We start from the raw sequence: 72,089 nt of genomic DNA on the forward strand, positions 1-72,089 counted from the left end.
AACACACAGGGACCCCATAAAGGCAGCTGGGTAGTAGCCTGATGATGTAGAACCAACAGCATCACCACCACAGCACATGGCCTCCCCCCCACCCCCATTTCCCTGTTCTGCTTCTCTTCCTGCCTGTTTTCTGTGCTAAGGGGAGAGCTGAGGCCACTTGGGTTTACCAAGCCCCAGACCGATGAAGCAGCTCCCCTTCCCTCGGAGCGGTCCCAGCATCGTGAGCCCAGATATGGACTCTCCACCTTCTCCTCCCCCGCCCCCACCTGCCCATTTGTCCCCAGGGATGAGCCATGGACCCCTTTGGGCAGTGGGAGCCAGGGTGAAAGAACCAGGCCCCTCGCCCTGGATGGCGGATCGCTTCTTCTCTTTCTTCTGGCCACGTATCTCTCTCTTTGAGCAAAAAGTTCATTTTCTCCAGCCTCGGTCCACTTCCTGGGGTTGATTTTCTTTCACCATGATTTTTGGGGAAATTTGAGCTTTTCTCTTTCTGGTGCACAGCAAACCTGGGGGTGCTCTGTGGGCTGGGATGGGGGCAGAGTCTAAGCAGACTTAGGCCTCTGGGATGCTGCTCCTTCTGCACCTCATCCTGGGGCACCATTCCCTACCACCACGATGACGCTCCAGTTGGGGGGCACCAGGGGAGGCCACGTGCAGCATATGTACCACTATCCTACCTTGGAACTCTTCCGTCTCGGGGCACCTGGCTGGCTCAGTCGATGGAGCATGCAGCTCTGGATCTTGGGGTTGTGAGTTTGAGCCCCACGTTGGGCAAGGAGCCTACTTAATTTTTTTTTTAATTTTAAAAATCAAAAATTAAAAAAAAGAGAACTCTTCCCTTTCATTTGTTACAGATGCTCTTGCCTTACCCACCTCCTTGTGACGGTGATAATCACACCTAAAATTTATTTTGTTTGACCAGGTATTAGGCCAAGCACTTTATCGCATCTGATGTTCGTAACAAATCTACAAGGCATGTGACATTATTTCCTTCATTCTTCAAATGAAAAAATAGGCTTAGAGAGAGGATGTAATTTGCCTAAACTCACCCACCAATGAGTGGTAGAGCCGCAAATTTGAACGCAGGAAGTGAGGCTCTAAAGTCTTTTTTTTTTTTTTTTTTTTTTTAAGCTCTAAAGTCTTATGTCTTGCCACCGGTTCCATATCCTCTCACAGGGCAGAGGGGTGGAGGGAGGAGGGGAGGTTAGGGCAGCTAGTAAGCAAATCTCTAGGGGTGGAAACATCTGTGAGGAACTTGAAGCAGCTCTCTGGTCTCCCCAGTTCCCAGCTGGTGGGGAATATGTTGGTGCCCGTTAGACTCTGGCACCTGGCAGGCATGCTTTCAGGGCACCTCTTCGTGCTGCTAGACACACCCCAGTCTTCAGGACGCCCGGGTGGCTCAGCAGTTGAGCGTCTGCCTTTGGCTCAGGGTGTGACCCCAGGGTCCTGGGATCGAGTCCCACGTTGGGCTCCCCGCAGGGAGCCTGCTTCTCCCTCTGCCTGTGTCTCTGCCTCTCTCTGTGGGTCTCTCGTGAGTGAATAAATTAAAAAAAAAAAAAAAAAAGATTACCTCAGCCTTCAGACCAGAAAGAAGAACCTTCTCACTGGACCCTCTAGTGAGGCAGCCTCTGCCCAGCTCCGGGGGCTCATGGTCCCATGGAGCCAACACACACCCTGTGTTCCCTGCCCTCCTCCGGAAAGGCCGCCTCCTGGGCCTGGCCTGGAGGAGGCCCCGCCTGAGGGAGCCTCAGACACGGAGCATGGCCTCCCCACCCGTCAGGCCTGGGCGGCCTCTGGCACTACCCTGTCTCCAGGGAAACCGCCAGCATCCCCGGGATTAAGCCGAGCCCGCCACTCCGGGCCTTTGGGAACCCTGACCCAGCTGGGCCAAATCTTCAGCTCTAAACACGGGGACGTGCGTTCCCGCGGGGCCTACACGCTCTCAGGAGCTTCCCTGTCGCAGAGGAGGAGGGGACAGTATTTATCCCTCAGCGTTTTTCATCCTTTTTCCAAACCTCAGCTGCTGTTCTCACTCTGTCAAACCCTGGACCTCCACCCCCTGCCCTCTCTGGCCCTTGTTCACAGAAAACCGCCCATAATCAGCTCCGGGCCCACACCCACATGTTTATTTTTTTCTCCTCACAGAAGCGAAATATGTCCGCTGCAGTCTGAGGTGCCTCAGGAAGACAAGAACTGCAGGGCCTTGCTGAGGGACTGGGGGGGGGGGGGGGGGGGGGGGATCCGAGAAAGAGAGGAATCTGGACCGAGGCTGAGATTTCTGGCCCGAGCACGTGGCTGTAGAGGCTAACGGAAGGAAGCTTCCAGTAGGCCACTCACAGTCCCACTCTCTGGAAAGGGGGTGGTCTAGCCGAGCCAGCGTGAAGACCTTTGGGAAGTGCGCCCCATCTTCTGAGATGGAGCAGGGGGTCCAGGGAGCAAGGCTGGCCGTAGGGCGGGGGCCCCCACGGTGTTTCTGTCAACCGGGCTCTGGATCAACCACGGTCGGCGCGGCTTCTCTGAGAAGACTCCGGGCAGCGAGAGGAGGCAGGGGCCCCAGGAAGGAGGCCGAGCACCGTGTGCCTCGAGTGGCCGTTGAGCCAAGGAGAAGACACACAGGAGAACTGCCCCCCGGTGTAGCTGTGACGCCAGACGGGAAACCACACCGAGCAGGCTCCCCCGTTAGGCCTGCCCTCGGCCCTGCTCTCTGCAGGCCGCCCTGTCGGTGGGGCCAACAGGTGGTCCCGCTGTCCTCTTCTTGCAGAGATACCTCTGCGACAGGAATAATGCTAATGCCTAAAATGCCAGGCCCAGAGGAGGTGGCCGGGAAGCTACTCCGGGGCAGCAGGGACCCTCCTGGCAAATTCGACCACAAAGTGCCCCCTTCTGAACACGGGCAGCTTGAGGAAGTCAGGATAGCTCATGGGAGTTTCGCAGCCTCACACTTAGACGTGAGAAATGCCACATTTCTTTGTTCCTATAAATACCACGGACTTTCTCAGGGCCCGCACACCCCCGCCGAGCGGGCTAGTCCGCCTCAGCCCAGTTCAGGCGGCCTCTCTCGGCATCTCCCTGCCACACGCTCACACGCACACACAGAAAATGCTGCAAGGGATCCCTGGGTGGCGCAGCAGTTTGGCGCCTGCCTCTGGCCCAGGGCGCGATCCTGGAGACCTGGGATCGAATCCCACGTCGGGCTCCCGGTGCATGGAGCCTGCTTCTCCCTCTGCCTGTGTCTCTGCCTCTCTCTCTCTCTCTCTCTCTGTGACCATCATAAATAAATAAAACTTAAAAAAAAATAGAAAAAAAAATGCTGCAAAAGTCCTGAGATGGCCTGTGAGCGAAAGCCGGGCGTGGGAGGCAAGTTGGTCCAGAAGAGGTGCATCGAGGAAACCCATCGAGATGGGAGCCACTGGCTGTGGAAACTGCGAAACATCTCAGGGCCCCCGGGGGGGAGCCAGTCTGATTTCCGCAAGGGGTACAGCAAACGACGTGGTAAGGAGGGCCCGTTGTGCTGTAGGATGCTTTTGCCCACAGACAATCTGTGTGGGTCCAGGAAGCTGCAGGCCTAAATGGAGGGTCGCACAGCAGGCGGGAGGAGGCATGCCCGGGGGAGACTTCCCAAGGCCTCGGTGGCCCTAAGAGGGCTCCTCCCAGTGGGGGGCTCTGGAGGCAGGCCTCTCGCAAAGTGTTCCTTTCTGCTGTGTACTTCTCAGACAGTCCTCCTCAACCCACTGACTTGTCTTGCCTCTGATCTCTCCCCTTTGGACCTTGGCTTTGTATCTGGTTTCAGTTCTCCACTCTATTTTTTTGGAGAGAGAGAGAGAGAGAGAGAGAGAGGGAGAGCAGGGGGAGCTGCAGGCAGAGGGAGAGGGAGAAGCAGGCTCATCGCTGAGCAGGGAGCCTGATGCGGGACTCGATCCCAGGATCCTGGAATCATGACCTGAGCCCAAGGCAGATGCTTAACCGACTGAGCCACCCAGGCGCCCTGTCAGTTCTCCACTTCAACGCAGGATTCAAGCAGGATTCATTCGTGATTCTCTTTCCTCACTCTGAAGCTGCGAGTCCTTCCTACTGACTCAGTTGCCCTGGCTGCTTCGGGGAGCATAGGTGCGAATCCATGGGCGCTACTCTCCCCAAAGCCAAAGTTCAACAGTCACCCTCGTTGCCCTGGGGGGGTCCCCATTTATCCCAGTCCCCAGCTCCGGCTTCATAGGACACCTCCTGCTTGCTGGGCCTTCTGTGGCCTGGCCTCACCCGGTCATTATCGTGCCCCATGGTCAGTTGATTCTTCAACAATCACTAATTCCTCTTCTTACTCAAATGACAGAGAGAGCAGGAGCTTTTTCATTGCTGAGTTCCTGCTCAGGAAATCCTGTTCCCCTCAAGGGGAACTATGGTGCCCCTAAGGCTAGCAGCTCCCCCTAGTGGCAGTGGTGCAACTACAGCCCAGGGCGCCGAGCAATTGAACACTGTTCCTTGGCACACTTTATTTATTTATTTATTTAAAAAAAAATTTTTTTTCCTTGGCACAGTTTAATGTATTCTACAGAGATTGGTAATTTAAAATTCACATCCATCCACCGAAAGAGGTATTATTATTATTATTATTATTATTATTATTATTTTGTGGGTAAGGAGATGGGCACAGAGAGATTAAGTAACTAGCCCAAGGTCACAGAGCCAGTAAGGAGCAAAGCCCCAGGCTTTAAACCCAAGAAGTCTGGTTCCAAAGTTGGTGATTTAACTTCTGTGCTACACAGACTCGCAAAACAAAACACAGGACCCACTCACTCCACTAAAACCCTCACACACACCTCCAACCCCCTCCCCCAGAGATTCCTTTTCCAGCAGACAGGCTACAGACTTACAGATGGGTAGCGTGAGCCCCCTTCCTCATCTAACTCTTAGCAGGTAAGGTGGGAGAAGGATGGTACTTCTCTGACCAGGCAAGCCTCTGCTCAAAGTTCCTTCTGGTTCTGGAGCCCAAGATGCCTAGTCAATGGCCTTATCGAGCATAAAGATAGCCACTATTTTAAGCCGCAGTTTCAGACTTTTTTCGGTTCTCTTTTTGCCATGTGGCTCTGGCTCTTAGGCACAAGAATGTAATGATTTTGGACTACGGACTCGGTTCTAGAAAGAACTTGTCTGCTCCATTTCTCCTGGCTGCTCCACCTCCCTATGAAGACAGAAGCAATCCCAACGTCTCAGCGGCCACCCCAGGCTGGAAGCCAGCACCTGGAAGCCCGGAGGAGCCACCAGACTGCTCAGCAACTGGAAGAGATGTCCAACTTCTGGTCAAGGAGCCCTGTACACACAGGAGGGGCGATCTTGGCCTCAGCACATTACTCCACCAGGACTTGTCCCCAGCAGTGGGACGAATGTGAAGGGTCTCATGAGATGTCTCCTATTGACCATGCGGGAGAGCTTGTGGTCCTGGTGCTTTGAGGACGGGCTCATAGATATGACGTCATAGTTTAAAAGCACAGTCCACAAGCTAAAAGGATTTTTAAATGGAAGCCAAGTCTTGAATTTGCGTCTGTATTGTACTAGAAGGGATTTAATTTCTAATTCCTAACGAGGTTACACGAGACAGAGCCTTTGAGAGGATGACTGCCAAAAGAGCAGACTTTGAAATTTGTAAATGAGGCCTTCTTGAGAATCTTCTCTTCCTTTTTTCTGTTATGCCGTCTGTAAAGTTAACTGCCCAGCCTTCCCAGGAGCTGTTGATGGCAAAAGAAGTCTTGATGGAGAGTTTGGCTTCTCACCAAAGGAAAAATAGGGGCACAGTAATAGGGTGACTGTCTATTCCTGCTGAAGCCCTAAAATATAAAAGAATCCCCCACAATGGGACATCAGACCTTCTCTATCTCAATGGTCCCCAGACTGGGGTTCACAAAGGTAGCACATTTTGAGCTGTTGGAATCAAATCCAAGACATCATTAACATGAATGCAGCACGATTTTATGTACCACTGAGAAAGGAAAAAAAAATGTTATCAACTACACCAAGCATTGTATTTGTTATAAGATGCATCTGGGTTTTAGAGACGTTAAAATGTGAAAATGAATTCCCAGAACCAATGAAACATGGTTGATTCAGTGTGGTTGGGATGAAAGGGGTCACTCCTCACAGAGCGCTAAGGGCGGCGTTTGACACACCTTCTAGTGTAGAGCTCAACGGTGAACTTTAATTGTTGAAATATCTTGGCTGTTCCGATATTCAGGAATTTAATCCTAAGAAAGGTAGGAGGTCCTATTCAGGGAGAATAATTCTCCTCTCACGCAGAATGGAGAAGTATAGGTTGAGTTGGTGAGGAGAAAGGTCACAAGGAGGCTGCCAGAGGATACGCCAGAAAGATGGATGGCATGGACCTGAGGTGAGCACACCCTGTCTGTGCCCGAGGGGGGGACTGTAAGTCTGGTCTCTGTCTAGATCCAGCCTAGAGAAGGGGAGCCACTGTCTACCAGAAGCAAAGTCACAGCAGGGAAATCTTGTGAAAAGGCCTAAAAACCTATATTATCACCCACAAAAATGAGGCCACGAACTAAAACCATGTCTGCCAGGCAAGGGTGCCTCACCACCCAAGGGTAATTGCATTCTTGAAGGCATTGGGCATGAAGGAGTGCTATAACCCCAAGAGAAGGAAGCATAAGGCCACCACATGACACCTCTCCACCCACCACAAAGTTCTGTGTCATTCAGGGGGGAGACCAACACAAGACCATGAAGGAAGGGCCATCTGACTCAGGCCTACTTCCTCATTGCCACCAACTGTGCCCACATTTGGCAGTGGCCATTTAGCAACACCAAATCCACTGCACATCATTTCTGGATCCCAGCTAAGTCCTGCTACCCCTACTTTTACCTCTCCTTTTCCACTGCCATGAGTCAATATGACCTATAAGATTTTTGCTTTGAGGAACGTATGATCATTGCCTGTCTGACCAAATAAGTGGTGTTAGGATTCCATGAGCAAGGGATTCCAATTAAACAAAGCAAAGTGAACACATTAAAAACCCACTCAAGGGACAGTAAAAGGAGTGATTTTCAACAGCCATAAAACCGACAAAGAGAATTGGAGAGGAAATAATAGTCGACTCAGGTGTCAGAACTACTTTTGTAAAATTGAGAGCAGATGGAAGAGATAAAAGATGGGAGGAAAGTAGGGAGCCTGTCAGAGGAAACCAGGAAGAAGCAAGATGGCCCCCACTCAGGAAAGGCTTCGGGCTTGGACTTAAGACCAGTATGTCTCACAGCAACATAAGAAGCCAGGAGACAATTAAACAAGAACAGCCCTGACTGCAACAACTATCACTTTTTTAAAGAAAAAAAAAACAGTTGCCTCCCTCAACTTAAGGGGGAGAAAAAAAGCATCCTTCACCCAAATCCTGTCCTCAGCAAGATACATCCCTCTTTTCCTTCTCTTCTGTAGTCATACCAATGTTCAATATTGTCTTCTTTCCCTGTCCTCGTGTCCTCCCCTCTGTCCCATTCCTTCAGGAACTTCCATCTGCCTTCTCTCCCATCACTTTGCCTAAAGCCCAATGGGCACTTTGGTGTCCTTATAAGATTTGAGATCTCTTCAGTGTTAAGGTGATGTTGTTCATCTTTCTCTCTCTTAAAAAATTTTTTTTAATCTTTTTATTATGAGAGACACAGAAAGAGAGGCAGAGACACAGGCAGAGGGAGAAGCAGGTTCCCTGCGGGAAGCCTGGTGCAAGACTCGATCCCAGGACCCCAGAATCATGACCTGAGCCAAAGAGAGACGCTCAACTATTGAGTCACTCAGGTGCCCCTCTTTCTCTCCTTCTTAAGATTCTTTTTTGCCCTTGGTTTCTGAATCTTCATTAAAGTCTGGCTTCTCCTTCATGACCTTCCTAACTCGCTCTTCCTTTTTCACTTCTTTATGTTGGTTTCCTGGGGATCCTGTATTGTTCTTGATTCACTCTAGTCACTGTACCAACTCTTGCTAGAACCTACTGGAAACTCCACAAGGCTTTCTCGTTGATGAATTACACTCAAATGAGTTTATCATCTTCCCAACCGTCTTCTAGCTCAGAAAAAGGCACCACCATAAGCCTGGCATTCCTATCCCATTTCCCCCTCTCCCTCCCTGTTTCTGTTATCCATTACTGCATAAAAAATTACTCCCAAAGCATAGTGACTAAAAACAGGTATTTATTTTACTCATGATTTTGTGAGTCAGAATTCATGAAGGGCTTGGCTAGGCAATTCATCCCTGATCTATATGGTATCTGCTGAGACATCTCGGGGTGGAAGATCTACTGCCAAGATGTCTTCTTCACTCACATGCTGTGACACGTCAGGAATCCATCTCTTTCTCTTCACATGGCACCTCATTCTCCAGGATCTCTCTGATGCCTTGGGCTTTTCACAGCTTGTTTTCTGGGTAGTCATATTTCCCACCCAGAGGTTCTAAGAGACAGGAAGTGGAAGATACCAGGCTGGCTGGGCACTGACTTGGAACTGACACAGGGTTACGTCTCCTACATTGTATTGATCAGAGTAGTCTCAGGACATACCCAGAGTTGAGAGGGTGGAGAAAGGCTCCATCTCTTGATATGGGTGGGAAATACCGTTGTGACCATCTCTGGAAATAGTCTATCATGATTATCCATACAACCAATCACCAGATCTTATTTGTTCCACTTTCAAACTCTACTTTCCAACTGCTTCTCAAATGCAGTCACTTCTTTCCATTTCCACCACCTTACCCAAGCCACCATCTTTTCCTTCCTGGCCCCATCTCAGCTTCCTAAATGGCTTCCAAGGTCCTTCTGGATCTCCTTTATTCTCTGTATGACTGATAGCACGATCCTTTTAAAAAGCAAATTTAATTATGTTTCTTCCTGTACTTAAAACTTTTATATAGCTCCCATTGCTTGTAAAAGGAAAGATCTAAAAACAATAAAAATAAATAAAAGGAAAGATCTAACATAGTTTGCAAGTCCATTCATGACCTTACCTCTGCTTGTATTTCTACCCTCAACCCAGACAGTTTGACAGATTAATGTATAGTTCTACATATTTGGAAGCATTTTAAAATAAGTTTTTAACGTTATACAAAATTGTTTGTGTATTTATGTGAATGCTTCATCTATGCCTTCTGGGTGATTTAATTTTGATTATGAACTTCTGGTGCCTATAAAATAGCTATCACCTGAAAGGTGCTTAGAGGTGAAGGTCCTGTTTCCAAAAATGTATCACCGTCATACTTTTCTATCTTCATACTTTGAATCTTATCGCCTCTGTTCTTTTTGGATGCAATTTAAATGATTGGTTATTCACAAAGACTGAAACCACTCTGTGTTCATGGCTTCTGATCTTTTAACAGTAGCTCTTTTTGAATGGCCTGTTTTACAAAAAATAAAATGTATTTATGTGATATTAAGTATAAGTAAATAGAATTTTTAAAAATTATTACAGATGTTTTTGTCTTTTAATAGGATAGTTTTACTCATTTACATTTCTTGTCATGACTGATAAATTTGGCCTCTTGAATTTTATGTTTTGCATTTTTTCTTATGCTTCCTCTTGTTCCCCTTTGTTTTCTGTCCTCCGATATTTAGCTTAAAGTTTTTTGGTTTTGTTTTTTAAAGATTTTATTTATTTATTCATGAGAGACACAGAGAGAGAGGCAGAGACACAGGCAGAGGGAGAAGCAGGTTCCATGCCTGATGTGGGACTCGATCCCAGGACCCTGGGATCACGCCCTGAGCCAAAGACAGACACTCAACCACTGAGCCACCCAGGCATCCCAGCTTAAAGTTTTTATGACAGATCTTTGATAGTGTTTTGGAAAATTAATCAATGTTTCTAATTCTATTCATACTTATCTTTATATCTTTGCATGATGAAAACTTTTTTAAAATGTTGACTAGACCACTTTCTTTTCCCGACTATTCACTATTGGTTCCTGACCACCTAATATGCAGAAGACACAGATGGCACAATGGTAAAGAAACAACCTCTTCCCTCACAGAGCCTATACTTTAGCAAAGAAGACTGAACATAACATAAAAAAAGTAAAATAAGGCCAGATACAGGTTTTACAGCCAGATTATTGTTATACATGTTTAACTATATGATCAATTTCAAGAATTAGCTTTGGTTTTTGTAGTCCTTTCAGAACTGAGTTTACCTTTATTATATATAGTAAGTGATTTATCAGGCTACCATGATGGTCCTATTATCAGGTGCTTTATTTATCTCCTGTTGGCTATAACATGTCATTCAAGTATCTAGGTAAAGGGATTCCTTATGGGCCCTTCAAAAGCCAGCCAGCAAGGCAAAGGGCACTCAATACCATGAAAAATTGACACATTCATGATTTTTCACCATCAGGGGACCATGATACATGAGGTAAGCCTGCAGTAGAAAAAATAAAACTAGAAAAAAAAAAAAAAAAGGAAAACTTCCTGGCAAAGTTACAGAGACCCCTGCTCAGTTTTGAAAGATATTTTTCTAAGACTTTCGGAACTTGAGTAGCCTTTATGCATTTATCGCTCAAGGAACAATGACCATTTCAAGGTTCACTGTACCCGTAATGAGAGATCATATCTAGCCATGCAAAAGTTGAGGTATGTCTGGTAATAGTAGCATGGGGAAGTTAGGAAACCAGAAAGGAACTGAAATGATGGGCTCTGATCCCACAGAGTCCAGATTGAGATGGCACTTGTTTTCTCTTTCATACCAAACATCTGGGACCTGCCACAGGCTGGTGGGTAAGGGAAAGGACTAGCCGCTTGCATAATGACTGCTTTTATGAACAGATACTTAATCTAGACAAATATAAACAGGAGGTAACTCTGAAACTGTAGAACCCAGAGACTGGGGAAACAAAATTAGTCTGAGAGTCAAGAGAGCATGTCAAGATTCATGTCAGGAAACCAGCCCAAGTTCCATGCCAACATTGTGCGCCCTTGTTCATATGTCAAAGACAGCTGCTTACTCTTTGGTTATTCAATGCATATTCGTGGTCTTTCTGACCCTGGGTACATTCTGCCTCTTGTCCATGTGGGTCAGCTTCCTGATGGTGGTAGAAGAGAAAAGAAGCTCGTGTGAGAAAGAGGATAAACCACCCAATATCCAGGCCCACTCTATTGATCCTTGAAAGGTCTAGAGAAGTTATTAACTGCCACCAAACCCTTAACTTCTCAAATAGGAGTTAGTCCTAGAAAAGAAAAGGGTGGGGTATTTGGGGCAAAGCCTCATATTCCATACTCTTGGGAAAGGCAGCAGAGATGAAGTAAATTTTCTATGTGGGATCACGTGGATTTACTAAAAGGAGATGTATAGGACAATGGTTTGGTAATATAAACTAAGTATTTATTTCCACCAGTATTTCACTCCTCCCCTCTCTGTCATTTCTCCTCATCAAACATAGACTATGTATTCACGAGTGATTTTCAGTAAAAGGTATTTCCTTAGATCTATACCCATCATCCATCTGTCTACCTATCTATGTACCTATCACCATCTATCTATCTGTATACATATATGTGTAGTTATTTATATATTTAGAGCTCCTTATATATAAAGTTCATTTAATGCATTCTATTAACTACTTATATATTTCCCCGTCATTTTTTAGAAATTGAAAACCAGCATTTTTGCATGGTATATAATACAGAAGCAAGTTTAATTTTAAAATGATTTATTTTAGAGCGATATCTTATCAGTGTACTACAAGTTCATTTTAATATAGTCTGATAATATGTAAAGGCTTTCTCTTATTTGACAAATAACATACTCTGATTTTCTTTGATTAAAATAGAAATAATCTTTTTTTTTTAAGAGAGAGAGAGAGTGTGTGTGTGTGCACAAGTGGGGGAAGGGGAGGCACAGAGAGAGAGAGAAAGAGAGAGAGAGAGAGAGAGAGAGAGAGAGAGAATCCCAAGCAAGCTCCATGCTTAGTGTGGAACCCAAGGTGGGGCTCAATCCCATGACCCCGAGATCATGACCTGAGGTGAAGTCAAGAGTAAGATGCTCAACTGCCCAGGCACCCCCCAAAATCACAATTTTAAATAAAAAATTTAAATGACATGTTATGTTGAGTTTAGTTGAGGATCAAGCACATACGAAAATGAAGAACTAAATCACAGTAGACAAAACCCATTGTTCATAACTTTGACATTTCTGAATATTAAAAAATTCATTGAAAATTTAAGAAACAACACAGAGGATCATAGGGGAAGAAAGGAAAAAATAAAACAAGACAAAATCAGAGAGGGAGACAAATCATAAGTGACTCTTAATCATAGGAAACAAACAGGGTTGCTGGAAGGGAAGAGGTGGGAGGATGGGGTAACTGGGTGATGGACATTAGGGAGGTCATGTGATGTAATGAGCACGGGGTGTTACATAAAACTGATGAATCACTGACCTCTACCTCTGAAACTAATAATACATTATATGTTAATTAATCGAATTTAAATTTTAAAATATATTTTTTTAAAAAGCAAAAAAATCAATTGATTCACTGTTTTGATTTTTGCATTTTACTTCTGACTAATAAGATTAGAAAGTTCCACGCAGCTAACAGGAGGCTTTCTCTGCAAATGAAAGAATCTAGGTATAGATAATCTTTATTCCCAATAAGCAAAAAAAGGTAATGGAAAATACATGTTACCATAGTTTCTTTTTTTATATTAATTTTTCAAGTATTAGATGCTCTTTATTAGGCTATATAAGAATCTGATTTGGATAAGTGCAACATACGATAGAATGAAGATTAGTTTGAGGCCAATTTATAGAATTATTCCTACATATCCTTCAAGACTTTGTGGCATTTATCACAATCAATTGTGAAAATAAATAAAATAATATAAGTGATAAGTAATAAAAAACAGCTGTTTAACCAAGCAATACAACCTCTAGATAATTCATTCTCCAGAACATTTGTCTGACTCCCATTAAGTATTGTATATGCTTACTCCATGTGCACCTAGAGGCTCTCAAATGTTCCAAATCACAGGGACAAATATTGCTTAAAAAAACAGAAATTGAACCAGATGCCATTAGCCACCTTTAATGGTATGAATCCCCAGAAACGTCACTTGGAAAATGCTAAAGCACTGATGTTCAAGACAGCAAGCTAATAGAACACAACTTAGAGCTGCCTGACTTAGAGCTCTAAAACCAACCTTTTCTTCCTTATAAATAAATATTTCTGCAAATCATTATGTATAATAATAGCCGTAGGAAGAAAGGCCCCACAAAATTGCTGGAGAGATGCAAATTTTTAAAAATGTATTTATAAATTTACTTAGATACATGCGAGTTGATTTGAATTTAAAATGCAGTTACTAGAGAAGGCCCAGCCCCCTTCCAAACTCAGTGTTTTCCACTGAGAAAGTAGCCTTCTGAATATGTAATTATTTTTCATGCCACCATATATTGTTATTTGCACTGGGTTACTGAGCATATTCGAAAACTGCTCTTTCTTATCCATACCTTCAGGATAAGCAGGGCCTGGTCTATCCCCCAGGAAGACACCTCTGAGAACCGATAGGCAATAACTGGTAGGCAATAGAGTTTTTGGAAAATCACCTCAAGTATATTCAAGGACACTGTCACTATATTTTTGCCACAGAGATAGTTATCCTTCCAGCTTGTAAGGAAACCCATTCAATTTGTCTTTACTAATTGCCCTAGGGCCCAAAACAGAAGACTTAAGAAATAAACTTTGGCCTAACTTTCATTTTGTTTGTTTGTTTCCCTTCAGGGAACCAGTTTTAACCCCCTTCCTCTCTGAGGAATTATATTTGTTCTTCTAACACCTGTCATAACTAACCTCAGTAGCAATGACATTGAGTGTAGTAACTTCCCAAGATGCCTGACAAAGCCAGCCCCAAAACCAAATCTGGCCTCTGAAAGAATTCTTTCTGCAACAGTGTGCTGCCTCAGTAAACCACAGGACTGACTCTGGGACAGCCATGAAGCAGAGATGAGTGGTGGTTATCAGAATTGCAAGTGTTCTCTTTTCGGGCTAACTCATATAATCAAATAAATCAAAGATTACTCTTTCAAGCTCAGTTGGAAAGCACCATTCATTCCTTCCAGGAAAAAAAGAAAAGCTAGAGAAAGTCATACCCAAGAGTGATGCTATTTCATATTGCCTTTTTAAATTTCCTAAATCAGCCAGTGTAACCATTTCTCTCCTCACTTCAATCCAGACCTGGAATGTGGAAAGGGCTAGAAAGACTTTCCTCAAGGCCCAAGGAAGCGCTGTAAGGAAATGAGACCAGAGTGTTCCCACCTCATTAGAAGGTCCGAAACAAAGTCACCATCCACATGAGATTAAGCTAAGTCTCCTTCTCCCATCTTTTTGCTCCTGCTCCTGCCATATTGACATAAGTCAAAGGGAGGTGTTTACTGCTGAGTCAGGCACATCTCTTCTGTTTTGATTTCATGGGAATAACAAGAATTGCAATCATTAAAATACTATCTAAAGGAACTGGAACCCTCATATACTGCTGATGGGAATGTAAACTGGTACACGTTATTTCTTAAAACATTGAACATGCCATGCTAAGTGAAAGACGCCAGACACAAAGGCCACATACTGTATGATTCCATATTTCTGACATTTCCAGGATAGGCAAATCTGTAGAGCTCAAAAATAGGTTAGTATGGTTTTCAAGGGACAGGGGAAGGGAGGAATTGGGACTGACTGCTAATAGGTATGGGGTCTCTTTTGGGGGATGATGGAAATCTTCTGGAATTAGATAATGGTGATGGTTGCACAACATAGTGAATATACCCAAAACCACACAACTGTATACTTCAAAAAGGTAAATTTTATGTTATATGAATTATATTTCAGGTAAAATAGATTAAAACTAAAAACACTGGGGTCCCACATTCCAAAAGGTCTGAATTAAAGCAACAACTTTATATGGATATATTCCATCACATAAAGGATAGCTTTTGCAAGTTAGAAAAAAAAAGGGGGGCGGGGATGGAGAGAAATAGGAAGACCAGTTGCGTCTGATAAAAATGATCTGCTGATCTACTTGTATTTTCATAAGCAAAAAATAAGGTCAGATAGAATCTGACCATAAATCGTACCATAGATTCCACTCTTGGGAATCTACCCAAGGGAAATGAAAATATGGTCACACAAGTAATTGTACGAGAATAGTCATAGTTGCATTATTGATGATAGCCAAAAACTGGTCCACCCAGTGGTGAGTAGAACAGTAAAATGTGGTGTATCCACATAATGGAATACTCTTCAGCAATTACAGGAAGAAAATAATGCTCTGTGAAAAGACATACACAAAATACTTCAAAAACATGATGCTAAGTGCAAAAAAAGCCAGAGACAAAAGACTACATATTTTATGATTTCACTTGTGTGAATTTCACAGAAAAGGGGAATGATGAGAAAGTTCTAAAATTGGACTATGGTGACGGTCGCACAGCTCTATGAATGTACTAAAAATTACTGAAGTGTATATTTAAGTTAGTGAAATGGAAGGGGAGTGCCAGAGGAGGGTAGGAGGGAAAGAGGAAGAAAAGAATTGAAACAGAAAGAAATATTTTTTAAGACATAAAAGTATAAAACAATGGGACAGAAGTAACACAAAAGTTTTAGATTCAGACACAATTAATACAAAATACTCAGAAAAGTTTAAATACGATGTGGGTGAAGGTATATCAAGCAAACACAGAAAACCCTGACAATATTCATAGCAGAAAAGTGGAGTTCAAGGGCTAAGCCTTCAGCGAGACAAAGGGAATCATTTTATATGAATAAAAGTTAAAAGATTCAGGGAAGAAAGATTAAAGCTGATCATGTTCGATTTTGTTCCTAAATACACTATTGTATCTGTCCCCGCTGGTCTCTTCCAATCAAACGGACAACAAATAAATTTATTAAAATGTTGAATAATACATACAAGCTTGACTCAGTAGATACATTTAATATGTATAAAATAGTTTCTTTTTTAAATACCCAAGAAAAATTTGCACAGAGAAACAGCCCAGGAAGAAAATCTCAGGTTCTGAAACACAGAACTTTTTCAGATCATATTCTTTGACCACAGAGCATAAGGCAACATTAATAACAAAACTACAACACAAAAATAAAACCTCCACTACAGAGGAAGGGAAATTTTAGTTCTCCCCATGCCACATGCTTCTCTGCCCACCCTCTTCCTCTCTCACACTCTTCCTCTAAGCCAGGTGGCTTCAGAGCTCTGCCCACTTCTTTGTCCCTTTCTAGTTCTGCATGCCTGGGAACACTGATGTCCAGATGGGGACCATCAGGACACCTCTCAGAGCCCAGCCAGCTCTCCCAGCACGATACCTGAGTATTTGCTCCCAGGATTTAGAGCAGGGTCTCTGTTGGGCTTGACCCTGAGTTCTGTGCTCCATTCTAGCTTCTCCAGAGCTTCTCGATGAACGTTACTATGAACTGGCTCAGCTATTAAAATGGTGCTTCGATTCCCATTTGATTCATGTTTCTTGTATAAAGCTCTGCGGGAATCTCTAAGGAGAAGTACAGAGTGACTGGATGAGGATGATTTATGCATTTCTGCAATCCTAGATATAAATATTACTGGTAAGTTTCACTAACATTCCATTTTGATTTTTAATATCTACCAACTGGAAACTAGAAAAGACTTCTGTGCTGCCCAACATTAAAATACTATTACAAACTATTTATAAAATGAGATGCTTCCCAAAAAATGAACTGTTGAGACTTCATCAAGATAAAAATATTCTGCACAGTGAAGGAAGCAGTCAACAAAACTAAAAGGCAACCTGCAGAATGGGAGAAGATAGTTGCAAATGTCTTACCAGGTAAAGGGCTAGTATTCAAAATCTATAATGAAGTTCTCAAACTCAGCACTCCAGAAATAAATAATCCAATCAAGAAATGGGCACAAGACATGAACAGAGATTTCTACAAAGACAAAATATACATGGCTAGTAGACACATGAAAAAATGCTCAACATCACTCATCATCAGCGAAATACAAATCAAAATCACAATGAGATACCACCTCACACCAGTCAGAATGGCTAAAATGAACAGCTTAGGAAACAATATGTTGGTGAACATGTGGAATAAATGGAACCCTTTTTCATTGTTGGTGGCAATCCAAACTGGGGCAACCACTCTGGAAAAGGAGTATGGAGATTCTTCAAAAAGTTAAAAAATAGAACTACCCTACAACCTAGCAATTGCATTACTGGGTATTTATCCAAAGAATACAAATATAGTGATTGAAGGGGCACATGCACCGAAATGTTTATAGCACTTATTAACAATAGTCAAATTATGGAAAGAACCCCAATGTCCATCAACTGATGACTGGATAAAGAAGATACGGTGCACGTGCGCGCACACACACACACACTGGAATATTACTCAGCCATCAAAAAGAATGAAATCTTGCCATTTGTAATGACGTGGATGGAACTAGAGGATATTATGCTAAGTGAAATAAGTGAGTCAGAGAAAAACATATACCATATGACTTCACTCACATATGGAATTTAAGAAACAAAACTGATGAATATAGGGGAAGGGAAAGAAAAATAAAATAAGATAAAAACAGAGAGGGAGGCAAACCATAAGAGACTTTTAACTATAGAGAACAGACTGAGGGTTACTGGAAGGAAGGTGGGCAGAGGGGATGTGCTAGATGGGCGATGGGCATTAAGGAGGGCACTTGTTGTGATGAGCACTCGTGTTATATGTAAGTGATGAATCACTAAATTCTATTCTTAAAGCCAATACTACAGTGTATGTCAAATAAGTTGAATTTAAATAAAATCTTGGAAGAAAAAAATAGGCCTTTAGAGAGACAACTAAGTTAAAATAAGATCATTGGGGTGGTCTCTAATCCAACATGACCAGTGTCCTTATAAAAAGGGGCCATTTGGACATAGAGCCAGACCTGCACAGAGGGAAGATAATGTGAAGACAGGGAGAATGCCATGTGAAAGCGAAGACAGCTATTGAAGTGATGCATCTCCAAGCCAAAGAATTCTAAAATTTGATGGCAAACCACCAGAAGTTAGGAGAGGGGCATGGAGCAGATTCTCTCTCACAGCCCACAAAGCAACCAACCTGTGGACACCTTGATATTGGACTTCTAGCCTCCAGGACCGTGAGATCATAAATTCCTGTTGTTTGAGCTAATTTGTGGGACTTCATTAAGGCAACCAGGAAACTAAGGCATCATTAAAAATGCTAGCTCTTCTGCAGGGCAGGTCTTTTGAAAGCCCTACAAAAAGTTGTCCCCCGCTTGTTCTGTGACGTGAGCCTTCTGGCCTGGGTGTGACTTCTTCTACCATTCCCTAAGCCCCCTAGGACAGCTCTCCTCTTCTGGGATTCCTTGTCTGGGTGATGCCCTATTGGTAGGGTACCTTGCTGTTGAAAGAATCAGTGGTTCCTTCTTCCTCAAAGGGGTGTGAGGATAGAGGAAGAAGAGGAGCACTCCTTTCTCAAAAAGGTGTCAACCTTGTACTTCTCAGTCCTCCCCTTGTATTGACCTGGGGTTGGGAAACTGTGGTTCGGGTCAGAAAGTCATCTGTGAGGTGTCTGACCCCAACTTCTGGATGCTTTTGAACTTTGAATACATGGTGTTTAGCTCCATTTATTCTCCTTATTAGCCAGAGTTCCAAAAACAATCAGAAAAATGCCACTTGGTACCTTGTTATGTAAGGATGATGATTCTATTAAATTAAAATATATCTTGTATAAAAGAGTTGCTTTCATTTAATAATACTTTTTAATTTAATTTTATTTATTTTATTATTTTAAAGATTTTATTTATTTATTCATGAGAGACACACAGAGAGAGAGAGGCACAGACACAAGCAGAGGGAGAGGGAGAAACAGGCTCCATGCAGGGAGCCCGATGGGGGACTCGATCCCGGTCTCCAGGATCATGCCCTGGGCCAAAGGCGGCACTAAACTGCTGAGCCACCCAGGCTGCCCAATAATACTTTTTATAAACAAAGAATAATAATAATGTGTTAATGTTTAATGACAGAGATTTAAATAAAACCCACCCCAAAGAAATCAAGACGATCAAAATAATAAAGATCAAGGTGGAAACTAATTAAGAAACAAAATTGGACAGAACAGATGAGTAAATCCTTGAGCTGTTTCTTTGGGTTATCTAGTTATTTAAAAATAATACTAAGGCAACACAAATAATAAGATTTACCCTGAATTTTAAAGAGGATTTGTTTAGTGACATGAAGATTTAGAAATCATCAACAAATGCCCTAAATTTCTGTATGCTGATGAATATGAAGACCCCAGTGAAATACACAATCCACACTCTGCCAAGCTCCCTGCCACCCCCTGCACCCCATCACACCCCAAGGCCTCACTCCTCACTCCAACAGCCCTGAAGCAGTGGAGTTTCCTAAGAACAAGGTCATTGGCCCTTAAGGCTTGGCAAGACTTTCCAACCCCTTTCTCTAATAATGCAAAACAATTGAGTCACACTACAAACCTCAAGGCACCACACCCATTCCTTTCAAGTAGTGTTGACCTTGTCTCTTTGCAGGCTGACCCACAGTCCCCTGGTTAGCATTGCAAAAAGCCTGACTACAAAATAAGCTGGGAGAACCTGGAGACTAAAGGGCATAGAGTCCACTGTTTGACTTGGAAAATACTGAACTAAAGACTGTTAAAGCAAAGGGGGGGGGGGGGGGGGGTTGGGGAAGATCATAAATATTCCGTGGGAAAAAGTTAAACAATTTTGCACCAGGCTTTTCAGTTCGATGCCTTACCTAGCCCCATCTTTTCTGGTTTAGTTGTATAAATGTCTGATGTTGTCTTTTCTGTAAATTGGATGTAATCACTTATCTCACAGAATTCTTAGAAGGAATAAGGCTGCATATGCAGAAGTACTTTGCAAAGAACAATACTTGATATGATGATAGTGCATGGAGAGGAGTTTCACTGCTCAGTAAGGGATGAGAGAGGACAACACACACTTCGAATCTGTTCTAGGGCAATCATGACAGTCAGCTTTCAAATGCAGCTGTCCGCCTTGGTGTCTTCCAACCCTGCTTGGAGCTGCCAGTGGGCTGCTATGAGGTTAAAGACCCTTTATAAGTCAGAAGGTCCAGCTGCCCCAGCCAAGGAGGGGGAAGTAGCATGCTTTCAGACCCCAGTAGTCCCACCAGGGTTAGGGCAACCCTAGACCCTATCTCCTCCTCTTAAGCACCCAAATTTCTTGATCACCAAGGCCTTTGGGTAAGAGCTAGAGTGGGAGTACAGATCTAGAGAACTGACTTTTCACTGTGAAATAAGTATTTGAAAACCCCACCAGGACCCAGACCCATCTGGAGAAACATAGAGTAGATGAGGCCATTGGAGATGGCTCAGCCCGAATGGGACTAGGGGCTCATTGATTGGTCTGTATGTTGGTGTGTGATGGAAACACACTCCTCTGTCTTTCCTAGCAAATATTTAGTAAAATCCACATTGATCATGAATGTTTTGTTAAATGGATCTTCTTTAGGAAAGAGTGCAAAGAGACCTTGAGTCTGGTGTTGTGAGTAGCAAGATCAGAGGCTGCACTTGGAAGATAGAAATTCCTGAAATAGACAGTAATATACATCTTAATAGTCCAAATGAAAAATTTTAAGAGTTTCTGACTGACCCAACTTGGGGCAGGAATGACTGTTTGGATTAATAAACTATGGCCAAGTGGGTACAGCCAAGTAGTATTGACATAATAACTAGAGGTCTTGTGAATCAGGGGCTATGGCCAGGAAGAGACGCTTTGCGAGCTGGGCAGGTGCTACAAGAGGAGCTGCCACGAGAATGCACACCACAATGTGAAAACAACGTATCTCTGGGGGTGAGATTGTGGGTGTCTTTTAGTTTCAGTTTGTGTCATTCAAGGATGGGTTAGCTGCAAGAAATAGAAACACAAGGGGCACCTGGGTGGCTCAGTGGTGATCCCGGGGTCCTGGGATCGAGTCCCGCATTGGGCTCCCCACAGGGAGCCTGCTTCTCCCTCTGCCTGTCTCTGCCTCTCTTTGTGTCTCTCATGAGTAAATAAATAAAATCTTTAAAAAAGAAATAGAAACACAACTCTAACCTTCTGAGGGAGAAAGTGAAAAATCATGAAAAGGCTAACATAAGTGCACTGAGAGTAGGGTACAAATGGTCTCAAGAACAGCCAGAAACAGAATCTTGGACACATTGCCAGGACCATCTCTCACTTCCAGTCCTCTCTGAACGTCAGTTTACCTCCCCCCAGATTTTTCCACACAATGGGAGACATGGCTGCAGGAGGCTCCCCAGCCTGGCCCAGGCTGGCTCCCCAGCCTCTTTCTCTACAAGATGAGACTGATATTTACTCTGTCTGGTTCCAAATTTTAAAATCCCAGAGAAGATGAACTTAACTCAGGCAGGAATCTCGACCGCCTTGTTCCCCATTCTATCCACACTACCTGGCACGTGGGAGAGCCCAAGTCCATGTGTTAAACAAATAGCGGAGGTGAGGGAAATGGAGGGAACCTTTGTGAAAGATGACTCCCGAGCTTGGTGACCAATGGGGAGGTGATACCACCAACTCAACCAGGCTTTGGAAGAGTAACAGCCAGAGCACTGCTTAGCAGTGAAGAATGTGTACATCAGATTTAGACGGTCTGGATTGGAAAATCCAGCTCTACCACTGACCAGCTGTGTGACCGGGCAAGTTATTTCCACCTTCAGAACCTCACCGGCTCCATCCCACAAAAATGGAGCTTATTTTAAATATTTTTTAAAATTTTTATTTATTTATGATAGTCACACAGAGAGAGAGAGAGAGAGAGAGAGGCAGAGACACAGGCAGAGGGAGAAGCAGGCTCCATGCACCGGGAGCCCGACGTGGGATTCGATCCCGGGTCTCCAGGATCGCGCCCTGGGCCAAAGGCAGGCGCCAAACCGCTGCGCCACCCAGGGATCCCAAAAATGGAGCTTATTTTAACACCCAATTTCTAGGGCTCCTTGTGAAAGTTAAATAAAGTACACTGTACAGGGTGCTCAATATGACTCATAGTATTATATTCTTCTTTCAACCCCACTGCATTATGCTTTTAAATTGACTTTCACTATCTTCATGGTTGGAACTGATTATTCTCTAATAGGAGCATTAAGTTTCACGCTTCACCATTCCTGCCCCTTGATCAGGCTGTTTCTCCAGTCAACAGACAGGAATGTGTGCTCCACCATACATATCTCAATGGGGAAAAAAAAAACACTGGAGCCCCCACTTTTGTTAGGGTCCTGGTCATAACAGAGCCTATGCTGTAAGAAGTGTTTGTATGTTGCAGAAGAATGTCACCAGGAATGCTCTTGGCAGCTTGCCAGGCAGCAGAATCCAGAAGCAGGTGACAGTCGTGTTCAGAGAGCGCAGGCCTCGCCCAGCAAAATCTGAGACAGTGTGAGGACAACCACATGGCCGTGCTCGCTCATTATTGCTACCATACCTACACGTGGGGAAATCCAAAGGCTTTGACCTCTCTCTATAAACCTTACGGTTGAAAGACTTTTCCCCTCTTGGTTTTTAGGTATCAGCTAAGGATTGGAATACATCCTTCACCTGAACACTTAAGTTTATGTGGTCTTTTGATACGGTCTTTTAAATTTCTCCATATATAAGGACTATGGCTTTTGGGTCACCCCCGCCTTCTAGATAGGTAATGCTTTGAAGGTAAGTAAGTAGAACCCAGAATAAGAAGGAAATTTTGTGGGTTTTACTTTTTATTAGTAGAAGAAATTTTAATATTTTATGTAAAGGCCTTAATTTTTATAACATCCTCAAATATGTTGGGGCAAATTATATTTTCCAAAGATGGCTACTTCGATATATACCCCAACTCACATACTCTGATTATAAAGAAAAGTCCAAATAACTAGTTTCATTCAAAAGATACTGATTGTGTCTCAGTAACTACTGACGCCTATGTCCTGACCCAAAATTCAGACCTCAACACTTGACTTAAAGTCATGTTAGATCCTACTCTGCATTCGAGTAATGTTAAAAGCCCAGGATGTAGAATTAGATTTCCTGGGCTTGATTCTTCATTTACTACTAATTATATGACCTTGGATGAGGGACTTAACTTTCCCGTGCCTCTATTTCTTTATCCAGAAATGGGAATAATAACTGTTCCTAACTCATAGAGTTGTCGCTAGTAAGTTAATACACATAAATATCTTAGAATTGTTTTTGCAAACGAATCATACACTTATATATGTTAGCTGATATTATTATTCTGGGTGTTCTTGCTCAAGTGGCTGATATAGAAGGAAGGAAAAGGAAGAAATAGAGAAGTATTGTGATCCAGGCCCCAACTTTACTTCTTCTATCAGGTTAATAAATGAAGGCAAGGAGTCATCTGTTGACTCTACTGCTGGCTGCTCTGTTGGGCACTTCTTGGGCAACTATGTCCTAACATGCTGTGACGGGACTGGGCTGGGGCTGACTTGACCCACATACTTTCTGGAAGCTGAGGTTTGGGGGTAGATGCGTGTGTGTGTGTGTGTGTGTGTGTAGGGGAAGATGGAGACATCCGGGCACTGCAATGAAAGCCAACCTTAAGGAGAGAAAGGACCAAATTCAGGATATTGGCTGCCCCAGGAACTAAGTACATGTTTTATCATCTCTCCCAAGTCTGGGCCCCGCCTACCCTCAGTCTTAACACTGGAGGGAGAGAAAGAGTAAGGCAAAGCCTATAGAGTAACTTGTGCTGAGGCCCAAGCTGAGGCCTGATTCTAGGCAGGGAGTGCACTTTGGAAGAGAGGAGAGAAAAGGCGGGAATGTGCTTTGAGCTCCGCAACCTTCCTGCTCCAATCAGTGAGGGAGAGCCGGGGGCCTGCCTCCTCCGTGTCCAGCTGAGTTGTGTTCTTCATGACTTACCAGACTTCCCATGCTTATCCTGCTCCCTGAACTCTGAGCACCATGACATACGGAGACTGTCCCATGGTCGAATGCTTAGGCTGGGTTCTGTGCTAAAACTAAAACAGTTGGGGGTGCGATGAGGGGCAAAGGGGTGTGGGGAAGAGAAGCAAGATAATTCCTTGAATGCTTACTAAAAGTCAGGAAAAGAGCTGGGCCCTTTCCTGTGATCTCATATAACCTTCAAAAATGACTCTGAGGGGCCCCTGGGTGGCCCCGTCAGTTAAATGTCAGGTTCTTGATCTTGACACTCAGGTCTTGATCTTGGGGTCATGAGTTCAAGACCCACATCCCAAAAAGACCCAAAAAGAAAAAGACTCTGAGCTTAATATTTCTATTTATTTTCAGGCAAAATGGAAACTGAAGTTCAGTTGTTAGAACTAGAATTTGAATCCAGTGCTGATTCCAAGGTTCAGGATCTTCTGAGTCAGCCAGAAAAAAAAAAAAAAAAAAAAAGAGGGAAAATAGGACAGCCGATGCCAAAGCAGGACTTGAGATTCACAATAACAGGATACGCTGAGCACAGCAGAGCTCGCTGGTTATCAAACTCATCAGTCACCTGCTCTCATCCCGCCTGTTTACAAGTCAGGAAATGAAGTGGGGATGGCAAATGTGAGGAGAAACTTGACAAGCCAGCCAACTCTAGAGCTTTCCCTCAGCAGCATGGTTCTCTCGTTTTGTTATCTGCAGGAAAGATGAAATGTCAAGGCTGAAGAAGGTTGCTCGATAAGGGCGTAGGCCACGTCTCCCGCACAGACTGTAGGCACAGTGAGAGAAATCACAGATGTTGGCTGAGCCATGGTAAGCAGAACCCCTGGGGCACCAGCAGCTTCCTGCCCCAGCCAGCCCCTCCCTTTCTGATTCAAGGGCTCCCATGGGCTCACAGACGCAGTAGGATTTAGCAGACTCTACGGGTTCAAACCTTGGTTCCACTGGGTCCCCTCATAGGGTTGTTGTGAGAAATACAATAAGACAACATCTGGAGGGTCATGTTCACTCACTTCTCTTGCCAAGGGTAATTCTAGACGATCCAAATGGTTACAGGGTCCTGCTAGCTCAAAGCCTTAAATATTGCTAAGTCAGCCTCCTTCTGCAGCCTCAGTTCAAGCTACCAGAATGCTCCACCAAAACATCCAATCTGACTTCATCACAGTCACAGAGAAATGGATTTGAAGGTGGGGGGGGGGGGGGTGTATCATTTAGTTTCCTACCTATGTTCTACTCTAAAGGTATGTGTGCTGCAGGGTACCGTTAGCTGACACAGTTTAGAAATCTTCTGGTTATCTTGCGAAATAGCACATTCTGTACACTATCTTAGAGGCCTGGGTGGTTTCCAGTCACTTTGGTGGTAAGAGTCCTTTCCATTTTACAGTTCCTTATCTAATAGTCACAACTGACCATGAAAGCGTCCACGGCCTACGTGGCTCGGCTCAGTAGCAGTGGTTCCTCTTCTGGAGAAAAACCCAGATATTTATATTTTAAGACCATTAATGACAGGTAGTACACTTGCAGTGTTGTGCAACCTCCACTACTGTCTAGTTGCTGATTATTTTTATCATCCCAATAGGAAACCTCAAATCCATTAAGCAACCACTCCTCATTCTCCCCTCCTCCTAGACTGGCAACCACCAATCTATTCTGACTTTATGGATTTGCCTATTCTGGATATCATAGAAATGGAATTATACAGATAATGTATCTTTAAGAGCTAAGGCTAACCTAGCAGACTGAGGGGTGCTGGACTGAGAGGCCTTCAGGCCAATCAGAGATCCCCAGGCTCACTGATGCATTGAGGTCTGATTCATCTTGACTGACCCAATGAGTGACTTTCTTAGATGAGGAAAGATATTTGACTAGGCTGCTTTTTTAGTGATTCTATGGGTTGAAATCCCATCTTCCCTCTTCTCTGGGCCTATCATGACCCAACTTGGTCTTGCACATCAAAGCCAAAAGCTCCAGTACTGTGGTGGGGCCATTCTGCTATAAGGATTGAGCTCTCTTATGCTATTTTTAATAAAGATTTTATTTATTAATTATTTATTTGAGAGAGCAAGATAGTGTGCACAAGAGAGCACCAGGTGGTGGGGGCAGAAAGAGAAGCCAACCCACTGAGCAGGGAGCCCAACATGAGGCTCCATCCCAGGACCCCAGTATCATGACCTGACCTGAAAGCAGATGCTTCACTTCACCACCCAAGGGCTCCTCTCTGAGGCTATTTGAAGCCAAAGAAGTAGATGCAACTTCTTGAGAAATGAGTATTAGATGAGAAAAGGTTATAGGACAGAGCTGTAAAGAACTCCAACAGAACCGACTGGATGGAGGAGTCATTGACAAGAAGGCTAAGAAAAAGTGATCAGAAACTTAAGAAAAAACCCAGGATTGTGAGACATCACAGAGGCCAGTGAAAGCATGTTTCAAGAAAAGGAGAGGTGCCAACAGAGATCAAACAAGCTGAGGGTGAATAGGCCAGCTTCACGAGAGCAGCTCCAGTGGAGGCTAGGTTGCTGTGGGTTGCAGGTGGAATGGAATGGAGGTGAGGGGGGTGGAGACATGAGGGTCAATGTCAAGAAGTCCAGTTAAAAGAAGAGAAGAGAAGTGGGTTGATTCTAAAGAAGGCCATAGGGTCTTAGGAGGGTTGTTTAGGGGGTTTGTTTTGGGGCATGGAGAAAAAGAACATATTTTAAGGCTGATAGGGAGTCTCCCATCAAGGAGAGATTTGATGGGCTGGAGGGGGGACAACCACGTATTATGGTCCTTCAGAAGGCAGAAGATGGAGCAGAACAAAGTTTTTCTGAGAGTGGATTTGCCTCAGCCATGAGAGTCTGGGCAGAAGACCACCAGGTACACAGTCTGTCAAACACGTAAGAAGCAGGGAGACCCGGGTAGTGATAGTGCGGGCACAGAAAATGGAAGGCTCCTCCCTGGACTGGTCTGTCCTCACATCAAAATGACTTCCCATAAGTGGTCTTAGACCAGGAACTGGTGCCGAGCCAGCCTGGCTCCTGTCAACATACCTCCCTCAGGACTCCCTCCCAGCTGTCCCACAGGCAGACAAAGCCTCTATTTGAGAGTCGTTCATTGTGTAAAGGGATAGTAATGAGTGGAAAAGGTGGATTAGAGCAGGTGCCAGAGAACAGAATTCCTGATTCCCTAAACTCTGATTCCCACCCCCTTTTGACAGATGCAATGCCCCTTAGCTGGAGCAGGCTCTGAGGATTAGACCAACCACATGGATGAAGGAAATGATCAAAATAAGTACACAGAGCATGTTTCACGGGAAGAAGTACAAACAATATCTTGGTTATTTAAAATAAATAAATCAAGAGGATTTGGAATCTTTAATTATCCTATCTCTGCAGGATGTACATCCTGAGATTTGTTTGTCCTCTCCGGGACAGTTGGCTCCATTTCCAATGAGATTACAAAAGCCCCAAAAGCCAGGGCCCAACTGGAGCAGAGAAGTCTCCTGCAAAGTCACGTGATCCTTCATGGCACTGGTGACCAGGCATCCGAGGCCAGATCCCCCTCCCCCAGAAAGCCCCAAGGGTGGGCTGCACACCAGTCTGCAGCACCAGCAAAGCATTGGGGCCTCTGCCCTCCACCTCACCCTGGCATTCCGGTTTCACCCATCGAATCCAATCCAAGCTCTCCTCTCTTCCCCTCCTGGGCATTCCCAGCACAACAATGATCATGTGAGGGGTGAGGTGGGGATCAAAGGAATACTACAGATTCTCAGGATGAGTCACAACTCTCCTGAAGAAAGAGGAAATGTTGGTGTCAAGTGCCTGTTTCCTAAACCAGGGCCTTATCTTGCCCCCAGGTTGATCGCCACAGATAATGCAAGTCAGTGATTTCACCAACTGCACTCCAGGCTCAGAGTTGGACTGCAAAGGGTACTGAGAGCACGGATTCCTAAAAAGCACTTTTATGGCACGATCATATTTAATTCTCACATCTCTGGAGGCACAGACGGGATTACCAGAATATTTTGGATGATGAAACTAAAGCCCAACAGTGTTGATGATATGTCCGTGGTTGTACAGGCTAGTAGAGGAGTCAGAATTTGAACCTGGATCAAGCTGATTCCTGTCCGATCCGGTTTAGCTGCCCAAGACTCAGCCCCTGGACTCAAGGAAACGAACAAGGAATGTAGGCAAATTACCATGATGTGATTGTGCATCAGAACCCAGTAGTGAGGGGTTCTGGGTGGCTCAGATGGTTAAGTGTCTGTCTTCAGCTCAGGCCATGGTTTCCAGGTCTTGGGATCAAGGCCCACATTAGGCTTCCTGTTCATCTGGGAGTCTGCTTCTCCCTCTCCCTCTGCCCCTCTTCCCTGCTCATGTGCTCTCTCTCTTTGTCTCTCTTTCTCTCAAATAAATAAAATTAAGAAAGGAAGAAAGAAGAAGAAGAGGAAGAAGAAGAAGAAGAAGAAGAAGAAGAAGAAGAAGAAGAAGAAGAAGAAGAGGAAGGAGGAGGATGAGAAGGATGGAGAGGAGGGGAGAGTGAGATGGTTAGGGGGTGTCTTGACTCGGGTGTACGTCCGGCTTGTCGGCCGGTGATCTTCTCCCTTCGCTATGCTGACTCCAGCCATCCCTCCCTCACTCCGACCTCCATCCCTCCCGTCCCTCCCCTCACCACTTCCTGAAAGCCTCAAGAAACAAAGAAAAAAGCATATTATCCCGTAGGAATTGAGAGAATGGAGGAAAAACACAATCTTAACTTTTAATCTAAGAAATATGGTACAACTGTCTAAGGAGAAACCAATCAGGATACCTGGAAGCAAATTTGTTTTTGAAAAATCTTGTCAGGTGGATTTGTAAGTTGAAAAAACAAAGTAAGACTTCCAGGAGTGGAGGGGAAGTCAAACATATAAGTTGGGACCTAATGGGAAGCTTTGGATATGCAGAGATAGGGGAGACCCAGGGATGTTACTCCCAGAACAGATTCGATAAAACAACAGCTACAATTATCAAACAGAAGTCTTAGAAGCTGAAGCATGATAGGAATGAATCTGTAACTCAAACCTGGATGTGCAAAAAAGGGCAACATTGCTGTATTTGCTTAATATAAAATCAGGGTATGTATGACACTGAGCCCCCGTTCCCTTTAGCTGGCAGGATTTAATTTAATTTCAAAGATTGAGAGGGTTCTCTTCGCCTCTCACCTCCCGCTGCCTTCGCCACTCCAAGAGTTAATGATTGGGAGTTGGGATGTGAAGCCAAACACTCAGGAGGCATCTCTGTCATCGAGGGCCAGCAACTTTTTTTTCTGCAAAGGACCAGGTAGTAAATATTTCAGGTTTGGTGGGCCCGATGGGTCTCTGTCATAACTACTAAACTCCACCATTATTGCTTGAAAGCAGCCGCAGACAATAATAGGCAACCATTCTTAGCTAACAGGTCACACAAAAACAGATGGTGGGCCAGATTTAGACGCAAGGACCAACCCCTTATCAACATGATGTCTAGCAAGATCCCCATAGGCCAACCTTACGTAGGTCCTTGAAGTTGGGTGGCTCTTTGCCAGGGCTGAGAGCCCTGGTCCCCAGAATCCAGGAGGACTTTCCTGTACTTACCATGGAGTTGGTGCCTCTGGGTGGCCTGTCATCTTCCTGAGGTTCTGTGGAGGATGGACCCCAGAGCACCATGACAGGTATCCCCTGCTTTTCGAAAGGTCATATTAGGCCATTTTGCTTTTATGAAAGACCTCCCTTAGTACCTTTTTATCTAAAGCAGGACTTTCAAATTTCGTGCAAAAAGGCAAAAAGCAAAAATAGTGTTCAGTGTTTGTGTTGCAGGGGAGCCTGTATAGAGGCAGCGCACACTCTGAGCAGTGAGCGGCCTGGCCAAGCTCCTTCCCCAGGAGGATCTCAGCATGGGGTGGGGGGGAAGGGGGGGATACAGAGCTCTGGGCTGCGGCTGGGAGCAACTGTGCTTGGTCTCCATTTACTCTGTGCATCCATTAGCAAGAGGGGCCTCAGGTATCAGAAAAGCCTAAGAGTGATTATTTTGGGGGTCCAGGAATGCTCAAAAGTGTTTTCCTATAAATTCACGGTAATACTTCTTCCCTTTACCCCATTTCAGCTTTGGAAAGTTTTCATGGGAACGCCCTACTTTTGGATAGCGGGGGAACCTGTACTTACAAAAACTGCAGACATCTGTTCCTTCTCTTGGGGAAAAGTCTTTGCACTTTCACTCCTGGAAACTTTACCCCTCAAACCCACTCTCAGTTCCTTTCCCTCAAATCATATATACTCAAATCCCCCAGGAGAAAGGGGAGAAAGTCAGGAAGGGAGATGGCCTGCCCTTCTTCTCTAGGCCCTGGGGCAAGGGAGCTTGAAGACTTGGACACCTGCTGAAATGCTGAGTAATATACAAAGAAAACAAAGACAACCACTTCCTTCAATAGATTATCTTGTCCAGTACCAGAACTTTCTACCCCAGAGCAAGTTCAGGCTTCAACATTCCAAACTTACGAGTCCAGACTGTCCCTTCACACCTCAATGGGTCCTGGTGTCAGATGTCCTCAGAAAACCTCCAAAGGGAGGTCAGAGTTCTGGTGACAAGGAAGGGAAGTACATGATTCAGTCTTTTCTGGGACACCAGGCTCCAATGAGGATGACTCACAGTCTTGGCTTGTAAGCAACTTTGCTAATCACTTTGACAAACCACTGTTCCCTACCAGCTGCCACTCCAGGAGGACTCCCAGCATATCTGTGGTATGAAGAACACCTACCAGCCACTTTCCACTTTCCCCACAAAAGCCTGTTTTGCTTCTGCTTTGGGTGAATTGCTTAAGTCTGTGGACCGTGAGCCGTAACTCCTAGAATGGGAGAACAGATGCCACTTTAGTTGTGAACTTGTCTCCAATCCCCCCAGCCTCAAAAGGCCTCATCCCTCCTGAATTCAAAGCATACACTCAAGAGTGCCTGCTATTCATGTCATCGTTGTACCCTTAGCCTATCTCGGGCCCCCGTTTAGCACTGGCTTCAAGCATGGTTCCTGTGCCACCTGCTCCCCAGTAGGTTGTCCAGGCTTACTGGAAGAGAATATTCTCTACACAAGGCAATTTGAGATAGTAAAAGTCATCCTGGGAAGGTAGAGATTGGGTGGACACAATTGTGCTGGGAAATTGCTCTTATAGAGTCCATGGGAGGCAGGTGTCTATTGCCCAGATTTATTCGCTCAAGTGGAAAATAGAGACCATCATACGGGTTGATTTCTGGCTCCTTTCTGTGCCCTGCACCCGTCAACCTTAGACAATAAGATCACTTTTTAAAAGTTATTTATGTGAGTAATCTCTATACCCAATGTAGGGCTCGAACTCATGACTGTGAGATCAACAGTCACATGTTCTTCTGACCAAGCCAGCCAGTCACCCTAAAGACATCATTTTTTGTACCCACAAACATCACACAGGAAAGACTCAACCAAGCCTTGTAAAGTGGATGAGTTAATGAAACTCACTCTCTGGGGTTTGGCCACATTTTGCCTAATTCTCCCCCACAGCTCTAGAGAAAAAAAAAAATCTAAAATATCTCAGGGGTGCCTGACTGGCTCATTTGATAGAGCATGTGACTCTTGATCTCGGGGTTGTGAGTCCAAGCCCTACAGTGGGTGTAGAGATTACTTAAAGATAAAAAATCTTTTAAAAAGAAATAGCCCTCTCCTTCCACAGAGCTGTACAAAGGCCCCTTGCTTAACTGTACTTCTTGACAAAATGATGCTTACAGTCAAAATGGCTGCCACACATCTGCTCTCAAGAGAAGAAGAAAGGGAAAGGAGAGGCAATGGTCCCAATTGTGCCCTTTATCAGCAAAGTAAAAGATTTCCCAGAAAGTCCCATAGGAGACCTCATTTCAGCCTGATTAACTAGAACTGTTTGCTCTGTCCACCCGGAGCAACAAAGGAGGTTGGGAACCTGAGTGCTTTGCCTCTCTAGAGTCTCATGCAGAGAAGAAGGATCTAGATAAGTATAGGAAGGGTTAAGCTGAAATTCTCCCATAAATAGCTGCACAATTTGGAAAAACAAAAGCACTGAAGAGGAAACTAGCTCTATTCTCTACTGATATATATCATAAAACTACAGGAATATCATCAGGGATACTCTCAAGGGAGAGAGAAAGAATTAGCCCAGAAACAGATCATGATTTTTTTAATTAAAAAGTTTGCTAACCCTTGGGCTAGATGAATGAAGTACCTTTGCTGCTTAGAGAACTGCGACTCCGAATGAGCCGTGGCTCTTGTTGGAGGGAAGTTAATCCAAGAAGATGGGAGCTCTCCATCTGCTGCCCTGATAGGCCAGATCCCCTCCTCCCTTCGAAGCTGGCAAAGCATGAGCAGAGGATGCCCGCCCTAGCATCTAGGTGATGCCACAGGGGCATTTTGAAGATCCTCAGGGCTATGACTTCTATCTCTCCTGAAACGAGGTTGAATTTTCCAAGAAAACTGAGTGGGGACTAGGAACTGTGGGGACCTCACAGAGACTATAGAGGGAAGGAGGAAGAACGAAGCGTTCTTTAAGGAAAAGAGGACTCTGTGTGGAAGACCTTCTTTGTGGAGGTGGTAAGGACTTGCCCCTTATGTTATATAAGAGGAATGAGTCAACTGAAGAAAGTCTCAGTTCGTCCTCTGTGACAGCAAATCTTCTCTTTATTAATAGATCTGTGATTACCCCCTTATGAGCCAGCATGTGTTTGGTCTGTAGGAAAATCATGAGCAGAAAGTTCTCAAGAAGGAGAGAGCAACCATTGTTATGCTACTTTGTTGAGTGCTGGCAGAAATGATCCTGAAAGTTCATCAGCCCTCTTTCATGGATGATGATGATGATGAAAAATTAATACAGTATCTGGCATTTCATGAGCATTTAGTATATGCCAGAAGTAGGGATTGTATGATTTAATCCTCAAAACCACCCTTTGGAGCTCTGCTGTTGCCATCCCCCTACCTTTTATCTTTTGTTTTTTTTTTTTTTTTTCCTTTTATCTTTTGGATGAGGGAATTAAATATAAGTTAATCATCCAAGGCCAGCCAACCAGCAAGTGGGTAGAGAGACCCCAGAGCTCAAGCCCTAAACCTTACTTGTCCCACCTCCCTTGGCAGAGCCCTTGATCTACCAGCCCAACTGCCAGTAGAGAGGCCTACTAACAGCAGGAGAGAAGGTCCTCCCTGGCATGAGAAAGCCTGAGGCTAAATAGTCTAATTTCCTGACTCCTTTCAGCTCGTAGGTTAATAAGAAATACCTGCATTGTATAAACATGAGGACACCCCTACATACCAGATGCACCCAGAATTGCAGCACTTCGAGTGCTCTGTCGAGAACAGGCGGAATCAGGTGTTTTCTGAATTCCTCATTTTCAGTAAGAAAAGTCAATCTCAGTGAATAATGGTATCTCCTAATTGCATTAATTTGTGTTACTCTATCTTCCACATTTATTGGATATTTCATTGCCTCTTCTAGAATAGCCTCATTGTGTCCTTTCCCATCTAAAATTTGACTTGGTTCTTTTCTATCAATCTGTAGGCGCTCTTTATATATGGGGACATTAAATCTCTATCACGTGTATTACTAGTATTTTTCCCAATCTGCCATGAGTCTTTGACTTTGACTTCATAAAAAAAATTAATGTAGCCAACCATATCTATGTTTTCCTTTATAAATTCGGAGTATTCTGATTTGCTTAAGAATTCTCCCTTCTTCCGGTTTACACTATATTCTTCTAAATTTGCTTTTTATCACATGTAAAACTAATCCGAGATACACTTTTTATATGTGATACATGAGGAATATGTCCACCCCCTTTCCTCATGATGCACAGCCAGACCACTAATGAAATAGATGGATTCTCTTTCTGCTTAATTTGATGTCCAGCTTTGTCCTATATTTACTATCCACACGCTCTCAAGTTTATTTCTGGACTCAAGTACCTTTCTCTGATCCATGTATAGATTTTTGTGTCAAGTTCAGTATTTTCATCACCATTGCTTCATAGAATTTTAAAAAGTGTTAAGTAGGGGCACCTGGATGGTTCAGTCAGTTGAGCTTCTGACTCTTGATTTTGGCTGAGGTCATGATCTCAGGGTCAAGCTCTGTCCAGCTCCGTGCTCAGCACAGAGTCTGCTTGAGATTCTCTCTCTCTCCTTCTGCCCCTCCTCCTGCTCAAGTTATCTCTCTCTCTCTCAAAATAAATTAAAAAAAATAAAAATTAAAGCTAAGAGGTGTTAAGTCACTACAAGTCAAGCAAAATGAAGAATGAGAAGCTACTGGATTTGGATTTGAGTCCCCAAACCTTGATCTCCTTTCTGAGTGCAGTTCCATGCTAGATTTACCGATGTTTGGAAAAGAGTGGAAAGTATAGGTTGTGCTCTTGAAGAATTCAGCAGTGAGAGGATGTGAGAAAGTGGTATGGTGGATTGAAAAAGAAGCAAAGAAAAGGGAAATGTTTTAAAGCCCAGGGAAGATTTGCACGTTTGTGACCCAGAATGAAAGTGCCAGTGAAGGGGATACACATCTACCAAAGAGTTATAATCATCCATAAACTTCTTCCCCAAGAACTAAAATACCTTGATTATCATAAAACAGTGTGAATTAGTTTCAGGCACTGTATAATATGTATTGCCATGAAGGCTTCCTGGACTCTCAATCCAACATTAAGTGTTATATTTAAAAACATAGGTGAAAAAAAACAGATGGAGGAGATTAAGCGGGACAAACTTCATGTTACAAGAAGTAATGGGGAAAAAAAAAGAAGTAATGGGGGTGAAAAGTACAGCATGGGGAATACAGTCCAACAATATTGTAATAATTTTGTATGGTGACAGGTGGTAGCTACACTTAGTGTGGTATTTAGTAATGCATATAAACGTCAAATCACTATGCTGCATCCTGAAACTAATGTAATATTTCATGTCAACTACACTTCAATTATAAATAGATAAATAGATAATAAATATCAGCTACATCCTCCCTATTGGTGAAAACAGATGAAGTTCATTTTTTCCTCTGTAAAATACAATTCTGAGACAGATGCTAGGGGAGGAGGCCAATGGAAGGCACTGGATTCTGAGGCATCACAGGGACTCTGCTTCCTCATAACTAAAGTAGCAGCAGTGGTTTTTACCTGGTTTTTCTTCTGCTCCAAACAAGGAAATAGCTAAAGCTGTGCTCCTACACCCGAGGGCAAAATTCTCCAAACACAGCTGCGCACTAGAATTAGCTGAGGAGCTTTAAAATAAAGTCAATGCCCAAGTGGCACCCTAGGCCAATTAAATCCATCATGTGAGACCTGAGCATGAGTATTTTATTTTAAAGATTTATTTATTTATCTGAGAGAGAGGGAGCATGCAGGAGTGGTGGGAGGGTACAGAGGGAGAAGGAGAAGCAGACTCCCTGCTGAACAGGGAGCCCAACATGGGGCTCTATCCCAGGACCCCAGGGTCTCCTGGGATCATGACCTGAGCCAAAGGCAGATGCTTAACTAATTGAGCCCCCCAGGAGCTCCTGAGCATAAGTATTTTTTAAAGCTTCCCAGACAATTTCAATGTATAGCAAAGATTGTGACCCACTGATCTGAAGTTTCTGAATCGGCCGACAAGGCAATGCTGTTTTCTGAAACCAGTACATGTGAGACTTGGCAGGGTCCAGTGTGAAAAAATAGTAGAGACAGACAACCAACACTCCCTCGTGTGACAGGGCACACCGCTTTACTCAGGCTGTCCTTCAAGGAGAATGCTGGTGATACCCTCAATTGGGGTGCTTTCCAGGGTATTTCTAAGACTAGGCAAGACTCAGAAAGGCACAACAGTATTTGCGTATTGGGGTGCTTTGGTCAGTGTGCGGGGGTGGGGAAGGTTAAAATATCACAGGAAATGAAAGAGAAGCTACTCCTGAGATGAAGTTGAATGTGAGAATTTAATTCCTAAGAGCAAGAAAAGAGTCATTCATTGAGGAGTTTTCTAGGAGGTGAACTCATTTCTTTGTCAACTCTCCAGCCGGCTGGCATGCTGTTTAAACCGATGGCCCAGAGGAATTTAAAAATTAACTGTACTATAAATTGTTCTGACATACAAGCACCTAGAACAAACACATATTCACACCCACCCTAAGATCAGAGCAAAACTAAAAATATATTTACTGGGAAACAAAAGGAATCGTATTGAAATTTAGAAAGTAGAACACTAGAGTGTCACCCTGACATCTGAGAAGCAAAAAGAAGTATTTGCTAGTGTTTGATTTTTATTCCCAGGGGTCGTCTGTTTGTGGTCTCTTAACTGGGGAACAGGAAGTTGAGTTTATCATCCAGAAATTCCTCTCAGCATGAGACAAATGTCTGCACTTATGTAACTTTATATTCAAAAAAATTTCCAAGCTCAAGTTGAGAGTACAGAGCCCTGGTGAGAACCCCAGCTCTGGATCATAGGTGACCTTGGATAATGACTTTAACCACACTAAGTCTCAGTTTTGTCATCTTTAAAATAGCGATCATGATGATGATGAGACAGTTGGACACCTACAGCATAAGCTGTTTACAAAGAGCTTAGCTCCATGCCCGGCACGGGGTAAGCATTTGATAGGTCTTGATCACTCTAGTCATATTCTATTCAAAAACTAAAAGACTGAGAAGTGTCCCTGTCTGTCATTATCTGATATGTAAAGATCACACAGAAATAGCTGAAATGTTCTGGCCTTAATAAGAGACACATGGTTTCATTTATAGATGCACTATTCTGAATCTGAATTCTTGATTTTGGTCCTTCAGCTGGGACCACTCTCCCTTCTGAAATAGTCCTCCTGTCTCTTAGCTACCCCAGTGCCCTCTCCAAGTGAGAAACTAAAAATACACTGAGTAAACATAGTACAAACTATCGGTTTATTTTTAAGTTTTCTAGATTCCCTTGGAAATCTAACCATCTCCCATTGGCACATCAACTCACTCTGAGGAACGCAGCCAGATAGAATGCCATCTGGAAGTAATCAAGAGTTCCATGATCTACCACCAGTCTCTAGCTCATGACCTCAGGGCAGTACTGAGGTCACAAGTGAAGGAAATTCCATAGGTTCCCACCAGTATGAGTTCTGGAGGCATGGACAAACTTCTGGAAGAATAAGAAAACACTCCCCCACAAGCACATTGGCCCACCACTGATTGCTAAGGTATGTGGTGTTGCGAGAGAGACTGCCCTGTCAAACACTCCATTTCTTCATTGTTTCCTATCACATTGGGGCAATGTCTGGAGGCAAAGCCTACTTCACAATCACAGAGAACCCTGAATAATCCTGTATGACATAACTGGAAACTAGATGGAAAGAGATTCCTATGTGATCTAAAATGTTATAGGTTAGAGAAAGAAGAAATTCTTGTCAGTTAACAAATACCAATATACTTCTGTTCTAAACAGATAATGCACAAGAGAAAACTAAAGATATCAGAACAGATTTTTAAAGTATTCTAGGGGCACCTGGGTGATGCAGTCGGTTGAGTGCTCAGATTGTGATCTCGGGGTCGTGGGATCAAGACCCACATTGGGCTCTATGCTCAGTGCAGAGTCTGCTTTGGATTCTCTCTCCTTCTCCTTCTGCCCCTCCTGCTTGTGCTCTCCCTCTCTCTCTAAAATAGATAAATAAGTCTTTCTAAAAATTAAAAAACTAAAAGGTTCTAAATAAAGTACTAGTAAATAAAATCTAGGAGTAGATTTAAATAGCAATATAGCATGAGTATGAGTATGTATTCCAATAATGCAAAGATAGCTAAATATTAGGAAATCTACACCAATATTGACCAAAGGGGGAAAAAACATATGATCCTAAGGTAGATATTAACATAACATTTAGTGTCTACCCCTGATAATTGCTCTTTGTGAAATGGGATTCAGTGAATGATTTCCTTAATATCAAGACATATCTTAAACCAAGAGCCGATATCATCCTTGGTGATAACGTCTATGACATTACTTTTATGTGATAGTTATTGCAATTAGACAAGAGAATAAAATAAGAGTTTTAAATATTAGAATGAAGAAGACAGAATTATCATTATTTGCAGATAATACAAAGATTCAGCAGAAAATTATTGAAAAATAAAAGCAAAAGAGAGTCCAAAAAGTTTTCATGATATCTTGATATTCAAAAATCACAAATCTTATAGTGTATTAAAATATAATCCCAAGTCAATCATTTATAAAAATATAAAAACATAAAATACACAAATAAACTTGAATTATATGAAGAAGCAGAAAATGACCAAGAAATATAAAATAATAGGTGACTACGTGAAAAGGCATACCCTGGAATAATATTCAGTATGGTTGTAAAAATACAAATTCTTCCAAAATAATCTAGAAAATCATCTTATTTCTGGTCAAAATCCCAGCATGCTACTTGTGGGAGAGAGCATTTTCAAAAGTATCCCAACTGCATAATAAAATGGTGATATTTCAAAACCATGATTGGCAAAAGATAATCACATCAATAATTGTGCTATTATAACTATGATGAATAGTAGGAGAGACAAATACAGGTTTGGTATGAAGTGTTTTAAATAAAATGTGGGTTCTTGTTTCATTCATTACTCAAATTCCAAATACAACAAACATTGTAAAGTAAAAACTAAAATTATATATATAAAACCTAGAACAAAGACTGCACAAGTATTTCTGTAATCTTGGGTGGAAGATATTTCTAAATACATCCTAAAAACCAGCAATCACAAGATTGATAACCTCGACTGTGACAACGAAAAGTTTCCAATGGCAAAAACAAACAATAGCCAAAAATAAAGCTGAAAGACAAAGAACAAATGTGGGGAAATATGTGTAATATGAATGACAGACAACCTGCTGCTACCCAAATATAAAGAGCTGGGCAGTTAAGAATAAATCACTCCTCCTTCCAAATAAAACAAAGAACCAATAGTTTCTTCAAAAGAAAGAAAACGAATGTGGTGACTCAAAACACACACAGACCCCTATGTTTATGGCAGGATTATTTACACTAGTCAAGCTATGGAAGCCGCTCAAGTGTCCGTTCCCAGATGACTGGATAAAGAAGATGTGGTGTAGACACACAGTGAAATATTACTGCCATAAAAAGAAGAATGAAATCTTGCCATCTGCAACGATACACCTGGAACTAGTGAGTATTGCACTAAGTGAAATAAGAGAAAAACAAATACGATGTGGGGTTTAAGAAACCAAATGAATGAACAAAGCAAACAAAGTATAAGTTCTGCAGCTGATAAATTTTTTTCTCCTGTCTCTACTGACCTCTGAAGAAGGGAGGAAATACAACCAATGGCAGTTCTTACCACTCACTCCTATCACACACCTCCCAAACGCCCATCACACACACGCACACACACACACCACATATGCACACACACCACATATGCACACATGGAACATACACACCATGCACACACACAACACACATATGTACACATGTAACACACACGCATGCGCACCTTGGGCAGTTCGTTGAGGAATCACACCTGTGTCCCTGTAGTGTGCTCCTTCTTAGTGTACTGTTCAGCTCTTTCTAAGCTTTTTGTTCTTTCTGAATCCAGAATACTGCCCATGAATGTGCTCGTGGAGGGGACACGTTCAGCCTCCCCTCCAAAGTGGAATCACTGCACAGAGAAGCATCACTGTCCATTTCCTGGTTCAAGTCATGGGAAGGGCTTTCTTCCCTTTGCACAAGGGCTCTGTTTTTGTGAAACAAAGCCCGAGTGTGCAATGAGCTGATTCCACCAGTAGGTTGTCTTGTCTTCGGTTTTGATGGTACTAGGAAACCCCCCACCTTCCCCAGTTGTGCCAGTCTTCAGGGGTGATTTAGCAAGAGGTTCTAATTGTGAGTGACTGCATTAGAGGCCACCATGGACCATAAACTGGCACATAATGACTTGTCTACTCACAGCAACAAAAATCGCACAGAACACGGTCCATGGGTCAGCAGACACTGTGGAAGCCAGCACGGACTCCAGGGCGGTGGCTGCTCCAACGTATTGCCAGTCTCCCCTCGGGGATTGCCATCAGAGCCTGCAGCACATTCTTCTGGTCTTCTGAGCCCACAAGTGAAATCCTTTGTGCATTGCATTCGGTTTTTGGAAATAGGCAAAAGCCAGTTGCCACATTCTCCAATTTATAAAAGAAATGTGCAACTGGTTAAGTTCTAACGATCTGTATCTTATATGCATATGGAACGTTTCCATCATAGATAGAGGCACACAGCGACTGAGAAACCCGTAAGGTAGCAAGACTAGTTGATGCTCTGCTGTAGGTCAGTAACACATTCTGAAGGCAATTAATTCCCGAAGGGGATTTCTAAGGCCTTCTTTAAACATTAGTAGCATCACAAGTAAATAATCTGATTTGTTTTGGGGGAAAACCATGAATATCTGGTTTGTTTTGTGGGGGAAGAGCCACGTTAGAGACTTAGCTAGATAATTTATCTAGCTGATATTCTCTGCTTTCTAAATGTTATTTTGAAAGGCTTGATAAGCAGCTCTTCCCCTTCCTACACGTACCTCCCTGCATCCTCCAGCACCAGCCAATCCAGCGCACCACCACTTCCTTCAGTTTTTCTTTCCTAAGGTCTCCCTTACATTGGACCTTCCCCTCTGGCTCCTCCACTGTGATGTGTAACATCTCTCTTGCTGAAATGTCATGCCCCCATTTATTTATTCACATGCCCCCATTACTGGAGGTTCCCCCCAGTCTTCTCTACCTGACAAAACCCTCCGAGTCCTTCAAGGTCCAGCCCCAAATCCACCTGAGTATGGACTTGCTGGCCTCCTGCTTTGCTCCCTGCCGTTCTGCTTGTCACACTGAACCACTGTGTAGTGGAGGGCTTCCATCGGGTGGCACTCAGTCAGGTATCTGCTGGGTGTTGTGAAACGAAGATTGGACGGATTTCTTAACCACAGGGGAGGTTCAGGGTCAAAATGAAAGGGGGAAAAAAAACCACATCACTTTCAGTTGGGCTAATATCCATTTTGCACAGAATGAATAATAAATTAACAACAGATGGGACTGAATTTTGCACTCCCAGTCTCATGCCTTTGAATCTGTATGGGGAAGCTTCCCAGGCACACTCCATACGAGGGACACCCATCAAGTCCTCTTTCGGGTTTAAGAAAGTTGAGTTATGTGATCAATTGGAAGCCATCAATTAGAGAAGACTAGTAGCAGGTAAGAAAATAATAATAGTATTAGGGGCACCTCGGTGACTCAGTGATTGAGTGTCTGCCTTCAGCTCAGGTAGTGATGCCGGGGTCCTGGGACTGAGTCCCTCATTGGGTTCCCTGCAGGGAGCCTGCTTCTGCCTCTGCCTATGTCTCTGTGTCTCTCATGAATAAATAAATAAAATCTTTAAAAAATAATAATAATATCAGGGAATATACAAATTGAAGATACACACTGTGTGAGCCAGGATAGAAACCACACCTCACCTTTAGATAGTGAAAAGCTCGGTCAGCCGTCTGATGTTCACCTGGCTTCCTATTCCAGTGTTCTCAGGTTCTTCATTGGTGGCTCTGTTTTTGGAAGTGCGAGAAAAACTAAAATACATGTATGACCTCCAGAGAAAAACATCAGCAGGCTTATGAACCGTCTGATCATTTTTTCCCCTTGCAGGAGGAGCTTGCAGGTTTTCTTACTGATGATTAAGACTTTCACATAGTAGGCCTCTTAAGTCGTTTGTTAGCCATGTTTATTGCACACAAGTTTTGCCCACACGGTTAGACATTTATTCCCCCCCTTCCCTAATAACCCATCACTCCCCAGTAATTTGAAACAGCCACCACAGCTTTATACTTAGCAGGGAGGAGATTGCCAGTATGCATGCCTCCAAATGCCACACGGGCTGTAAAGGTGGGCTTGAGGGTGGACCCAGAGCACTCCAAGCCAACTGGACAATGACATTCATGAAGCTAAAAACCAACCAACCAACCAACAAACCAACCAACCAAAAACCTGTGGTGACTCAGCAAGTTTATTCCTGGGAATTAAAAAAAAAAATTTATCATAATCTCCACACTTTGGTCTTAGAGTATGTGGCCTTACTATTTGGAGCATTCCCAAAACACAGGCTTAGACTAACTTAAGCTATGATTTCTTTCACTGTGCACCAAACCCCATCCCTTTGTGTAATGGTTTAAAAAAAAGTTTCCTTTCACAATAAGCATTCCCTGTAAGTCTTATAAAAATAGATATAAATGACTCCAGGGACCTATCACCACTCCCTTAGAATGTCGGGCGAGGAGCCTCCTCAGGATTAGCTGGGAATTCACCGAGATCAGGGAATTTTGGAGCTTCTCTGGTGAAACGCTTGGAAGGGGCAGAGCTGGTCTCCCTCTCCTTTGGACTCAAGTCTCAGGCTCTCATCTCACTCGCTAAACTTCTGCTCAAGACGAATTCTTGTCCCTGCTGCTCCTTTCAAACAACTTCCTTTACTTCGGGTTTATCCCATGCAGCATGGTGCTTGACCAAGCAAGCGATTATGCAAAGCAGAAGCCCTACAGGAAAAAAACAAACAAAAAAGTCCGTTTGGAAACGTTATCAGAGGTTCCTAAAATGCAGGCTCACTCGCAGTGGAGACAAGAGGTACTATGAGCCCTGCGTTCTTGGGAAACCAGTCAAGTCCCAGGGATTAAGGGCGATGGCTGGGGTGACCAAGCTGATGCCAGCTGCATGGGGAACAAGGGGCCAGCTGGCACCCCACGATAGGGGAACTGGTCAACCTTAGAGAGCCAAGCCAGCGGTACGGTGCATACAGACCACTGCATACAGGCCAGTGCATACAGACCGCTGCACAGACTGCTGCATACGGACCGCACTCCAGGCCAAGCCCCGAGGCTGTTCAGCTGTGGGCGGCCTTCAGGAAGGCAGACTGCTTCCTGCCCTCCAAAAGTGGGGCTCGGTCCTCTCTCTCGGTGATAGGCCTTGGCCTTTCTGGGCTGGGCTCTCATGGGGACCCTCCCGCCCGTCTCTCCACTGTGGGCTCCAGCTCCGCGGCCCACCCCAGGTGCCTCAAGGGGCGCCCCCCGGAGCTGCAGGGGTGAGCAGCAGCAGCCTGCAGGCAGAGGGCGAGGGAGCCCCAGAAATGGGGCTGCAGAAATGCGGGGAGATGGAGGCAAGTGGCTGTTACCGCCGGAGGCGGACACGCAGTCTCAGGACATCAACGCTGGCAGGTCCTTTACCTCCGCCGAGGTCCTGCAGTCCCCATGTGATCTTTCTTTCTTTCTTTCTTTCTTTCTTTCTTTCTTCTTTCTTTCTTTCTTTCTTTCTTTCTTTCTTTCTTCTTCTTTTCTTTCTTTCTTTCTTTCTTTCTCTTTCTTTCTTTCTTTCTTTCTTTCTTTCTTTCTTCTTCTTTCTTTCTTCTTTCTTTCTTTCTTTCTTTCTTCTTCTTTCTTTTTAAAGATTTTATTTATTTATTCCTAAGAGACACAGAGACACAGGCAGAGGGAGAAGCAGGCTCCCCGTGGGGAACCTGATGCAGGACTTGATGCCAGGACCCCGGGGTCACGCCCTGAGCTAAAGGCAGACGCTCCACCGCTGCACCCCCAGGTGCCAGCAAACTGCTGCAGATGCACCAAACTCAGACGCCTAGGCAGCCCGGATGACGACGTATTAACCTTCCAAGAGCAATCCAGCGAGGACATGGATGAAGGCAGGTCCCAGGCGGCCACGCGGACAGAGCCCGGCCTCGGCCCTGGGCCACGCTGGAGGGGTGCCCCGCCCCCACTAAGCGCAGTGTGCACAGTTCAGGGCTCGCAACTGCCCGGCCGCTGCCCCTTCCCAGGCTGCATAACAACCACCCTGGCCCGGCGCTGCCCTCCTAAACCAGAAGGCGCCCGGGGGCGAGCCTCCCGGCGTCCCTGACCGCCACCCGCACGCCAAAGCCCCTGCCCACGGAGGGCCCTGGATGCCCCGGTGCTCTGTGAGACCCCAAGCCACAGTTATTGCCCGCCCCTCCAAAGATGCCAAGTTCCCTTGGCTCCTGGAACCCAGGCTTCTTTCAGGTTCTTGGGTCCACTCTTCCCTGGGAGGCACTTTGAACACAGGGAGTAACAGCTGGTGGCTAAGAGCTGTCACTGCTTTTCCCTCGGCCCCAGCCACTCTGGGCCACACACTCCTACTGCCAAGTCCTTGGCCAAGGGAAGGGCTGGGCGCTGGGGATGACCCTTGTGCCCTCCAGCTCTGCTCCCTAGAGCTCTCACCACCCTCTGGAAGCCTTGGGTCTGGTCAGTGTTGCCTTACCTTGCCTGCCCACCAAGACTCAGGATGGCCACTTCCAGGGACTGTAGGAGAGGCCTAACCCTCCAGGGCCACACACTACCTCTCTCAAGTTTGGCAGAAATAGACTTTTTCAGGCCAAGCTCACAAACCCTGAATCCTGCTAACCCAAAGGCTAGGAGATGCGACACCTGCCCATGGGCCCAGAGAAATGGTGCCCTTTCCCTCCGCCAAAGCTCTGTGCTTCACTCAACTGAGTGCATTCAGGCACAGGTGAGAAAGCAGCCGTACAGACCCAGCTGCTTTCCTCCCCTGGGCCATTGGTCCTTTCTACTCCTGGCAGCCTTGGCACCTCCACCTAGAGAAAATAGAATTATGCCCCAAGGTTTTGCCATAAAGTCAAATAGCCTCATCAGAAGGTCCCAGGCAATACTGTGGTGAAGTTTAAAGTTCATAATTGATCTTTTTTGTTAGCAATTTGCGGTTCGCAGAATTCCAAGATGGCAGGTAATCCCTGCCCCCTAGTGTTCACAGCCTCTACAATCTTCCCCTCCTCTACCCCACCCTCCTCCACCCCATGGGACTTCTTTCTAAACGGTAGAACACAGCAAAGGTGAAAGGATTTTGCAGATGTAATTAAGGTTCCCAATTAGTTGATTTTCAGTTGTCTTGGGTGGGCCTCACTTAGAAGAGACTGTGCCCTCCCTGCAGTCATAGATGCTCCTTGCTGGCTTGACGAATTAGGCAGTGTGTCCAGGAAGCCCACAAAGTAGACAAATGCAGTTGGCCTGGAGGAACTGTAGGTGGCATCCAGGACCTGAGCCACCAGCCAGCAAAGTGTTGGGACCCCCTGCCATACAACCACAAGGAAATGAACACTGCCAACAATCTAAATAAGCACAGAAGAGAAATCCTCCTCAGTCGAAACTCCAGATGAAAATGCACCCTAGCCAATACCTCCACTGTGGACTTGGGATACCCTGGGCAGAGAATCCAACTAAACTAACCCCAGATTCTGACCCATAGAAACCGGGGGGCGGGAGGGCAGCCTGGGTGGCTCAGTGGTTTAGAGCCACCTTTGGCTCAGGGCGTGATCCTGGAGACCTGGGATCGAGTCCCACGTTGGGCTCCCTGCAGGGAGCCTGCTTCTCCCTCTGCCTGTGTCTCTGTCTCTCTGTTTCTCATGAATAAATAAATAAAATCTTTTTTAAAAAAAGAAAGAAACCAGGGGGGAATAAATGTGGACTGTTTTAAGCCACTACATTTGTGGTCATTTGTTACAGAGCAAATAGAAAACTCATACATGGCTAAAAGCGTATGTGGTCTTTGCTATACTTCTCTCACAAATAGTTCACCATCTAGTTCCTAGTTGTCTCCCACAATCACGCGACCAAAGAGTCACAAAAAAAACTTGTAAGAAAAATCACTGCATCACTACTGTGTAACAAGGAAAAATACACTCAATAATAAGAAGCTTTGTGAAATTTCCAGAAGGCCAAAAATATCAAATTTAAGTTAACAGCTTGCAACAGAATTAAGTAGGAAAAAATATTTTTTTAAAAATAATACTCTGGTGGGGCACCTGGGTGACTCAGTTGGTTAAGCCCAACTCTTGGTTTTGCCTCCAGTCATGATCTGAGGATCGTGAGCTCAAGCCCCACATCGGGCTCCGTGGTCAGTAGGGAGTCTGCTTGAGGTTCTCTCCCTCTCTCTTTGCCCCTCCCCCTCAACATTCTCTCTAAAATAAATAAATCAATCCTTTAAAAATTAAATAATACTTTGGTAACAACAACACTTTGGTAAACTATTTGGGTAAAGGTGGATGGTTACAGCATAGATGAGCCAAAAAAAAAAAAAAGACACAGGTAAATTGTTCTGTATTTCAGGAATTTAGGAAGTTCAATAAAGAATGAAGATGGGAAAGGAAGAGAACTCTGAATAACAGGGATAACTAATATCCACTTGTAATTGTCTGCATATCTGAAATATAATACTCTCTGATGTGGAAAGAATAAGGGTCACCAAAGATGTCCACGTACCAGAAGCTGTGACTATGGTACCTTCCACAGCAAAAGAAACATTATAGATGCAATTAAGAATCTTGAGGTAGGGAGGGGTGCCTGGGTGGCTCAGTCGATTAAGCATCATCTGCCTTTGGCTCAGGTCATGATCCAGGGGTCCTGGGATCAAACCCTGCATCAGGCTCCCTCTCCCTCTGTGGCTTCCCCTACTTGTACTAGCTGTCTCTCTCTTTCTCTGTCAAATAAAATAAGTAAAAATTTTAAAAAAATCTTGAGGTCAGGAGATAATCCTGGATTTTCCAGGCAGGCCCAATGTAATCACAAGGATCCTTATATGTGAAAGAAGGGATGGGTAGACAGAGTCAGAACGTGATGGGAAGATGCCACTGGCTTTGAAGATGAAGGAGAGGCCACATCTAAGGAATGTAGGCAGCTTCTAGGAGCTGGAAAAGGCAAAGAAATGTATTTTCTCAAGAGCTTCCAGAAGCATCACAGTTCTGCCAATATGTTGACGTTAGCCCAGAGAGACTCATGACAGACTTGTGACTCCCAGAACTGTAAAATAATAAATGTGTGTGGCTGTAAGCCACCAAGTTTGTGGAGGTTGGTTATAACATCAATTGGAAAGTGATACACTCTCTATTCACATTATCTAAACGCCCAAATTCCTTACCGAGACTTTGAGTGGGAATCATGGAAAGGAGCCAAGTTCTACAGGTGGGTGAGTGGGGGTGGAACAGGGACCCCATACAGGAGAGTGAGATGATCCATCCACCGAATCAGTTCAGAGGAAGCAGAAACTAGGATTCTAGTTTCTAGACTCTAGGGTCCCAGGAATATAACCCATGTGCCGTTCCTCCCTCACAGAATTTGCAGAAATTGTAAAAGACAGCACTGGACACTCTACCAATTTTGGAATAAGGAGCTAAATTAATCCTACCCAAACCCTAAATGTCTTGGATTAGGCTGAGAAGGAAGCCAGGCCGTACCCATCAGGTTTTGCCTTGACACGTGTAACTGGATATTAAAGAGAACACTTTTTCTTATGAAACTTTATTTTTATGCCTTTGAATAGCAATACAGTCACAGGTTTAAAATTAAAAAAATGAGAAGCTGAACATCCGAAAGACTCACCTTCACCATGTCCACCCCCACTCCATTCTCCCTTGCTCTATTTGTAACCATTTGCATTAATTCATTATTATTCCAGTGTTTCTTCACGTAAAATTGAATATGTATTTTCATTCCCCCCCTTTCTTACACAAAATATAGAATATCATCTACCCAAAACAACACATCTTAGGATCTCTCCACATCGGTGCCCAGAGCACTTCCTCATTCCTTTTTCATGGCTGCATGGTATTCCGCAGTTACATGGAGGTTATCATAGTTCATTTAGTTTCCTCCTGAGGGGCATGTGGGTCGTTTCTCAGCTTTTGTGACTATAAAACTATGTCACGGTGGATAACCCTGTACCTGGGTCATTTTGAACACATGCAGGTGAACCCACAGGGAACAGGACAGCTGGGGTTGTAGCACAAGGGCACCCAGGCAAAGGCAATGTAAGTATCGCCAGGTTCTCTTCCTTTCCACAGAGATTGTACCATTCTGTACCCTCACTAGCAGGCTTGGGTGCCCGCTTCCCCCCAGCCTCATAAGAGAGTGTGTTGTTAAACCTCTGGATTTCCCTCAAATTGACAGGTGAGAAACGATACCTTACTAATTTGCATTTTTCTTAAAAGTGAGGTTGAGCATCTTTTTTTCAATGTTGAAGAGCCATTTGCATTTCTTTCTCTATGAGCTACATTTTCATATCCCTTGACCCCAAACCGTTCTGTTTTGACCAAAGTTCCAAACATCTGAAAATAGTAGGTTGCAAGGACCTCCATCTTCTAAAAATGAGGTTTTCCCAATAGTCTTGTGGCCCTTAGCCCCAAATCCAGGATATAAAGTGGGAAAGGTCAAAAGAAAGAAATTCTTTGGAGGAAGCCATTGGTGAGCTGAGCATTTTCTATCCCCAACCACAGTGGCAGGGAGTGAGGGAGCTTTCCTCCGGGCAAGCCTGGAAAGAGAAGCTTCAAGGGAACCCCACACTCAGAGAATCTGACTTGCATACCCTAAAGCTTTGGAAAGACTGGCCTGGCAGTTGATTCCAAGGAGAAGAAACTCAAGAGTCCAGAAGCTAAGGCTGTTGGGCCAGACAGCAGGACAAGAGTGGGGGCCATGCTGGAAGCAAGCTATGCTTTCACTGGCGGGAGGAGAGGGTCAAATGAGTAAGAAAGCGAGTCTGTGGCTGGAGCTAGCTGTGAGGCCAGGCAGTCCTCCATTTGGCATGGCAAGGATCTGTGAGTTTCCACGAGTCCAGTAGAGACCTTGGAAAGTAATTATGTTGGAGGAACCACCTTGATGTGACTTTTCCCAAAAAAGGACAGATATCCAGGGCAAGAGGACTCCAGTAATGCCAGCAGTGGGAGGGTGTGGGAGGCACTTTCAGGGTAGGAGCTAGAGTCGTGACTCAAGAGTCCAGGAGAATAAAATATAAAATACCTAGACATGGGGTTCCTGGGTGGCTCAGTGGTTGAGCATCCCCCTTCAGCTCAGGTCGTGACCCCACGGCTCCCATATGGAGCCTGCTTCTCCCTCTGCCTATGTCTCTGCCTCTCTCTATGTCTCTCATGAATAAATAAATAAAATCTAAAAAAATACCTAGACATAATAAAAATAAGCATATGCTACCTTTGTAAGTTGAAAACTAGAATATTCTGAGAGGGACATACACAAAAAAATGAAATGGAGATGCATACTGTATTGCGGGATGGGAGCACTCTTTGTTTAACACATCCTCCACCCCCACCCCAAAATGTTAAGATCTGAGGGAGAGACTGATCAAATAATTCTTTAGCTTATGTACAATAAATAAGTATCCATGAATAAGTATATAATAAAAGCTGAGAATAATCAAAATTAACAGAAAGAGTGGTAACTTACTTTTACATGTTAGGAAAAACCCTATTTTAAAGTTACAGCAGGTGGTATTGGCACAGAAATAGATCAGTAGAACAAAGGAGAATGTTCAGAAATAGACTTTGGTATATGATTCAGTATATAATTCAAATCACGGGGGGAAAAGTCAATGAATATTAATAGGAAAACTGGCTAACCGATTTAGCAACTTACAAAAAAAAAAAATTCCCTGAACCTCACACCTTATACTAAAATAAATTTCAGATGGATTAAAGATTCGAATGTTTTTTTAAATTGCTGAATTATGTTACATTGAGATTGGAAGGTCCCTCTAAGCATGGCACCAAAGGCAAAATATATACGGAAAAGATGGATAAATTTGACTCTATAAAGTTTTTCTGTGGCAATGTATGACACAAACAAGGTCAAAAGGGAAATGATAAACTGGAAAATTTGTTTACAAAATATACCACAGCTAGGAAAAAAATTACTAAGAAACAAAAGAGCTTTTCATATTTATAAAAGACAAGCCAAGTACTGAGAAAAAAGGCAATTTGCCAAGACAGAATTACAAATGGTCAATCCACGTGCAAAAATAGAGATATGCAGATAAAACACTGAATCCTCATTTTTCACCCATCAGATTAGTCAAGATGAAACACGGCAACAGTGCCCAGTGGTGAAGCTTTCAGCTGGGGAGAGTGTAAACTGGTGTAAACCTCCTGTTGAGGTTCCTCTGACGATAGGTAGTAAACACAAAATGTATATCATTTTCAATTTCATTCCTAGGAATTTAGTCTAAATGACAATTACATACAATTACACAAATTACATAAGGATAGTAAACATCTGGAAATATTCTAAATGTGCAATGCCCAGAAGAGTACAGGTTAAAAAAAAAATCTATAGCACAAACTTGTAATTTAGTCACTATTGACATAAAAAAAAAAAATGTGCCCAGGAAGGAAAGAAACAATCATTTACAAAATGACATGTGTAGTTTGACCCCCTTTTGGTAACCCTGAGTGGTGCCCAAAAAGTATGGGTATGGATACAGGTGCATGCAAACGCATCACCAAAATGATTCATTCATTCTCTTCCTCTCTCTCCGACAATGAGCGCACTGCTTTTTTAATTGACTTGCTTCAATGAATCACCCGCCCACGAACCTGGGTACAGAAAAAGCCACACCCCCTCTCCTTTCCCAAATCCTGCACTTCATTCAGTGACAATGGTCGTGGTAGGCAAAAGGCCCCTAGAACACTATTTGATTGACTACTGCTACTAGTACCGGTTTTCTCCTAGATGAAAAGAATGGAAAAATAGAAGGCTTAGAAAATCCGAATGTGGGACATCTGGGTGGCTCAGCGGTTGAGAGTCTGCCTTTGGCTCAGGGCGTGATCCTGGGATCCGGGATCGAGTCCTGCATCAGGCTCCCTACATGGAGCCTGCTTCTCCCTCCCTCTGCCTGTGTCTCTGCCTCTCTCTCTGTATCTCTCATGGATAAATAAATAAATATTTAAAAAGAAAAAAAGAAAATCCGAATGTGAGGTCAGCAATAAAAAGGGGGGCACTGCGGATTCTTTTTTACTTCCTTTAAAATCAATTTAAACATTAACTTGATTCCAAGCTAATGTGGAACTGCAAGATAGTCACTTTTGCTCTGGTCTTGGTTAAGTGCCCAGCTACAATTTCAGGTCTTGAGTCAGAGACCGACTACTACCTATTTCCCCTAATTAACCTCTGTCTGTTTGGTGGTTTGTGTCTCCTTCTAAAAGTGATGTGGGCGGGGTGAGTGGGGAGATACCTTATAGTGAAAAGATAGATATAAAAAGGCCTCTGCTATAGTAGCTAAGTTATAGTTAGTAGTTAAGGTTAAAAAATATATATATATTTGGAAATGCAAAGACCTGACTCTCCCCAAAACCAAAAGAGCTGTTGTCCAAAGGTTAGCTCAAGGCCTGGCCAATCCTAGGAATGGACTAGACTGCAACAAGAAGGCTCAGCCCCACAGTTCAGGTCGCACAGCTGTCTGAACCCATTTCTCCATTCTAAAGTGGGAAAAAAATGGTAACCCCTGACCTTCCCACCATACACAAGTATTGTGAGGATGGAATGGAAGAATGTGTATAAACAAAAACTCCAGTGGAGATAAATCAAAACTACAGGAGCATGCGCGCGCGCACACACACACACACACACACACACACACACACACACTCCAGCCACAGAACAATCTGCTCCATAGCTGGGCAAGCCCAATTTTGATTCCTCATCTAGAAGGGGACTCACAACTGGGTCGTAGTGCTCACCTCTACACACTGTCTCCAAGACAGTTAATAAGAGAAAGATCCTTCCTCCATCCCCAGCCTGGACCCAGATTTCTTTAGTGACACTCAGACCCAACTCTGAGTCGGCCTGACCGGTCCTTGGACAGCCAGACCCTGTGTCCCCCCGGAAGGCCCACTACCGGCCTCCTGAGATGCCCTCCCCACCTTACCCAGAGTCTGCTTGGGACACAAAGAACAGTATGGTGGCAAAGCTACTAGGCGAACTTAGAGAACTCCTAGCTGCCCTCATGTTTATCAGAAAATGATGAGAGCCGCAGGGAGATGGTACATCCTTTCCGCCAATGCTCAGCGCCTGCTTCTGTTAATACTCCCGAGCAACTCTGGCCTATTGTCTGGAACATTTAGAGGCAGGGGAAAAGTCCATGGGTGTTTTTTGGTTATTTTATTCTTCTTTCATAAACTGTTTTACACTTCTGCACTGTACCCAGAAGTACATTTTACCTAATATTTTACTTAATACTTAGTTGTTTTAACCAGAAACTTCTGATACTAAGCAAGTGGGATTTCTTCCTTTGAGTGACAATTTTTGCCGGGCTCCCCTGTGGACCACAGTCACTTCTTTGGCAGCTCGGTCTGGAGCTGGAAATTAAGGGGGCTGCAGAAACATCTTGTGTTTACAGAACCAGGAAAATAAGAATAATAATGGGAGTTCAGATTCTCTCTTTGCATAGAGGAGGCTTTCGGGGAAATCCTTGCTCATCAGGGACCCTACCCTACACTAACCACGGTAATTTGTAATGATGCCAAATGTCATTCAAAGTCTGTGAAACAGTTTGAATAGTTGCACGTAAAAATTAAAAGTGGAAAACTATTTGTATTAGTCTTTTGACAACTCTTCTCTGTCAGCCACCTCAGATGAGAGCCCGAAAGGTTCTAAATGCTGATCCTAGGTTGTAGTCCAAGGTAGTACCTCAGAGGACAAAGGACAATTATTCCTAATACTGCCTAGTGCTGACAGGACCAGGGCCGGCAGCTGTCACTGACACCCGAGTGGCAGGACATCACTTCCCTCTCTCTCACTCTTCCCAGTTGAGGGGATAGACTTCGAGCCTGGTCTCCCAGGGCAAGGCAGCCTCATAGTTCCCACCAGTTTCCATCGTTCCTCTCCTTTCCACATCTGCCCATAAGCCCAGATCACTCGGATGTGACACCCAGGAATTTAGGGGAGAGAGGACACACCAGCCCAACCCGTCAGGAACATCACCCCTTTCCCTTGGGACTGCAGCCCTACATAATTCCAGAGCCACATTCAAATATACTGGGCCCCAAGGCTGTAAAATATAACTGTGCCCCATTCTCCTCCCCCGTGCTTTTCATTCTCCAGGCCTAGAAAAAGAGGGAAGGGAGGAGAATACTATTGTCACTTAGGAAAGCCACATGTCTCTGCTCCATTCGTTTTTTACTGGGCCTTGGAGTTATGCCATCAGGGAAGAAAGGTAAAGAACACTGACTGAGGCTTTAAAAATCAAATCTAATTCACTCCATCTGTAAATTGAGCAAGTTGACAGCAGCCCCAGGGCTCCTTACATCTAACATGTCATGGTTCCTGAAAAAGTAACAGTCATCGTTACTGCGGTTGTAGGTAAAGGGGGAGATCAGGTCACTCACATCTTCCCCCTTCCCTGTGAACACACAGACTCTGGCCTTGGGCTTGACGGTGTTTCAGCCCACCGTTATATGAACATCCCATCTAAAGGGAAGACACGGGGCGTTTTTAAGAGAGGGTTATAAAAAAAGTTAGCCAAGACTGCTATAAATGGTGGTGTGGAAGAGAGAAACCACCTAAATTAACAGCATATTTTTATTGGAATGAAAACTTATGGCTTTTGAATACCTGTCAGACCAATGGATCCGTATCAAAGCCATGCTGCCTAAGAGGCATTGCAGGGAACTTACCGGAGTGGCCAGCTTAGCATACTGTCTGTTAGGATGTCAATTAATTGTAGGAAAGGGGTTGCTTCTAAAACGTTGGGCAGGTTGCCTACGTCAATGATCTCTATCCTTTTCAATGACCTCCTTTATAAAGGCAAATTCCAGCTCAAACTTAAGTCCATCTCATTGCTCATCGTAAAAGGATGGATTCCAAATTAGCTCAGAGATGCTGCAAAGGAAGTTGCAGAGACTCTCTTGCACTCAAAAGTCCAGAAGAGCAGACAATCAGGACCCACTCAGAGGAAGACAAAGCTCCCGCCCATATGATCCGTAGCCTGGGGTCAAGGTTACGTTGTGTCTCAAAGGTCCAAGTTCACAGACACAGAACTGCTTGTGTAGCAGGCAGAGAAGATGTCAGCGATTCCAGAGTTTCCTCCTCTTGAGAGGGGTGGTTCCACAGGGATAGTCAGCATCTTGAATCCAGAACTGGAGCCAGGCTGGGAATGGAAAAAGTTGCAGACCCACGCACACCTGGATGGAAGCCACGTGGGGCCTCTGTGTGGGCGGGCACCTGAGAAGCTGTCATAACATCTGCCCCAGCAGCAGCGCATCCTGCTCACGTAGCGCCCGTCTGTGATCTAGACGTGGGGGAGGAAAAGAGATCATTGACACACTTTGGTTTTGCCTTGGTGCCTCTGTACGTGCAGCTCACGTACCTTCATGGGAAACAGCATGGGCCATCAGAGCACCTATTACTGATCCTGCTTGTTTTCTGCACCAGAAGGGCACCCCCCGCCCCTGCCCTGAGGTGTAGAGTTGCCCAGGCCTTTCACCTGCTGAGGGCTGGGCCCAGGACCACCTCTCCTCACCTCCCCCTTGACCCTCCTCAATCCCAGCTGTTCTTCAGGACTCTAACCCCATCCTTCCGCCGTTCCACTCATTTCTCAAAAATGTCAGTCTCACATACCACACGGCTGAGAAGGAGAGGAATGCGAGAATAATCACAACAGCCATGGATCCCAGCCCGACGCCCACCATCTGCTGCAGCAAGAATGACGAGTCTGCGGGACAAAACCACACACTGAGCCCACGGCACGCAATCACAGCACACGTGCACCTGTGCTCACTCCGTTTTAACCCAAGGCTTGGCCCCATTTCACAAACCATCCCAAGAATGCCCAGAGTGCCTCTGTGTCCTCCGAGTCAGCCCTGAGGGTGCAGGGCGTAAGGAAAGCACAGTCCCAGGTATTTCTGAAAAGGAAATGGAAAACCAGGCCACACTCAACTTACAAGGGATAAAATAGCTCATCTTGTTGTGCATATAAGTACAGCAGACTGTGCTGCTTGTACTGGTCCTCTCCCAGTTAACTGCTCCTCAAAGTGTTTATGGGAAGCTTTCTTTTGCATTGAGGAAGAACTCCTGACAACATTTGGATTTTTGCTCCGAAAATGATTAGGGAGCGCCAGTGGTCAAACACAGCAAACAGATCCTCTCTGACGGATAGGATATGTCATTTTCCCAACACACCAACAAGGAGAGGACCTCCCTGCTCCGCTTGGCAGGTTGCCATGAGGATGAAGTAAGAAAACTGATGGAGAAGCTCTCTAAAATACATGTGTTCTAATTTGGGGTGTATCATAGGCCAACCCCAGGGAGATCCTTTGTTATAAACCAAAAAACACCCACACTTGAGTTGCTATAAACCAAAAAACAGCCAAGTGACTGAATCAGAGCATCATGTTCTCTACCAAAGGTCTCGTTTTAATTTGCAATCAACTTATTTAGCACTTACAATATGCCAAACTCTGTTCTCATGACTTCTCCTAGCCACCTAGTGAGTACTATAAGAATAGAACCAGGTATTACAATCATAGTGCCCAGCGTAATAACAATACACTGAGTGCTGTTATTATTCCCATTTTACAGATGAGGGACCGAGGCATGGAGTGGTTCAGCAACTTATCCAAGGTCACAAGCTGAGAACCAAGAGAGTCAGGATCCAAACCCATGTTGTCTGGTTCCAGCATCTTTGGTTTTAACCACAACACCATGCTTTCCCAGGGCAGATCTGAGCCCAGCTCTGTCTCCAGCAGAGCAGGTCATCAGAAGTTAGGGGGCCAGGCCCTGCCCTTTCCTGCATAGGCCGATGATGATGGAGCTCGGACCATAGCTGTTCAAGCTCTTCTTTAAAAGAACAAAAGTCTGTGTGCAATAGTGCCATCAGACCCTGCAAAGATCGTGGGGGCTGATGCTGCACGTATAGAATTAAAAACAAAAACAAAACACAGCCAAGCCATGGAAGAATGGTAAGGAAGTGCAACGAAGTCCAAATTTTGCCAGATGATTTGCTGTGATTGTCACTGTCGGAATATCAAATCATTTCATTTTTCGGTGCCCTCCTTTTACTGATGCCCCAGGCACACGTTAGTCTGCCCTCTGGGCCATCCACTACTGCCTGGGAAGAGCTGAAACAGTAAACGAGCAAAGATCTGTTAGGTAAGGAGGAGGGGCTTGAGAGAAAAAGTAGTAGCCCCTGGGCTTGAGGGCCTTGAAACACAGTTGACTCTCATCCCTGGCTGCCGAGGCACATCTGAGAAGGGGGCTGGCAGGGGAGCCTGCTGCTACCTAAGTCTTCCATCACCCAATCTGCACTAACACAGTAGCCACTAGCCACAGTGTGGCTGTTAAATCTAAATCAGTTCCAGTTAGGGCGCCTGGGTGGCTCAGTGGTTGAGCGTCTGTCTTCAGCTCAGAGTGTGGTCCCGGGGTCCTAGGATCAAGTCCCACATGGGGCTCCCTGTGAGGAGCCTGCTTCTCCCTCTGCCTGTGTCTCTGTGTGTCTCTCATGAATAAATAAATAAAATCTTTTTTAAAAAAATTAAAAATAAATAAGTTCCAATTAAATTAAAAATTCAGTTTCTCAATCATACCAGTTCAAGTGCTCGATTTCAAATCCACATTTCAAATGCCCAGTAGCCACATGTGGCTTGTTGCTACCATTCTGGACAACACAGCTTTAAAATCTTTCCATCGTTGCATAAAGTTGTATTGATTGGCACTGCTCCATCTCCACGACGGGGGTAAGTGCAGTTTGGTTCTATTCTCTAACAGGGTAGCTGGCACCAGCAAAAGCAGCCATGGAATACAGTTCTTGCTAAAAACCTCTGCAAAACCCATTACCTCAGAAAGTGTTGTCAAGAGACTTTCTAGAAAAAACATGGCTTGTATTGTTTGGCTACCTTTAGTAACCAGAAGAAAGAAGCCACACTACAAGATGGAAGGAGGAGCTGTGGGTAAACTAGAAATTAGCAGAGAAAAAAAATTAGAGGAGTGACTTAAATTACTGGATATTAAAACAGTGCAGAATCAGCATAGGGATGAATACATGGGAACAAAATAGCATAGGAACAAACCCATGTATATCAAATAACTTCCAAGCTTAAATATCGAAGTCAGGTGGTCCAAGTCTGTATTTGAACACCCTGACTGTGGACTCTGGACAAGTGATTCAGCCATTCTGTGCCTCAGTTTCCTCATTGAGGACTGATTTAGCAACATGGGAATGATAATAATAGTCCCCACTTTATAGGGTTATTGTGAGAAATAAATGAGGTAAGTTGTGTCAGGACTGTGCCCAGGACACAGCAGGCAGCTGGCAAGTGCTGGCTATGTATGGTTCATTATTGTTGCTTTGCTACTGCTTCAAGTCATTAGGAGAAATGATATATTTTTCATAATTCATGTTGAGAAAACTGACCATTTAGAATAAAGTGATGTTGACCATTAGAGCTTAAACTGTATATGCCAAAATAAAATCCAGACAGATTAAATTGAAACCTAAAAGAATTAGATCAAAGGGTAAGTGAATACTTATCTAAAATATTTATCTCAAACAGGTAAGAACTGCCTTAAGCATATTTATTAATGCAGAAACCATGATGCTCACCGCTGGGATCTGCTGCTGCTTCTACCACAGAGCCACCTCTTAAAAGATCTTGCCTGGCCTTGACCTCAAGTTATCCTCAACTACGCTTTGCAAACTCTATCTTCCTCACCCAAAGTTCCATGTTCTTTGCTCCTCTCTGGTCTACTTAGGTTTGCTCTTCAAGATTTCTTAAAGATCAGCTGCTGCGGCTCACCATCTCATTTGCAAATTGTATGAAGCTGCTAGAATGTGCTGCATCTGGGTCAAAAGGCTTTAATTTATGTGAAGCAGTGAGCTCTTCTCCTGCTTTTAAATGTCCCCTCACAAACAGGACAGAGGCAAAGTAGGAGTTGATAGACTTGACTTTCTCTTGACCACCCACCAGCAGAACATCATTTACCCTAAGCAACAGGCCCACCCAGCTATTCCTTACTCTGGATGTAAATATTGGAAAATCATCTTTTTTTTTTTTTAATTATTCTGCAAAACATGACTTGGGTTTTGGCTCCAGGCATGGTTCTTGCTGGTACATGTCTCTTGGTCTACCTTGTGTATGTACTCTGTGAAAATCTGAGTCCATCCAACCCAGAGCACTCACAGTGTAGCCGCACAAGATTTCTGTAGGGACTTTCCCAATTAATTCCTCGCTGAGAAAATTTACAGCAGGCTAATTCGAATTACATTTTTTAGAGCTTTGCCGTCTTCTGGTTTCCCTCCCTTTCACGGTTTTATGCTATAAAATCATGCTTCCTTTTCCCCCGAATTACTTGTAGAATATTCTTTCGGAAACTGGAGTAAATCATGTGTTATAGCACAGATTTGCAGTGACTCATTCTTGGAGAGAGTAAAACCATTAGGTTAAAATACTGTCATTCTCTTCAGGGTGGCTCCCTGAGGAGGTAGAGTGCTCAGGAGGCGTGACAGGGCTTCTGTGGGCGTATCTTTTAACTCTTCCACTAATGCAAATATCACAGGTGCTGAAGAACAAGTTAGAAAGACTCTATGCCTACTCTCAAGCTCTGTAACAGCTTGAGGACTTCCTGTGGCTGTGGACATTTTTTCATGAATTTACACGAGCAAGGGCACTTCCTGAAAGCAACAAGTCCACTTTCCAAAAGGTACACAAAATTACCACTGTGACTTCTACTTAGTGTGTTAAACTTCTCTCTGCTATTTTAGGGTCTCCTTATTTGAATCCCATGCAGAGGACAAAGGAGATCAAAGTAGATTAATTTAGAGATAAGTATCACCTGATGAATCGGCAACACTTTTGAACTCATTTTCTATTGCAGCTTAACAAATCACCATAAACTTAGCAGCCAGCCCCCATTCATAGCTCGCGGTTCTGGGAACCAGAAGTTCAGGTGCATTGTGACTGGGTCCTCTGCTCAGTGTCTTCTAAGGCTGAAATCAATGTGTCAGGTGGGCTGTATTTCCCTCTGGAGCCTCTGGGGAAGAATCTGCTTCCAAGTTCATAGCACTTGTAGGACTAAGGTTCCCATATACTTACTGGCTGTCAGCCACTGGCCACCCACATTGCTGCCATGTGGTTCCTTCCATCTCCAAAGGCAGCAGGAGAAACCCTGATTGATGTCAGATCCATCTCTCCCTTTGAATCTCCAATCTCCCATTTCTGACTTCTAGATCCAGAGTTAAAGGGTTCATGTGAAGGTCAGGTGCATCTGGATAATCTCCCTATTTGGGACCTTAATTACATCTTCAAATCCTTTCTCAGCAACACTCAGAATAGCCTTTGATTGAGTAACTGAGAGATGGTGCGTGTACACCAGGAATCTGTGAGGCTGTATAATAACTCTGCCAACCGCAGTGAGGAAGGTGGAAGGTATGCCTGTGCGTGTTTGTGTGTATACATACATCTGCACCGCATATACAAACACATATGTACACACTAGGCTTATATATTGATGTAAATCTTCTCTGGCTTAAGTATTGTACCTACTGTGCTATGCTTTTCATCAGGCTCTACTGCTGGTTGACCGTAATCATCTAACACAATTCACTAAATTCTGATGAGGCACCAATGTGTACCAGGCACTGCTCCAGTTCTTCAAATGCTCTTCCCCAGGGGTATGAAATCTAGTAAGAAAAGACAAATGCACCAGTTGCTCTAAAGTGTGGCAGATATCTTTAAAAGGGAGGGGGGGAATCCCTGGGTGGCTCAGCAGTTTAGTGCCTGCCTTCAGCCCAGGGCGTGATCCTGGAGTCTCAGGATCTAGTCCCACATTGGGCTCCCTGCATGGAGCCTGCTTCTCCCTCTGCCTGTGTCTCTGCCTGTGTGTGTGTGTGTGTGTGTGTGTGTGTGTGTGTGTGTGTGTGTCTCATGAATAAATAAATGAAATCTTAAAAAAAAATAAAGTGTGGCAGAAAGCCTATGTGGAGGGAGCGGGGAGGGAGCAAGGGGGATGGGGAGAGAGGGAGATGGGGGGGAGAGAGGTAGGTCCTACCCCATTGAGGAAATAAAGCTTCAGGAAGGACATAGCATTTGATTGTAATCTTGACGAACAGATGGGATTGTAGTAAGCTAATAAACAGAGATTACAGGAAGGTTATAGGGCAATCCAGGTGGAAATAAGCAAGTAATCGTATGAGTAAAGACATTAAGGAAAGTAGGCAAGGGCCTAGCCAGAGAAGAGCTAGTACATCACTGCAAACGGAGAAGGAGAGAGGTCACTAGAAGGGTATGCCACTGTCAAACTGATGTCTTGGAAATCAGTCTAAAACATAATAGAGAACTCTGGAAGGGGAAATAGTCAAATCGGCACTGCAGTTTAGAAATATGAGTCAGGAGTGTAGGCTGGAGTGAAGAAGGAACCCCTGAACACCATGGTGGGCGAGGAAAAAAGAGGCTTTGCCAGTTGTCTCTGCTGCAGATATAAAGGCCTATGCTGGGGGAATAGGGGGTGTGGTGAACCCAGACATGAGATGGGCATACCCTACGTATAAAATGTGGGCTGAAAGGCAAAGGGGAGTGGTCACTAATGACTCAGGGGTTACTCCTATCACTCAAGAATGTTCTATGAATACCGTTTGTGAACATCTCACATATATCAGATGACTTGTTTTGTGACTCAAGAAATCAAAGAGTCAGTACTTTGTGGCTGGAAGGGATCTGAGAGATCTCGGTAAGAGGAAATTGAGAACCAGCCAAGTTAAATATAATTTCAAAGACACTCGGCTGATTAGTAGCAAGGCTCAAGCAAGGAAGCCCAGGCCTCTGCATTTCCCCCTCAAACCAACTGCTGGTTCCCTGGTAATCATCACAAAACTCTTTTAGGGGTGATCTGCATAAGGTAAATAGCATACTTTGTCACTGGGCAAAGGTCAGAATGGGGCTATTGATTGGCACAGATGAACTAGAACAAGTTCAGGACTAATCTGGATCCTAGCTCTCTCCAAATTACTTTCTGAGATGGCAGTCGTCCACATTTTTGCAAAAGGAGACTATCAGAGGTACTTTACACAGGTCAAGTTTATACACAGATTCAGAATTGCCTTCAGCATTTCAATATAACAGTGGGTTCTTCTATTATCACTAGAGCCTTCTAATAGTTTTATTTTCAAGGTTTGAACTCTTTCAACACTGATTCTTAAGTTGAGGGGGGTAAAAAAGGTACTACCAAACCACTTAGATATTTCCAAAGCGAAATCCTTCCTGTGAGCTTAATCACAGTAGAATGACTATAGTCAGCTCCTTGGCCATTTCTGCCACCCAGTTTGAGTGTCTGCTAACCATATCAAACAGCTGCTGAAGGCTGTGGATTCTGGGAGCTTCTGTGCTTGTCCAGGATGATTGCACATCTCCATTCTTTTGATAAAGCACCTATTTTCTTGTGTGAACTGCATTCGCACCCCCAGAGCCTCAGGGAATGGACTGGCTGAAAAACTTCCATTTGTTGGAGCATGTGGTTATTTCTTGTGGCCTTCACTGAAATTCTAGGACAGGAAGCTTAGCCTATCTACACGCATTAGTGTAACAGCACCCATCTCTGTGAAGGGAGACTCACTAATTATGCTAAGTAAAATAAGTCAGAGACAAATACTATATGATCCCATTTATATGTGGAATCTACAAAGGCTAAACTCATTGAAATAGAAGACTGGTAGTTGCCAGAGTCTGGGGTTGGGGGGTAGGGAGAAATGGGGAGGTGTTGGCCAAAGGGCACAAACTTCCAGCTATAAAATGAGTAAGTACCAGGCACCTAATGATGTACAACATGGTAACTATAATGAATACTGTATTATATGCTTGAAAGTTGCTAGGAGAGTAAATCTTAAATGTTCACACATACACGAATATATACACATGGTAATTATGTGGGCAATGGGGATCATTTTGCAATAGAGATCCAATCATCACATTGTACACCTTAAACTCAATGCTTCATAAATTATATCTCAAGAAAGTGGAGGGGTGTGGGGGAGACCCTTGCTGCCTGGCAAACACAATCCAAGATGGCAGATGGTCAGGTAATGTGCTTTGCCCAGGAGAAAGGCCATGTCCTCTTGCTCTCGTTGAAGTAGGTGTGAATAGAGATAAAAAAGATGGGAAATAACATTAGAAGATAAGCAGACAAATGAAGGAAGCCTAATTCTCCAGGTCCCTCCCAATCATTTCCTGTTAAGCACCTTCTACTGACAAGGTACCAGATCCCCCATTGTAAAGTGCCCCTAGCTGGAATCCTTCTGGAAGCAGGGTTATATGGGCACTTCCTTACCACCCCAGCCTATTGTTTCACGCTGCTCTGAGGTAAGGGGCAGGATGTAAGGGGTTAAACTGATACTCCAAGCTAAGAGCAAAATTCCTCAGGCTGTTGCTAGGACTCCTAGACCACAAAGAAAAGGTCCAGATTCAAAGGTCATAAACTTGACAAGGTTTCTGGTATTAGCTACAAACTAATGGAATTCCTGGGAATCAAATCCACTGGCTGGCTGCCTGTTGGTTTAAAGAGATGTACTGCCAGGGAAATCCCACGTCTGGCAAACACTGAGCTGCGATTGCTCAATCCCCGAGGCCAGTCTCCCACCTGGACAGCTGCCTGCGCGAGGAAGGCATGTGAAGCTATACAGCCCTCGGTAGAGCTCCTTCCTGCTGCATCTTATGTACAAACAGCTCTGGAGGAAACGGACGAGGGTACTTTCCCATCAGGCAGAACCAGGAAAAGACTGAGGCGGCCCAACTAAGTGACCATGTGAGTCCCTCTGCTGCCAGGCCAAGGGAAGCTTGCTTTTCCCATCCAGCAGGATGTGGTCATTGTCATGGGCCCCCTGTCCATGGCACAGCACTTTATCTTTTCTTCCTTTCTAAATGAAAGTGCTTACTGAGCTTACCCAGGCTCCCCTTTCATGTTAAATGCTGTGGTTTGAAGATGCTTACGTACATTCTGCATTCAGTCACAGACTGCTAAGGGACCATGAGAAGTCCACCTGGATTTGATCAAGAGGCATGGACCGTCCCCAGGGAGCCTGGTCTTGGAGCTGGATGCAATAACAGACCCACCCTCGAGCTGTCTTCCACTCGAGCTCCACTTTTGGTTGTATAGAGTATTATTCTTCCATAATGGAGGGTGTTTTTCTTAAAAGTACACATGGGGCGCCTGGGTGGTGTAGTTGGGCATCTGACTCTTGGTTTCGGCTGGGGTCGTGATCTTGGGGTCAGGGGATCGAGCCCCACGTCAGGCTCTCAGCTCAGTGTGGAGTCTGCTTAGGACTCTCTCTCCCTCTGCCCCCCCACTCTCTCTTGTTCTCTTCCCTCTCCCTAAAATAAATAAATAAAATCTTTTAAAAAAAAAGTGTACGTGTATGTGTGCGTACATGCAAAGCAGCTAAATGGCCAAAATGCTGCAGCTCTTTGTACTGATCTGCCAACATGTTTTTCTGTGCCTCTTTTCCTGATGGGGATCAGGTCTGCCTCTCAGTGCAATCCTGGTGTGGCTATCAATGACACTGATCTACCCCCAACCAACCATATGAGTAAGCCCCAAATCCCAGGGGCTTAGCGCATAGCGCATAGCGCATAGTTCCCTAGGAGGAGCACTAGTCATCCCATAGCCAGTCCCTTAATCTAGGAGAAAAGATCCTTTCCCGGAACTGAAAAACCTTCTGTTCCCACTGAAGTTGCTAAACTGCACAGCTGGTGCCCAGCCCTCTCCATCACATGGCTTATTATAGAAGAAAATGAAGCCAACTCAGAAACAGAGAGCAGAGACAAAGACAGACTGTCCCTCTCATGGAGTCAAGTCCCAAGTGTCAGTTCCTGGAATCCTCGTGATGCCCCTTTGGGTCGAGGTCCATAAGCTCCCCACCCCATCCTTTGCAGCTGTGGCTTTTTGCTTAAACTAGTATGAGATGGGTTTCTGTCCCCTGTGGCAATTTTAAAAGAAATCTCATCAATATAAACTTGATGCTGCAGACTGGAGAGGAGAAAGGAGGACCGGAGGCTTAGGCAGAAAATGGTTTTTACCTTTCACTTGAGCCCAAACTGCACAGGAGCATCTTCTCACCTATAAAGAGAAATGCAGCAACACATTTAATGAGGCAGCACATAACATCAATTTAAAGAATACATTTTGGCCCAAAAAGTTTAGTGGGTTATTTTTTCTTCTTAATCTGGATTAAAATATCCTCATCTAGCTTGAACATCTAATAATTTAGCCATATGATCACTAAGTATTTGAGGGACTGGCATGGAACCCTAGGGATCAGTTCTGTGGCTTCTCAATAGATCTCAAAAAGCATGCCCTATGGGTAAACAACAGAAATGGCAATGAGTTTCATTCTCCTTCCCAGCTCTGAGCAACTGGCACCAACTGCTGAAAAAGATTCTGAGGTCCCATCCATGTGACAGTGATAGGACAGTGACAGTGATACATGGGACAGGCAAGACTATGAGAACTCTTGGTAAGTAATAACACCTCACCGGTCTAGATGATACTTATCTGACCAAGACCCACAAACACACTGGAATGAGATACCTTCTCTTCTCTTCCAGTTATTACATGCATATTTGTCTGTTAGGAATACTGGGATTACTCAGCAAAATGTTCCCCAGAGGAAACTAAATAGCAGGGGTTAGAGAAAGATTCCTCCAACTTCAAAAGGAGATTCTCTTTCAAGTGACAAAATGGGTAGTCTGGTTTTATTGAAAAATTTAAATATATATATATATATATATATATATATATATATATATATATATATTTGCACTGAAAAATGCTGGTGAATGCTTGAAATGGCCCTAAGTTCTTGAATGTGACTAAACTTTGCATTGATGCTAAGTGTATCAAGGGCATCGAGTGGAAAATCATATTCAAGAATAACCAGTGAAAGGGACCTCAAGTAGTAAGGCAGGTACTAGGGAATTGAGTGTATTAAAGGAGAGAAATGGGCCAAGGGAAGAAGGGAGCTCATTAAAATAGAGTGTCATGGCCAGATTTACAATTTATAAACTTCATTCTGGCAGTTGTTTGGAGCAAAGAGACAGGAAGATGAATTAGAAAATTGATGTTCAGGGGCGCCTGGGAGGCTGAGTGGGTTAAGCATCTGCCTTTGGCTCAGGTCATGACCCCAGGGTCCTGGGATCGAGCTCCACATTGAGCTCCCTGCTCTGCGTGGAGTCGCCTTCTGCCCTTCCCCGCTGCTGTGCTCTCTCTCTCTCTCTCTCTCTCTCTCAAATAAATAAAATCTTTAAAAAAGGGAAAAAAAGACAATTGGTGTTTAGGCAAGAGATGCCAAAGGCTAAACATTGTTAAGGGAGCAGAGGAAAGGATGATTTTATACAGCTTTAATGTGAAAGAATTGACAGAATTTGATGATGTACTAGACAAAAAGATAAAGAGGGAGAAGACAAGAATTATTCCTTGATTTCTGTCTTAGCAAATGGGAGCATGGTGATGCTATTTACTGGAACGGATACACAGAAGGAAAAACAAACTGGAAGAACTGGAAAACAAACTTCCTGGTGTCAAATTTTACTGCACAGCTTCAGTAATCGAAACAATGTGGTGCTGGCATAGAGACAGATATATAGACCAATACAGTAGAATAGAGAGCCCAGAGATTAAACTCTTGCATATATGTCAAATAATTTTTGACAGGGGTCACCAAGAACATTCAATGGGTAAAGAAAATCTTTTCAATAAATGATGCCAGGAAAACTAGATATTCACATGCAAAAGAATGAAGTGGGACCCCGACCTAACACCACATACAAAAATTAACTCAGAATGGATCATCCAAATGTAGGACCCAGAAAAAAGAAAACATAGAGAGTAAGCTTCAGCAAATTGGATTTAGCAATGATTTCTTGGATATGACATCAAAGGCATAGACAGCAAAAGAAAAAATGGACAAACTGGACTTCCTCAAAATTAAGAACTTTTGAGGATGTGAAGAAAAAAGAACCCTCGTGCACTGTTAGTGGGATGCAAACTGGTGCAGCCACTGTGGAAAACAGTATGGAGGGTCCTCAAAAAATTAAAAATAGAACTAACCAGGATCCAATAATGCCACTACTGGGTGCTTACCCAAAGAAGAGATACATGCACCCCTATGTTTACTGCAGCATTATTTTCAATAGCCAAGATACGGAATCAAGGGTCCATGGAGAGATGAATGGATAGAGAAGATAGAGAAGATGTGATACACACACACAAAAATGGAATATCACTCAGCCATAAAAAAGAATGACATCGTGCCACTGCAACAACATGGATGGAACTAGAGGGTATAACACTAAGTGAAGTAAGTCAGCCAGAGAAAGACAAATACCATATGACTTCACTCATATGTGGAATTTAGAAACAAAACAAATTATAAATAGAGACAAACAAAAAACCAGATTCCTAAATATAGAGAACAAATTGGTGGTTGCCAGAGGGGAGCTGGGTGGGAGATGGGCGAAATAAATGAAGGCGATTAAAGGGACATGTATCACAATGAGCACTGAGTAATACATAGAATGTTAAATCACTCTATTGTACACATATAACATTGTATATTAATTATACTGGAGTTAAAAACAAAGAAAGATGGAATGTTAAAAAAAATTAACTTTTGTACATCAAAGGACACTTAATGACAGAGCAAAAAAGGCAACTCATGGAATGAAAATATTTGCACATTGCAAATCTCATAAAGCATTAATATCCAGAATATATACAGAACTCCTAATACCCAACAACAAAGAAATAATAACTCAATTCAAAACTGGGCAAAGGACTTGAATCACCATTTCCCCAAAGAGGACACACAAGTTGTCAAAAGCATATGAAAAGATGCTCAACATCGCTAATCATTAGAGAAATGGAAGCCAAAACCACAATGAGATTCCATCTCACATCCATTAGGGAGGGCCATTACCAACACAGAAAACAGCAGGTCTTGGGGAGGATGTGGAGAAAATGGAACCTTTGTGCACTGTCAGTGAGAATGTAATATGGTGCTGCCACTGTGGAAAATAGTGTTATAGTTCTTCAAAAAAATACAAAGAGAATTAACATATGATCCAACAATTCCAACTCTTGGTAAAATGCCCCCAAAGAACTGCGAGCAGGGACTCAAAGAAATATTTATACACCCATGTTCATAGCAGTCTTATTCAGAATAGCCCAAAGATGAAAGCAACCCAAGTGTCCATCCACAGATAAATGGCTAAACAAAATGTGGTGCTTACATACAATGGAATATGCCAAAAGGAAGAAATTCTGACACAATGCTACACCATGAGTGAACTTTAAGGATATGTGGCTAAGTGAAATAAGACAAATAATGTATGATTCTACTCAAATGAGGTACCAGGAGTGGTCAAATTCATAGAAACAGAAAGTAGCAGAGTAGTTGCCAGGGTTTGGGGAAGGCAGGAAGGAGAAAGTTTCTGTTTGATGGGGACAGTCTTTCAGTTTGGCAAGATGAAAAGAGCTCTGGAGACTGGATGCATAACAACTTAAGTGAACTTAATACTAATAAACTGTGCACTTAAAAATTATTTACGTGGTAAGTTTTGTTATATGTATTTTCCCACCATGAAAAAACAAATATTCAACATACACCACTACCAAATGTTCTGGAATTAAATGGTGGTAATGGTTTGTACCACCTTGTGAATACACTAAAGACCACTGAATTGTATGCTTTATTTTTTTTTTTCACCATCTTAACTATTTTTACTTTTAAGAATTTCTTATTTGAGTATAGTTGACACATAATGTTGTATTTGTTTCAGGTGTACAGCTTAGTAATTTGACAAGTTTATAAGATGCCATGTTCGCCACCAATGTAACTATCATCTGTGCCATTACATCACTGTTACTGGGGCACCTGAGTGGCTCAGTGGTTGAGCGTCTGTCTTTGGCTCCAGTTGTGATCCTGGGGTCCTGGGATCGAGTCCTGAATCCCACATGGGGCTCCTCAGGGAGCCTGCTTCTACCTCTGCCTATGTCTCTGCTTCTGTCTCTCATGAATAAATAAAATCTTTAAAAATATATATATCACTATTACCATATCACTATGTTCCTTATGCTATAAATGATATACTTTAAATGGATGATTAATATGGTATGTGAATTATCTCTCCGTAAAGCTGTTTAAAAAAGAAAAATAAATAGTTCACTACTCATCTGAATAGGACTGTAACACTAACAGATTTGGAACCCCTTAGGAGAAGTAATTGCAATTCAAAAATGCAAGTCCCAATATAAATGTTTTCAAAACCCCTTCGTCTCCTTAACCATCCCAAAGCCCAAGCACGTGTTCTGCTAAGCTATATGAAAAAAGAGATATCAATGACATTACAGAAAAGTTCCCTATACTATAAACTAGGATTCTTATCCTAACCTCTCACTCCACTACCTGCGTTATGGCTTGAATGTCTGGGTCACCTAAAGTTCACAGCTTGAAGCCCTAGCCCCACAGATGGTGGTACTTGAGATTAGGGCCTTTGGAAAGTAATTAGGTTTAGATGAGGTCATGAAGGTGGGGACTCCATGATGGGATTAGTGTTCCGGTAAAATGAAAAAGACGGCCCAGGGCTAGATTGCATGCTTTCTACCAGGCGAGGACACAGCAAGAAGGCAGCTGTCTGAAAGCCAAGAGGAGGGCTCTTACCAAGGAACCAGGTCAGCTGGGACCTTAATCTTGGACTTCCCAATTTCCAAAGCTGTGAGAAATGCATTTCTGTGATTGAGACCACCCAGCCTACGGCATTGTATCATGGCAGCCCATGTGTACTAATGTTCCTCTTAGGCCAAAGTCTCAATCTGGGACAGCAGCTCTGTGAGCAGGCTCTAAACTGCAGTCACATGGTACTGCTAGTGCTATGTCTGTGGCGAGAAATGCCAAGGCAGGCTCTCCAGGTAATCTTCTAGCAAGGAGGCCTGTCTACATCATAAACACCTTTTAAACAAGTTCAGGGAAATATAGTCTGGGCTTTAGCCTGCCAATTCTTAATTCCTACATTATTGTCACAAAATGCTACCGAATCTCTTTGCCACTTGTACATACTCTTAAAAGTAACCACTGCTGGGGCACCTGGGTGGCTCAGTCGGTTGAGCATCTGCCTTCATTCAGCTCAGGTCATGATCCCGGGTTCTGGAACTGAGCCCCACGTCAGGCTCCCTGCTCAGTGGGGAGCCTGCTTCTCCCTCTCCCTGCCCTGCTCATGTTTGTGCTCTCTTTCTGTCAAATAAATAAAATCTTAAGAGAAAAAAAGTAATCGCTGGTTTAATATCAAGCATGATAGAGGTACATTAGATTTGTGTCCTACTCAGAATTTAATAGAGTACATCTCAGTTTTAAATATGTGAGGCAGGCGCCTGGCTGGCTCAGTCAGTTAAGTATCTGACTCTTAATCTCAGCTCAGTCGGGTCTTGATCTTAGGGTTGTGAGGTCAAGCCCTGTGCTGGGCTCCTCACCCAGTGTGGAGCCCATGCTAAAAAAATAAACATAAATAAATAAATAAACAAGCAAGCAAATTTACACTAAAGATGGCTCAAATTCATCAGTCAAAAGATGTTTCTATTATTAGTAATATAATCTGGAGGCAGCCCGGGTGGCTCAGTGGTTTAGCACCGCCTTCAGCCCAGGGCCTGATCCTGGAGTCCCAGGATCGAGTCCCACGTCAGGCTCCCTGCATGGAGCCTGCTTCTCCCTCTGCTTGTGTCTCTGCCTCTCTCTCTTTCTCTTTCTCTCTCTCTCATGAATAAATAAATAAAATAAAATAAAAAGTTTTAAAAAAGTAATATAATCTGTTTCTAGTTTCCATTATCAATCCATATGAATTTATCTCATACTCTGAGTTCTCCTGGGGCAACCATCACAACGGTCCTTCCAGATCTTCCACCCATGACTCACTGATTCAGCTCTTGCCATTCTGCCTGTCCAGCTCACTATATCTATTTATTATGCAATGAATATATGTTCCTATGTCTCATGAAAGAACCACTGGGATAATGTAGGCTTTCTAAGGATCAGGAGAGGTGGGTGTGGCCGAGCAAGTCACAGAAGCAGAAAATAGGGCAGTGCTGACGTTCATCAGCCTCCCCTTCCTGCTTCTGAGAGAGTGAGGGGAGGCAGCATGCTGGCAGGAGTGACATCTAGACGTTCCTCTCCAACTCAGGCGTCAGCAGGGCAATAGGATGAGGGCGTTTGTGAAGCTTAAGAGGAAGAACCAACGCTAGGTCAGTCCAAGCACAGATCCAACCAAGTTCCGTGGGAAGTTCAGACCATCAACCTCCTTAAAGGTCTCACCTGCCCAACATTTAGAAAGGCAATGGTGTGTGACACATTTTAGTGGTTAGCCCATGCAGTGTCCGTCTCAAATACCAGGAAAACAAATGTTCAAACATTTACATTTCACACGAAGAAGGAAATAGAGAATTCACGACTTCTTAAAGAAGAATACCTTATTCCATTCACTTGTAATTCGTAATATAATGCAGTAATCTTTCCCTTTCTCAAAGGTGCGTTATAGTACTTCCCATAGTACAGCCTGTCTCCAATAGGTATCTCCATGGCATCATCTGGAACATCTTTGGCCAGTAGTTCTGCAGCCACATATCCCTCAGCATCAGAAGTGTTGCTAAAGAATGAGGTGGCCCCTTCAGAATCACAAAGAAATGTACTTTGGAGGGCCAAGGGAAGCACCAACACTTGATATGAACTAGAAAAAAAGAAAAGAAAATGTCTATCAGACCCTTGCTTGGGAGATTCGTTCATTCAATTATTCATATTTACTGAGCACCTGCTATAAGATAAACACTTTTCTGGACACTGGAGATATATAACACTGGACAAGAAAAAGTCCTGCCCCCCCCCCCAGGGGATTTACAGTCTGACAGCTCCAACAGCTTCTGGAACTCCAGTTTGGACCTACGGCGCTAATGCCCCATGACACGACGTGAGGGATCTCAACTTCCAGCTGCTGCGGATGCCAAGCAAATCCTCTTTAGCTGGGAGAAGTTGTTACACGTATGGCTGCCCTGGGTGTCCATGGCCTAAAGCCGAACTCATCACTGGTTTTCACGTGGGCGAATAAAGCCCAGCTGGGGAAAGGGTTTAGCAGTCACATGGAGGCTGCTGCTGAGAAGCATTAATGTCCTAAGTCTGAAAAAAAAAAAAAAAAAAAAAGGCTCCAATCACATGGTAACCTGAAACAGAACTCATGTGATCCCCCTCCAGTTCACACATCAAAGTTCATGTGAAATAAATGAGAAGCAAGGAGTGCCAAGTCACCATGCATTAATCCAGTCTGACGATATCCTAAAATAGCCAGGGGGGTAAAATGTCATGGGGATGAGGTGAAACTCTTGCCTAAATGTGGACGGAGAAGCACACCAGCCATCAAGTAGCCCTTTGTGCACGTGCTGGGTTATTGTTTATCCTGCCAAATACAAAGCCTGGCAGTGAAAGGAGCTGTAAGAGCAAAAAACAAAAAACAACAAACAAACAAACAAACAAACAAAAACAACAACCCCCCCCCCACCCCCACCCCCCCCGCAGAGGACCAACCATGCCTTCTTTTTCAACCCCTCCCTTCCATCCTTTCCCTCCTGCCTCTGGAACAGCACGTGTCTGAACATCTGCTTTCTCTATCAGGCTTGATAGCAGGGATTTAAGTGACTTACTCTTGTATCCTTGCAAATCCTTACCCAGTTCTCTGGCTGTGACGGCCTCCCCACTAATGTTTCTTGAGTTGACATTTCAGTGAAGAGGGAAAAACATGCATGCATCAGTATCAAATATGATTAGGGTAATTTCCAAACCAGGAGGCCACATAATCTATTTTACTAGTAAATATACACTTCCTGTTCCAGGTTCCGAATGCCCCATCTCCTGCTTCTTTTTTTTTTTTTTTTTTTAAGATTTTATTTATTTATCCACAAGAGGCAGAGAGAGAGAGAGAGAGAGAGGCAGAGGAAGAAGCAGGCTCCATACAGAAGTCTGATGTGGGACTTGATCCCAGGTCTCCAGGATCACACCCCAGGCCAAAGGCAGCACTAAACCGCTGAGCCACTCAGGGTGCCCCCACCTCCTGCTTCCTAAAAGTCCACGAGTCACTAGGTGCAGAAAAGGGAGCCCCCACCACAGTAGGTATCAGACTTGGAAAGTCTCCATCCCAAACATCCTGTGTGTCCCCAGGGCCCTGGTTTCCACAAAGTCTGGCTCACTTTTGAGCAAAGAGCTTTCTACAAAAGGTACAAGGTAAAGCCTGCAGGTGGTGAGCTGCCGCTGCTGCCACCAGGAGACATTTACT

At 44.0% G+C, this 72,089-nt stretch overlaps 1 long non-coding RNA gene across 1 annotated transcript; it reads right to left on the bottom strand.

Annotated features, from left to right (window-relative positions):
• Positions 1–24,289: 24,289 nt before the first annotated feature.
• LOC111097883 lies at positions 24,290–30,672 on the bottom strand. Its single transcript, XR_005367162.1, has 3 exons — positions 30,436–30,672; positions 29,536–29,619; positions 24,290–24,644 (listed from the first exon to the last, which is right to left on the bottom strand). It is a non-coding gene; the product is annotated as an uncharacterized LOC111097883 (long non-coding RNA).
• Positions 30,673–72,089: the final 41,417 nt, after the last annotated feature.

This window comes from Canis lupus, chromosome 11, assembly GCF_011100685.1.
Source record: "Canis lupus familiaris isolate Mischka breed German Shepherd chromosome 11, alternate assembly UU_Cfam_GSD_1.0, whole genome shotgun sequence".
Lineage (NCBI taxonomy): Eukaryota > Metazoa > Chordata > Mammalia > Carnivora > Canidae > Canis > Canis lupus.